General features: G+C 39.2%; 3 protein-coding genes and 1 non-coding gene across 5 annotated transcripts; 3 read left to right on the top strand and 1 right to left on the bottom strand.

Annotated features, from left to right (window-relative positions):
- Positions 1 to 2,245: 2,245 nt before the first annotated feature.
- On the bottom strand, positions 2,246 to 33,493 carry aspm (assembly factor for spindle microtubules). Its single transcript, XM_042514046.1, has 26 exons — positions 33,083 to 33,493; positions 32,283 to 32,426; positions 27,959 to 29,516; positions 26,708 to 26,797; positions 26,474 to 26,575; positions 26,229 to 26,375; positions 25,820 to 26,059; positions 25,289 to 25,356; positions 25,034 to 25,175; positions 23,323 to 23,453; positions 21,357 to 21,532; positions 19,011 to 19,156; positions 17,228 to 17,313; positions 16,904 to 17,116; positions 16,536 to 16,740; positions 15,908 to 16,056; positions 15,456 to 15,584; positions 14,233 to 14,427; positions 10,644 to 13,952; positions 10,322 to 10,471; positions 10,016 to 10,207; positions 7,761 to 7,953; positions 6,447 to 6,601; positions 3,505 to 3,681; positions 3,203 to 3,375; positions 2,246 to 2,485 (listed from the first exon to the last, which is right to left on the bottom strand). The coding sequence occupies exons 1-26, from the start codon at positions 33,356 to 33,358 to the stop codon at positions 2,383 to 2,385; spliced, it is 8,649 nt and encodes a 2,882-aa protein (XP_042369980.1). The 5' UTR covers positions 33,359 to 33,493; the 3' UTR covers positions 2,246 to 2,382.
- Positions 33,494 to 34,151: 658 nt separating this feature from the next.
- On the top strand, positions 34,152 to 34,223 carry trnah-gug. Its single transcript has one exon. It is a non-coding gene; the product is annotated as a tRNA-His (tRNA).
- Positions 34,224 to 37,435: 3,212 nt separating this feature from the next.
- depdc1a (DEP domain containing 1a) lies at positions 37,436 to 48,059 on the top strand. 2 transcript variants are annotated; one of them, XM_042484180.1, is made up of 12 exons: positions 37,436 to 37,616; positions 38,973 to 39,238; positions 39,366 to 39,516; positions 39,708 to 39,826; positions 40,024 to 40,154; positions 40,354 to 40,401; positions 41,592 to 41,729; positions 42,147 to 43,109; positions 44,682 to 44,854; positions 44,981 to 45,157; positions 45,496 to 45,702; positions 46,453 to 48,059. In XM_042484180.1, the coding sequence occupies exons 1-12, from the start codon at positions 37,569 to 37,571 to the stop codon at positions 46,588 to 46,590; spliced, it is 2,559 nt and encodes an 852-aa protein (XP_042340114.1). In that variant the 5' UTR covers positions 37,436 to 37,568; the 3' UTR covers positions 46,591 to 48,059. The 2 variants fall into 2 exon arrangements, with proteins under 2 accessions (XP_042340114.1, XP_042340115.1); XM_042484181.1 differs by lacking the exon at positions 42,147 to 43,109.
- A 2,583-nt stretch (positions 48,060 to 50,642) lies between these two features.
- Positions 50,643 to 59,430, top strand: LOC121937702 (retinal Mueller cells isomerohydrolase-like). The gene is made up of 14 exons (XM_042481028.1): positions 50,643 to 50,722; positions 51,676 to 51,758; positions 52,812 to 52,962; positions 53,492 to 53,599; positions 55,077 to 55,218; positions 55,407 to 55,554; positions 55,690 to 55,771; positions 55,958 to 56,090; positions 56,335 to 56,477; positions 56,556 to 56,685; positions 57,137 to 57,251; positions 57,730 to 57,824; positions 57,925 to 58,036; positions 58,611 to 59,430. Exons 1-14 carry the CDS (start codon positions 50,712 to 50,714, stop codon positions 58,754 to 58,756), a joined length of 1,599 nt encoding a protein of 532 aa, XP_042336962.1. The 5' UTR covers positions 50,643 to 50,711; the 3' UTR covers positions 58,757 to 59,430.
- Positions 59,431 to 62,542: the final 3,112 nt, after the last annotated feature.

The following is a 62,542-nucleotide window of genomic DNA, read 5'->3' on the forward strand; positions in this document are numbered from 1 at the left end:
CAAAGAGCTCTTTGTTTTTTCTGAGGTGGAGTAGTAGGTTGTTCTCTGTGCACCACTCCACAAGATTGTCAATTTCCTCCCGCTATGAACTCTCATGGGTGGTTGTGTTAAGGCTGATGATGGTAGTGTTGTCCGCATACTTCACTGTGGAGTTCGCCTGATGTCCGGGGTTGCAATCATAGGTGTACAGTGTGAACAGGAGGGGGCTGAGCACACAGCCCTGGGGGGCTCCGGTGTTGAGCGCAAATAGAGGTGAAATAATGTTAACAACAATGGCAGCTTTAGCATTATTATAAGATATTGCAAACTGCATACACATTGCTTTATCAGCACTATCGCAGGGGTAATATATTAACGTTAACAGGAAGCATTTTCATTTGAACAATGAACAAATCATATGTGATGCGCAAATGCAATTAAATGTAAATATCAGCCTCTCCTTTTCCCCCGCCTATTTTGGCTACACTTTGACGGTGGGGAGCACCCATCCGGCTTCACTTAATATCTGACCACTTCCTCTTCAATTCTGTGCGTGTGCGCTGCTCTGACCACACAGCATTGACACTTCATTCACTCTTTTCCACTCTTGCGCTTGTGGTTAATGCCGGAGAACAGCGTGCCAAAAAGGATGTGTTTACAGGCATCTTCGTCATTTAGGAGCGTCTCCAACTCGCATTCTGTAAAATTCCTCTTCATCCCAGTTTTACTCATCACTTGTTTGTGTTATCTGATGGTGCAGAGAGGGGAATCCCACGTGCAGGGCCCATTTATATAAATTTGCATGTTTAAATGGAGGCATAGAGAAGGATGAGTCTGTACATCCCAATCAACGTTGAATCGAGCGCACATGTAGCAGTGCCAAAGTAAGTGCTTGGATAGATGCTTGCGCACAGCTTCATAAGTCTGTTTTTTTTGTGTGTGTACGACGTTTTCTGGATTCAAGCGTACGTCATGTTTCAGAACAGTCTTTGTACATGAGGCCCCAGGAGAGTGAAGACTGAGTGAAGGGCGGTAGATATGGCCTCCTCTGTGGATCTGTTGGTCTGAAAGCATACTGGTGAGGGTTGACTTTGATGTGCTGGAGAACCAGTTTCTCAAAGCACTTCATCAGGATAGGGGTAACAGCCACAAGGGGGTAGTCATTAAGACTTGTCACAGCAATTTTATGAAATCTTTTTTTATTAATTTTATGAAATACTTTACTATGAGTCTGGTTCTTTTTGCATTTTAAAAACATACTACACCAGGGGACAGCAACCTTTACAATCAAAAGAGCCATTTCTGACGAAAAAATAATTTTAAAAACCTGTCTGGGGCGGCAAAACATATTTAAGCCCTATAGTTAACTTAACACAGCCTATTAGGAATAAATAAGTATTTATTAATATGTTTTATAACAATGTGGCAGCTCTACAGTGGGCTGTTCATGATTATGTGGTACTTTCACTTTCTAGAGTTGGCAGTTAAAGCAAACAAATCGTTTTACACACTGTTAAATTCTCTATTTTCCTCCGAGACTTTTGGATTTGTAATAAATAGCAAGGAAAATACCTTGCAAGGAAAACTGGAGACAAACCAGTCATTGAGGTTTGGCAAAATTTAGAAGAAAAGGCGCCAGGCCATAGACATATGACACAAATATTAGTTTAATTTAGTTTAATTTTATTATTCAGTGGGCTTTTTCAAAGTGGAAAATGTAAGCATTAATTTAGACCTAGAACAGAAAAAAAATTAAAATGTGGAAAAAAATTCATTTCCATTATATTTTTTTTTTGTGTGTCAAAGCTGCTGGAAGCCACTGGAGCTGGGCTAAAGAGGTTAGCCACAGGTTGCCTACCCCTGTACTACACCATTACCTTTTATGCATTTTTATGATATACTTTACTCTGTTTGCAGTTTTATGACACTTGTGGAGTGCACCGTTCAAAACATGGCATGATTTTTCATTAAGATTAGTGCTATTAAGCAAATGCTTACACACTAAATAGAGTTGGGGAATGTAGTAAATCAGCATGCTGCTAAAAACCAACATGCTGTCATATTGAACAACAAACTAACCAACGAATAACCTGTGAGGTTACAGATGAACTGTGCTTTCCTCTGCCTTTATAAATCAAGTCATCATCACTACTAGGATTACTTGATTTACAATGGCAGAGGGAAGCCACATTTGCTCAGGCTCACTTTGAGCCAGGAAAACAATATTAGCATATAACAAAAATACATGAAACTGGCCGATGTTTAAGAAACAAATCCCATTTTAATATATACAAGGAAAACATCAAAATGCTATTTTTAAAAAAAGGCTGAAATACATAAAATATTTTTTGAAGAAAAAAAAAGAAAAGAAAAAACGAAATCGAAATTAAAAAGCTTGTCTATTTACAACACAATGGATAGAGTGTTTGACACCATCTGAATAGCCCTGAGAGGATCCACAATATCTTTGAGTTTGTCCTTTCGAAGAACCCAATCCGGTGCAAATCTGAAAAACAAAACCAGAATGTCAATTAACACTGCAAACATACACTGTATGTATATTTCAGACACATGTAGTGCTTTATGCATGTGTATGAAGTTAGTGTACATGGCCCCAAACTTAACCTCAGTGATTATGATCAGGATGTGTCTTTTGCCTCTTATATAAGACAAAGTTCAAGAATTGCATTCTTTCAAATGCGAAATATTATATATAATATAGCATTTCCTGTCTCAAAAAGATGCAGAAAAATTAGCACTCACATTTGTTTTACTTCTAGGCTGAATTATTGTAATTCCTTGTCATCAGGTTGCTCCAATAAGTCCTCTAAAGACTCTCTAACTGGTCCAGAATACTACAGCACGTGTACTAACTGGAACCAAGGAAAGAGATCATATTTCTCCTTTTTTGGCTTCTCTGCACTGGCTCCATGTAACATCCAGAACTGAGTCTAAAATCCTTCTCACTTCCAAAGCTCTGAATGGTCAGGCTCTGTCTTATCTTTTGTAGTTCCCTATTATCCTGCCAGGATAAATGCAGGTTTACTTGTGGTTCCTAAAGTCTCCAAAAGTAGGAAGGGACCCAGAGCTTTCAGCTCTCAGCTCTCAGACTCCTCTTTTGTGGACCTATCTTCCAGTTTTACTTTGTAAATCCCTTTGAGGCAAATTGTGATTTGCGATGATGGGCTTTAAAAATGAAATTGACTTGACTTGATATACATACTTTGGCGCAGGCCGGGATTTACGAGGCGTTGCTTGGATGAAAAAGCTCCCATTTAGTGATGCGTTCATCTTCTGTTTCATAACAGTTCTTTCAGCATCCATCTTGTGTTTGCGAGCGGTGAGGCGGTAAATACTGCGTATCCTATCCAAGACCTTAGGAAGTTTCATAACCTCCTGAAGAGAGAGCAAAAAAAAGTCTGCATTAAATTTACTAAACAACAATGGCTGACTTTAATGTAAAAAAAATCTTAAATTATTGGGATAATATTGTTCAGAAGTCTGTATGTTATAGCAACTACAGACCACAGCACGGTGCTGATCTTGCAGGAGGAGAGCGAGAAGAAAGCAGGCCTTGGTGAAGATATTGCCGCCCTTTTCTGCCACTTTATCCCCTGCCCTCTCCCGGTACCGCTGAAGGAGATCTAAGAGCGTCTCCAAAGAGTTTTCCACCGAGTACACTGCTTCAATGGTCTTGTGGTACTGAGGGAGGAAACCAAAATAAGTAAGTGGAGGTGAGGGAAAGAAAGTACAAATAAAGAATGAAATATACGAATGAATCTCTGATTCAGACAAAGCTGAGGAAAAGACCTGAGACGTCCCGAAAGTACACAGACATACTTTTTTTGACATACTAAACTATGACATTATTGCATATTGATGACATACTATACTATTAGGGGTTGTGTTGCAATTTTATGACATACTACAGCATGACTTTTTGACATACAAACTAAAACTGTTTTGCATTTTGATGATATACTATACTGTTTTACTTCTAATTATAATGACACACTAACCTATGATGTTTGTTTGGGGGGGGGGTTGCATTGTAAACACTATGAAATTACATTTTTGTTTTAATTTTCATGATATACTATACCATGACTGTTTTTGCATTTTCATGACAAACAATACTATGACATTTTTTGACATAGTACACAATTGCTTGTTTTTGCATTTTTCTGACATGCTATGACCTTTTTTTTTCAAGAAAAAGCCACACACATCCAAAACAATCATTGTGCTGCTGGAAAGTCTGAGGCAGTCTGATTATTTTGCAAGTCAAGAAATCAAAGTCCACAAAGCAAAGTGAAAAATCAATAAACAAACATTGTGTAATAAAATAATGAAATGCCCAAACTTATGCAAAGAGACTGGGGACTTCCAGCATTGGAGAAAAGAGGAAATCTTTCCTCACTTCAGTTGTTATTAGAGAGTAAGAGTCCCAAAGTCTAGTCTCCTCTCATTCCGGTTCACTGTCCTTCAGTTTCACCTCTCAGTGCAGAAACTTCAGCTTTTAAACACGTCATTAAAGCTTTCATTGCATCACACCTAAATGACTGCAAAGCTCTGTTAAACCAATATGAGCTACTGGCTTTAAGATGTTTTATAACGTGCTAGCATTCTTTTTCTCACACCCCCGGCCCTCTCTTTGTACATTAATAAAGCTTCACAGTCCAAATTGCAAATCCTGATTTTATAGTAGGAAGATAGCTAAAAAGCTCTTTTTTTGAAACTCATGAATACAAACGCAGACTTTGCAGAATGTTCCAACATTATCCAAAATGATGCACAACAGACTGTGGGAACGTGAGCCGCTAAACTGAAACTCAAATACAGAAGGATGTAAGCCGTCAGTCTGAACTTGGTTTGCAGAAGAGAAACTGAGCCTGAACCTCAATTAGATGATATAAAAGGAACAGGAAGTCTGTGGGGAAGTGAGAGACGAGAGAGAAACTGAAGAAATGCTGTGAACTTCTCCATCCATCCTTAGCTAAACACCCTGGCATTCAACATATGAACTTTACTCTTATGACAGAAGAGGTACTTTATACTAATCTGTTATTCATTACCAGTATTACTAATGTAACATGAACTAACAAGTAGTAAACATAAGAGAACTTATCAAATGGATATGTTTAATAAGTAAATAAAGATCGATACCAATCTCATCTATATGTTACACATGCAGCTGGCCAGTTAGCTTAGTGAGGCCCCCTGGCTCCATCCAAAAACAGTCCACCTACCATCATCTCCGAAGATCACTGTTAAACATGCTGTTTATCTGTTGTTTAGTCCATACAAAATTCAATAGTCAATAAAAAAAGGCTAACAGAAAAATCATTTTGTCCTGCATTTTAATAATTTCATTCATCAAAAATCAACCCTGCACAAAATCCTCTGTTGTTTATTGTAAGAGATATAACAAAAGTTCACAGTTCATCTGCACACGCTGCCCACACCACAGTGACATACCTGGCTGAAAATCAACAAAGGATCACTCTGAGCTAAGTGCCTACTAGCAAATAAATTACATTTTCAAAACACACATAAAACAAAACTTTTTTCTGCTGAACACAATCACATTTTGTTGAAACATGCTGGTTAATACAGATGATTCTTCCAAAATAGTTTTTTTTCTAAATAATTGTGCTTGTAGCCCAACATTACCACATCTAATTGAAAATGCTAGTTATTCTGGGACCTATTAGTTAATTTTTGATTTCCAAGAAGCGTTATCAATGTATCAACAGCAGACTAAAGATCCTCTGGACGGAACTGAATAATCCTACAACCAATCACATCAATGAAACATGGGACAAACGCTGAGCTGTGAACAAATGTGAACAGACTATTGTGTGCAGAGGTTCAACACCATGTCAGTGTGTCAGTTTTTTCATTTTTGCCACCAGAATTTGAAAAAAGTACTTCATCAGGAAATGCTGCATCACCTGCAGCCTCTCGGTTGTTTATGAAAATGCCTTAATGGGTTCCTTTTTACTAAGGTAGTTTTACCCTTGCTTTAGTTTCTCAGCGAGAGGGCGCACCAGTCAAAAATGCAAATTTTGCATGAAGCACTGAGGTCTGAACATTTTTAGTCATCGCATCAAACCTGACTAATCTCTGTTTTGATCCAAATCAAGCTGGCTGAAAATCTGTCTAATCACGACGGGCACCAGACACATCTGACAGCACTAATTAAACGAGCCCTCAGTTTATGTGGTTCCCCGGCTAGTCAGTTTGGATTTGAATTTTCAGTTAAGCCAAATTCTTTGCTCTCCCCCAAGCAGTGACGTACTTGGCATGACTCAGATGTAAATTTCTCACGTTTATGCCTTCCTACCTTGAGAGGAGAAGTCAAGCTTTAATGTAAAAGAAGCCAACATCAGCTAATGACTATATTTTGCATTGTTTTCATGTTTCACACCCTGAGATACATGGGCAGAGTAGATCTGTGTTTGTACCTTGGAGAGGTTGAGGAGGATCTGGATGGAGTGGGTGATGACGTCCATGCAGGGGACGCTCCTGTTGCAGCAGCGGATGAGTGTGAAGATGACATTGGTGGCTCCGCTCTCTACCAGTCGCTCACAGCACTCTGGAGAAAGCCTGGTGGCGGTTTCTGTGTATGCACGCATATGTAACACGCACATGTAACACACAAACGTAACACGCACACATATCACACACATGCTCTTCTGTTAGCACTAAGGACAAACTGCGCTACTGAAACGATCGTTCTCACATTATCAGAATCAAGTATTAGAAGTGTTTTTTCATCTATGAGGCACATAAACTTCATTGGATTTTTAGATGACACACATTAGATTCTGGGAACACACGTCAACCACCGTCTTATGTAACGCATTCCGTCTAATCTCAAAAACACAAGCACTTTTGCTATTACAACACACAACAGAAAAAGGAACTTTTGCTCATGCAGTTTCCTAGACGTCTTCCTGTTTCTCTTGGTCAGCTTTGTTGCAGAATTACAGTGGCCACAGTTGGGGTCAGAACTTGCCCAGAAGTGTTTAGATTGTTTTAATTAGGAATTAAAAGACAGCCAAAAATGGCATGGGACGAGTACACTGTGAGCATCTCTGTAAAGGGGAGACTTACTGGTAACCATATAATCCATTTCTATTCAGATATCTTGAGGTCAGAGGTCAGTGGGCTCCTGTGAAATGACCATGCAGTTGTTCCATAACCAAAATTTAGCCTACCTTTGTTAGTGTTATTCAGACTTGTTACTGAAAAGCTAGCATGACTTAGGTGGTATTACTGGATTACTTAGGTCTTCATGTAAGGACCTTATTCACATGTAAATGAACTTGTTAACCCTGACAGCCCTACTTGGGACTAATCATTCTTTAGTGATAACTTTTCCTATTTTCTCTGGATTCATTGATTACTTTAATGAAGACTGAATATAATTTCTTACAGATGTAGTCATATAGAAACGCTGATACTCCCAAGTCAGAATAGGAACACAGAATCATGAATATTTCATCATCAATATTGTGGAATTTATCTACAAGCTCAACAATGCAAATTCAACATCACACTCTACTGGTTGCATGCTTAAAATGCAGCCTCATTCTCTAATAAAGAGCAAACAAAATGGGTTAAAGAAAAACTGTGCTTCACTTACCACAATAAAGGTTGCTCTTTATGGCAAAAAAGTTAAAACCTTTTTTTGCTCTTTATGGCAAAAAAGGTTTTAACTGGAAGGTTTTATTGTTACATCATATTGGTGAATAATCAGAAATTGTAAAACTTACCCAGGTTTTTCAGGGCCTCCAGGATATAGGAGAAGTGTTTGTATCGAAGGAGGTAGTCCAGGGCAGACGAAGTCTTGTTACAGAGTTTGTCCTCCTCTCGGACGCTGGCGGAGACTTCACGCAGGTTGTGTCTCAACTTCACCACCTTGGGATTGTCGTTCAGTCGGCGGGAGTGGTGTCCTCTCCACAGAGCCTGGGAGGAAAGCAGGAGGGAGATGGACCGAAGGTGGGAAAAAAGAAGGAATTAAAAGAAAAACTCTAATTAGCTGCTCATAATTAGTGCATTAGATCAGAAGATATTTAGAATTTCATGTCAAAGGAAGGGAACTGCACTAGGATTAAAATGGTTTACAAACTCAATGCAATTTTCTTCATCTTGGACTTAAAACTACCATCTACTCAAACCAAAGATTTTGTTTTTACATTGATCCCAAATGTCCCTAAAATAACATTTTCAGGAGTCTTACTTCCTTCATGTGTTTATAACGTCCGAGTTTGAAAGTTAGATTTTCTGAATTTTGGTCAGAAATACATAGCTGCAGAAACATTTTATTGAGTACTTTGTCCACTATCAGAGTGAAGAGATAATATTTCCTTATTTTAAATATTTTTCATGTTTATTGACCAAAATGTCTTGTGTGACACCACAACAATATTATGATCCTTTCCAGCAACACCTACACAAGTATTTACAAACTGTATGAATGACATTTGACATGCTGTAGAACCAATAACTATGGCTGAGGAAAAGAAAGTGTTGATGAAGTGGACACTGGACTTAAGAAATAGTACAGCATTACTTATGCTACAAGAGCTGCCCTGAGGAATGATTATTTACCCAATCTGCAACACAAGGAACTGATTCTTACAACTTTTTGGAGAATACTAACTTCAAACTTTAAACTTTACCAGACTTTGAGCTGACATAAAAGGGTGAGTAAATCACAAATTGTCCCTTTTGTATCCACTTTTGTATTAGAGTGGTGACACTGGGCATCTGTCACTAACTTATGCATAGAAATATTCTTACTTTGTGCATAAAATAAGTTTGTTCCCAACATAGTGCAAATGTTAGTGAATCAGAATCCTTCTAGACCGACAGGCACATGCCCACAGCTTACTGCTACACTCCCAGTTTCTCTATATAAGGAATTACATTGTTTATCATGGAAAAGTAAATTCATTATGAGACAGACACATTTAGTTAAAACAGAAGTCCTACAACTTAAGACAAATTAGATTTAATACTTTTGAAGACTTTTTAAAAAAAATACCATTCTGGATAAAATTTAAGACAAGTTTTACAAAAACCTAAAATGAAAAAAAAAAAAGTACCAACCTTTTACAGATTTAGGAACAATTTTGGCCAAACACTTCTAACATAAAACATTACATTTTTGGTCAAGTGAAAAAGTCAGATCTGGTTAGAATTGAGAAATACCTAGCATGACTTAACAACACTTGTGTTTGTATTTTTAAGACTTTTGAAAGACCGATTTAAGACATTTTAATACCAATTAAGGCCTTATTTCTGTATTAATGAATTCAGTACCTTTTGAGACTTTTTAAGGATCCGTGAGGACCCTGGTTAAAGATAAAAGGGGTACATTTATGTATTTTAAGAGAGACTGGCCTTCATCATGTGTCTGAGACAGTTTTACATTTGATTACAGAGAACCAACACTTACATACATAAGATTTATGTGTAAGAAATGTTTGTGAATTTGGCCCAGTGTCAACTCCCACCTTGAAAGAGTAGGCACACCATTTGTCAAGTCTGTTATAAAGCAAACTCGTGTGCCCATATTAACATTAAACATTTTTTTGTTTACTGTAGTCATTGATTCTGTTCACATTTCCAAATTTGCTTTCAATGGAAGTGATGAGGCACAGAATCCTCATTTCCGTGCTGTCTGCATAAGTAAAATCAAATAGATATCTTCAAAAGTAAGTCTTCAAAATAAAATTTCCTGTTTCCCCACACAGTATTAAGCTGCTTTGAAGGCACAATGACAAAAAGAAGGAAGTTTGGACTACAAACACTAACTTTAGGAGATACTCATTTGATATGTTGAACTCAGACAGCTTTTGAACACATTTCTATACAGAAAGAGGGCTGTGGATTTGGTCCTCCATCACAATGTTAGGAAAGCATCCTAAGAAAAGCAGCCTGTCTCAATCTTCATATGGGTACCTCAGTACTGTTTTCAGACATGCTTGAAAAAGTGTGAGCTGTAGAAGTGTGACTGTAGTACCTGAGCTTTGACGATGCCCTGTTGAACCCTCCTCTGGCGCCTAAGAAGGAGGAATTTGCGGACAGCCTGCTGGATAACAGACGCAGCCTTGTGGCGACGGGCTAACCAGCACCTGACCACTCTCTGGGCTACGACCACCTTCCTCCTGTCCTCTAGATACCGTCTCCTCTGCTGCCTCACTCTCACCCATCGCTGGGGAAAAATACAAGGAGATCATTGCAAAAATGAGCTCTTAGGACTCCTTAAATTCATCAGAGTTGCAGATTTTGTTTTGAAATTTGCATTGTTGGCTGTGTGTCGCAGTACCTGTATGGTGATGACAGAATGGATTTGTCTTTTGGCCGACTCCAAAGCCCGGTGGGCTCTCAGAGCTCGTTGGATCTTTATGGCACTCAGATGGTGGAAGACAGCGGATGCAAAACGGAGCCTCCTCTCTGCCTTGGCTCTCTCAAGTACCTGGAACACAATAGCATGCAATTTAAATATCCTTTTTTGTTTAAGCTTTTTAACCTGTTAGCTGCAACTGGATTATGTTTTAACCATTTTTTTTCTATGTTAGTGAATGGAAAATAATGGCTATCTGGAAAGCAGAGATGAAAAAGATCTAACTTTAAATAAAATCTTTTACCTGTCGTCTTGAGATCCAGACTCGGCAGTGTGTCTGAAGTGTGATGGCAGCCTTTCTCATCCAGGTGTAGTTGTTCCTCTCCAATCTGCCTAGCTGCACTGCCCGGACCCACTGCTGAAGTTTAATAGCTGCCTCTCTCTTCCGTTGGAAGATGCGCCTCTGTACTGAGCATTTCCAGCACGACTGGATCACAACAGCGGCTCTGTTTTGTCGCCTTATGTCCCTCCTAACAAACCAGCCTCTAAACGCTGCCTGAAGAGTGATGCTGGATTGCTTAATTTCAAGGAACTTTTCTCTTTCTTGCCGCTGAAGAATACAGGAGCGATAGTGTCTCTGGATGATAATGGCAGACAGACGCATGGCCTGGAATTTGACTTCTTCTCTGTGCTTTCTGAATGCAGACTGGATCACGGTGGCAGCCTGATGCCAAAGAGCAACCTCCTTTCTGACCTGCTGACCTCTGAATGCTGCCTGAAGGACGACAGCAGCGCTGTGCATTTCCAGGTATTGTTTTCTTTGTGCTTTGGCTGCAACAGAAGCTCGATATGTTCGCTGAATACTAAGGACGGAACATTTCAGTTTTAGATACTGCTGGCGTTCAGAGTAGCCTCTGTAAGCTCTCTGGATAACACTGGCTGCGTGATGTCTTTGTTTGATGAGTCTTCTGGATTTCATTCCACGGAGTGCAGCTTGTAGATTAATGACAGCTTTTTTAACCTCCTGATAATGTTTTACCTCAATGTTTCTCTGTCTCTGAGCTCTAAACCTCTGCTGTAAGACACACACTGCCCAGCGCTGTCTCCTGAAGGCTGACTGCTGTTTATGTTTCTTGAAGTTTGCTTGAATGACAGTAGCTGCCCTGTGCATCTTGGCGATACTGCTTCTCACACGATGACCTCTGAATGCTGCCTGAAGAACAATGGCAGAATTTCTGACTTTTAGGAAGTTTTCTCTTTCTTTCCTTTGAAGAATACAGGAGCGATAGTGTCTCTGGATGATAATGGCAGACAGACGCATGGCCTGGAATTTGACTTCTTCTCTGTGCTTTCTGAATGCAGACTGGATCACAGTGGCAGCCTGATGCCAAAGAGCAACCTCCTTTCTGACCTGCTGACCTCTGAATGCTGCCTGAAGCTTGACAGCAGCGCTGCGCAATTTTTGGTATTTCTGCTTTTGTTGCTTTGCTGCTACAGTTGCCCGATACTTTCGCTGAATAGTGAGGACGGAGGATTTTAAGGTCAGATACTGTTTGTGCTCACAGTGGGCTCTGTAAGCTCGCTGGATAACACTGGCAGCCTGATGCCTTTGCTTAGCGATTCGTCTGGATTTCATTCCACGGAAGGCAGCTTGAAAGACAATAGCAGCATTTCTCTTGGCGCTCAGGCTTTGCATCTCCTCTCTCATCTTCTTGTTGGCTCTGTAGCGTGCTTGTAAAACACTGGCAGCCCTGCGGAGAGTCTTGTAGTAGGTTCTCTGCTGGTACATCCGGAAGTGAGACTGAATCGTTGCAGCTGCAGCGTGCTGGATGCGCAACTGTGTTCTGACCTTACATCCTCTGTAGGCTGCCTGCAGACAAATGACTGCCCTGCGCTTTGACAGGTACTCCAAATGCTCTTTTTTTGTCATGGTCAGTGCTCTGTACCTCTGCTGACAAACCCAAGCTGCTGCCTTAAGAGCAAGGAACCTCTTCCTTTCCCGAAAGGTGAGAAACTTTCTCTGAATGATTGTAGCAGCTTGGTGTATCACTGCGATCTTCCTCCTGGCTCTGTAGCCACGATATGCTGCCTGGATGACTACAGCGGCAGATTTCATTGTCCTGTACCTCTGAATCTGTCGTTCCCTGAGTGTTTTGGCCCTGTAACGTTCCTGAATAATGATGGCAGCACACTTGGTGGCAAGGTAAGCCATGCGTGTTCTGTGCATCCTGAACTGAGCTTGGATTGCTCTGGCAGCGTTGTGCCTCTTCGTAAGGTCATCTCTCACTCTAAATCCCCGGTAGACAGCTTGTATCTTTATCGCAGCTTGCTTTAGCTCTCTGTATGCATTTTGCTGCGCCCTGCAGACAAGAAGAGCTCTGTATCGGCTTTGGATGATAATTGCTGCACTTTGTAGGAGGACGTATCGTTTCCTGCATAAAAACCTCCTAACTGAAGACTGAATGACAGTTGCTGCCTGGTGCTTTTTCTTCAGCTCTGTCCTAATTCTCATGCCTCTGAATCCAGCTTGGAGTGTAATGCAGGCTGCCCTCATGTACAGGAATGCTCTCCTCATCTCCTTTCCAGCCATATAAGCTCTGAAGTGGCGCTGTATGACCAAAGCACAGGCCTTCATGGACCTGTACTCTGCTTGCGCTCTGTGCCGACGGTAGCAAGCCTGTATTAGTGTCGCACACTGATGTTGCTTCTCTATCCTCTGCCTGTCAGCTCTGCCTCTCCAGTTTGCTTGTATGGCAAGTGCAGCACTCCTAAGAGTGTCGTAATCCCTCTTTGTCTTATGAGCCAAAGCCGTGGCTCTGTACTTTTGCTGTATCAGAGCAGCAGCTTTTCTCAGGACAAGGTAGCGCTTTTGGGCAGTGTGCTTCCTGAAAGCTGCCTGGATTACAGTTGCAGCCTTGTGTTGTTTTTTCAGCAAGTCCCGAGCCACTTTCCCACGATAAGCTGCCTGTATGGTAATGGCAGCACATTTCATCCTCAAAAACATTTGCCTTTCCATGTCTCTTTTCACAGAGGCCCTGAACCAGCGCTGGATTATGACCGCAGCGCATTTCATCTTCGCCACCTGTTTTCTGACAACATGGCCTCTGAAGGCTCTCTGAATGACAACAGACGAGTGCTGCTGCAGCTTCAATGTCTGAAAGCAGCGCCTCTGTGCATGACCTCTGTACAAGGCTTGAATAAGCACAGTGCTTCTCTTGATCATCCTGTATTGATGAAGACACCTCTGCATTCGATACCAGGACTGAATCTGAACAGCAGCGGCAGTTCTTTTAGTCATTTTGTCTGTGTACCATTTCTTAAACACAGCTTGTATCACTCTGGCAGCATGGTTTTCCTTCTCTGTTTTCCTGGTCTTCCATCTTCTGTACCCGCTTTGTATTTTCACCGCTGCAGCTCTAAGGGAGAGAAAATGTTCCCGATCTCTTCTTGCCAGAGCCAATGCTCGAAAGTGCTTCTGAATGACAGTCATCGCCCAATAGATTCTTCCATAAGCAGAGGCCGCCCTCCTCATTCGCCATTGTGCTTGGACAATGATGGCGTAGTACCTGAGGCGCTGGTAAGCCCGCATGGATGAAAACATCCTCCACTGAGCCTGCATGGACAAGGTAAGAACAATCTATTACTGAAGCACGTGTCCTTGCCGCAACAAAACAGGCACATATTAAAACTCGAGCAAAAAAACAAATGTTCGCCAAACTTTTCTTAAACTACTGAATCTAAACTAAATCAGATCACCAAGTCAAAACCATCAACACCTGATACTGCTGAAACATATTTTTTTTGTTGTTTCTACTAAACAGTTTATCAAGTACAACTTAGTCAGTTAGACTTTATTACATGTGTCAGGATGAAAAATGCTGTTAAACACCTACCTGGATGACAGTTGCTGCTTCATGCTGCAGAGCCCGACGTTGAGCCTGTTTTTGTAGCCTCAGCCTGTTGCGGGCTGCATAACCTCTCCACACTGACTGGATGACAGTGGCAGCTAAGACTTGCCTCTTAGCTCTGCGCCTCTGGAGAAAACTCCTCACAACTAACTGGATCTTCATAGCAGCCTTGTTTCTTTCCTGTGTCCAAACAAAAAACAAGAAACAAGATACACTTATTGTTGTTCCAAAAATATAATTTAAACTAATATTATATTAGTTTTTCTGTTTCTGTTTCGGGTGACAATTCTCTGTATGTTCATCAGTATTTACATTGTCATATCATTTTCACTTTATCTTACAGCACTTCAATATCAATTTTTATCAATCAATATTTGCGTCCTTTGATGGTAAAATGTATCCTATGACTTATTAAATGACTGAGTTATCAGTTAAACATTTTATGTAATAAAATTTATGACCAGTTAATTTATTTCCTTTGATCTCATATATATGTAACCATTTTATTTGATATATTTTTTCATTTTTTTTCATTTTATCGTGCATTTTTTTGTTTTGTCTGTATTATTTTAATATTAACTAGTCATAAAATAATAATTAAAAGAAAAACTAACTAAAAAAAAATCTTATCATTTTTAATATCATTAAAAATGATAAGATTTTTCACATTTGTGCACCTGATTAAAACTTTCAATAATCCAAAGACAGGGCAGTGGTTGACAGTTTTACACAAATAAATAAATAAATAGATATTTGCAATGTAATCATTAAATATGAGGAAATGTTAAATACAAAAAATTATTGCACAGCATTTTTTAAATTTATCTACACTTAAAATGTATTTTATTTCATATTTTGTTAACAGTCACAAATAACAGTGTCGGGATTAACTTAAAAAAAAATTATGTAGATCCTGAAACTGGCATTATTTAGTTTTAACTTTAACCATCAACACTGTGACAGATTAATTCTGGTACCATTTAGACATAAATGGCTAAAATGAGCTTACCCATTACAGAGTTAAATTTGCAAAAATAAATTAAATATGGGGCGCTCAGTAGCTCACCTGGTAGAGCTGGTGCCCCATATACAGACAGTATACGTCTTTTATAAAAATCTAAAAAATAAAAAAACAAATACATAAATAAATATTATAAGTGATGATTAAAACTCCATCACTTTGCAGCCGTACCAAACATTGAACCAACCTTGTAGACCTGCAGATCTTTCTTTAATCTGTATTTCCTCCAGGCGCCCTGTATGACCCGAGCTGCTCTGGTTTCGTTCCGCAGGTCCAAAAGACGAGCACACAGGAAGGACAGGTAAGACATCACAACCTGGAAAAAAATAGAAGTGGAGAAAGTTGTGGCATTTTTTTCCATCTACAGAGTTTAAAAAGATTTAATTATGCATTTAGAGCAGCCATTTCTATTATCCCAGATTACTTTTTTCCTCATGAAGTATTAGGGGTGTCATGATTTCAATTATAAATTGAGAATCAGTCTTAATGAGCTTTTGATTTCCATCATCAAAATCAAAAGCAAAATCTGTGAAATGTACACATTGGTAATGTGGACTCAGAATATTAAGCAGCTTCATACAGATATGCATCTGATAATCTGGCCAAAGAGGGTGGAGAGGGTCTTCTGTGTGGTCTCACCTTCTCATTGGGGATGGTGTTGGACATGTCAGCTGGGTTTATCATGGCAGGAACTCCTCCCAGGAAAGACACAGCAGTGTTTACCAGTCTGAAGTTGTTTTTCTCATTCTCTAGCAGCTCTTTGAATTTCACTGATGGTGAGTCTGGGCCTGTTCACAAAAATAACACTCTGTCATCACATCACGACTCTCAAATCACAAATTTACAAACATGCATTCAGGTTTTGAGCCATGACATGCTGCTCACTTCAAACTAATAGAGAGGGTGCAAAACATTAAGCATTAAAACTTTTGTCCAGATTTAATTTTTTTTAACTTTTCAGTGAGTTTCCAAAGGCGGGTTTACTGTAGATAAAGCCAACTAAAATCCCTAACTAATGCAATGATTGTATGAAATATGTTATCATAAAATTCTGGTTTATTCCTCACTCAGCATCTTTAAGTTTCTCTGGATTTCTCTTTTTTCCCTAACTGCTGCAGACATCTTATCCCTGTTTTCCACACCTTAATGCACCACAAATGCCTGCGTGATGCACAAGTGAACAAGAGTATAAACTTCCACTTGACTATTTTTTTTTTTAAAGTGCATCCAAGCAGACAATTGCACTGAAGACACAGCTGACAAGTACCATTCAAGCCTGTCGGTGAGGAGTCAAAGGAGTTGTCAGAGTCACTGGCTGAGCAGTTGAGCTCCAGTCGACCCCTCGGTGAGCACTCGACAGTCTGTGTGGTGCTATGACTGACAGCCTCCTCTGGCAGGAGACTGGGGTGGTAGTGGTGGATAAGGTAGCAGAGGACACGGCCATCCGAGAATGTCACGGTGAAATTCTCCACCTGCACAGACAGACAAGACACTCTGTTGACTGTTTCTGTAAAGAAGGACTTGTGAGACATTTTGTGACAGTTGGACAAGAGTGGAAGTCCAGAGAAGTGTAGTTGCCTCGAGGAAAAAGTATTTTCTTTGGCCATGAGCTAAACAGAATAATTTCAAACTCACACTCAGATTGTAGAAGTCGCACACAGCTCGGACCCAGTCCATCAGCAGGGTGATCTTAGTGCTGCTGTGTTCATACGGCACCGTGGTCTTTGCGGGACCTGGCTGAAGGCCCCGATCGGCCCTCAGAGACGCCAGCCTCTGTTTGGTCCTCCAGGTTTTCTTCAGGAAGCCAATTTCCTCCCTCAGCTGATCAGCGTCCAAAATCACCTCCACCTTGACAGATCATTTAATAACAGCACATCAGTCAACTCCTTCCACAGGTTAAAAAAAAATACTACTATTTTGTGCCCCAGTGAGCAACTGCAAACGAAGTTGGATACACACATGAAACGCGAAGATAATTTTCCACAAGAGGCTCAGGGTCTTCTCTCTGTGTCCATCCACAATGTCCCTGGAATCAATGTTAGAGCCTGAAAATAAAGACACAATGGTTTAAGTCCCCCTTCAGACAATTAAAAAAATCTGTTTTTCTTATGATTTCATCCCCTAAAATGCCTGACCTTGACTATACTGACAGGTGGTGTTTTCACCTTCCTGTCAAGCACAATTAGGTATGTCACAAATACAGAAGCCAGTATAATATATATTGCTATTTTTTTTGCAGTGTGCCCTTTATGACCTGTTTCACAGGCCCACGTTCTTTGTGTTTACACTGGCAATATGTTGTAGAATCTTGGCACATCAATTATTAATTATAATGCTGACTGACAGTGTTTTACAAAACATAATATCACAAAACCTTGGTCTATCAGTATTTTTTTTACATCACAACATCTCAGCGCATTACTGTATGGCCAATGTTTCACCACCACTAACCCCGTGTCAGCCACTGTCTGCAAGCTGACAAAAAATAAATACACTTTTAATTCTCATATGTCTGCTAGTCGCCAATTTTGGTGCACAACAGACTCCTCATCTGAGTCTGGGTCTGACTGAGGCTCAAACATGTATGCACATCTCTCCAGTGTTTTCTTTAACGCTAAAGTTAGCCATGTTAATGCACAGTGCTCTGTCACTGATCAACCTAGCGGTCTTCTGTTAGCCAGACCTATTTCCACACTTAGCTGTAGCACTGCAGTCCGAGGCCAGATCCAGAAATTTTTCATGAGTGAGAAAGCAGATCTGCTTTCAGCCCTTTTTCAGATTTTTTTTATTCTTGTTTTGTTTACTTTTTAATGTGAGAAAAACATGTTAAACAAAATGTTTACCATGGCAGAGTATTTTTACATATTAAATTATCTGAAGAAGAACTTAAAATACTGTCAACCAAATCAGATGATCGCATTTAAATATTTCTTCAGCAAAAATGGCAAACGCTCTCTGGTTCGTCCTCCTCAAATGTCAGGATTTTCCGTAGCTTTCTGTTTTATATTGTTGTAAATTGATTATTCTGGGGTTTAAAAGGATGATCTGGAAAATCATTGGAAGACATTACCTTGAGCTTTAGAAATAAGTGATGAACTTTCAACTTCACCAAAATACCTGATGACGATAAAATCATGCAGGTTGCAGCCTTAAATGACCGTTCATTTCATGTTTATTCATTACTGATTGTATCACCTGTTAAAACACAGCTGTTGCTGAAACCGTTTAGTCTTTTAAAATGCTGATTTAAAGCATAGCGTCTGGTCTTTTCTCTGTGTATGTTGATTAAGCAAGCAAAGTTATTGTGCTTACTTTTCTAATTTCCTTTATGGCTTAAAACAGTACCTTTCATCCTGCCCTGCTTATTCACTCTGACACATGTTCACTCACACAAAAGTGCAACAACACAAACAATCAGATTGTCACATAAAGGGCAAAGCAATCCAATTATGTCACTGTGGAGCTGTACACCAGCAGCTGTTTGTGATCAAACACAAAAGGTGTGCAGTGAAATGGCAGGTGTTCGTTCCCGAGTGTCACAAGGGCGTGAAATACCACCCTGTACGAAAACACACTGAATATATAACACCTCTGTGGAAGAAAACATCACACAGGAACTAAAAAAAACATTAAATCTCATTCATGGAGGACAAATGTTCTTTCATATTGGGCGTCTCTGGTTTGCTGTTTGATAAAAGGAAAGTTTTTTTTTTCCAAAAGGGAAAAAAAAAATCATAATTACCGTGTTCATCCTTGAGGTCAACCCCTTTGCTTTTGAGAACTTGCAAAGCAACGTCAACGTTGTGGACCTTCTGCAGGCGACTGATGGCTGGCAGACGGAGCTTGGCAGACAAACTCCAGTCCTGGATGAGGAGCTCCATCACACGCCTGGAAGCAAACCCAGCATAAAAGACAGAAATTATAATGATGATGATGCATAAATTCTTTTTTTGTCTTTCTTTTTGACATCTTATAGAATCCTATCCTATAGAATCAATGAACACTGATGGTTTGATCACAGTTTACATTATTAGAGACAAGGACACATCACTGTTAATCAGCTGCTGCATTTTTGAAAAAAACAGCAGTAGGAAATAAATTTTTTGCAGGAAACAATGTTGCTTAAATGCTAAATGACCACTTTTTAACCTTTCCATACAAAAAGAGTTAAATTTAAATCTATAAAAACATCAAGAATCTTTTCATTCCTACATGTTTTTGGGTAGACATCCTTTTGGCACCTTAGGTTTGATTTTAATGCAAAAGCAGCTCAGTATTGATTATTTAACTAATTAGCTCTCATTCCCTGCCTTTCCAATAAGGGGTGGGCAGTTTAGGCAAACACACTCTATCTTCAATCATGTAAATTTTATATTTTATCATTAATATACTGTATATCTTGACGTTAACTATTTTCTCGAAAGGTACTTGATAAACGGTTTGCAGATGAAACATATAGATCCTCTGATGCCAATTCTGTGATGAGTCTAATCCTGCTAATTGATTACCAACATTTCTCCCAATGGCCTAATACAACCACAGATATTACACAGACAGACAGACAGAGAGACAGACAGAACCCTCTGTCTATGGGTATCAGACACTTTCATGCTTTTTAAAAACTTTTCAAGATACATTTTCACCAAATTTAAGGCAGATTTTTAGAAAAATCCTCTTTTTCCTATTCAGTTATTGCAGGTAAATATAAGTAAGTTGTATATAAGCGGCCTTGTGCAGAGTTAGGTTTTATGGAGGAATATGGTTATTAGAGGGAGTTAAGTTACATTTTGCGAACAGTATCCAAGTATAAAATAAAGCATTTTGGTGTAAAGTTAGAATATTTTGGGGTGCAGTGTTAGGTTTAAAAATTTACAACATCAGAAATGTGGACTTGCACGCAGAAGAGCCTAAGTCATTTTGACAAAAAGAAAATTGAAACATCTTTGCAACAGTGTGTCACTTAGCCTCCATGTTGGCACTCGTGCCAGCTTCTGTAAGCTGGGGGCGAGCCGTCCAACACCTACTAAGAACTTCACTCTTTTTCAATAAATCTAAACCATCCCTTAACCCTTTGAAACCCAAGCGAATTGGCCTGATATCGTTCAAAAACATATGAAGGAGGCAATGTGCAACTTTGCAAGAAATGACCCAAAAAATAGCAAGAAATTAGTAAAAGTTAAGTTAAAGAAAATATCCTGGAAATCAGCACAAAAAAAAGTAAAATACAAAAACAAACAAGGACATTACCTAAAAACGTGCCAAAAATATATAAATATATTTCTGTAATATAAAGGTAAATATAGAATTATAATAAATATATACAAATTTCTCTTTACATTTTTCCCTGTTTTTTGTTTGTTTGTTTTTACAGTTTTCTCTTATTCTTTTTCAGGTCATTCTTCTCACTTTCACTTATTTCTTGCTAATTTGGGGGTAATTTCTTGCCAAGATGCACATTTTTTTTCTCTCCATGTTTTTTTTTTTTTTTTTTAAATCAAACCATTTCTCTTTGTTTCAAATACTTTAATGCTTGTGAAAGGCATTTGAATGTTGCACAAGGAAACTTCGATTGATCTATGTTTCAAAGAGTTTAAGTCTGCCCTTTTCCTGATGGTTTTATCAAATCGATCTTTTGATTCTTTTCACCTTAAATTCCTAGTGTGAGGCCCTTTGACACTTGAGTCTCTAAATCCCAGGAAAAAAACATGAAGAAGTCTATCCTAAAACAAGTCAAAGCTTGCTAGTTGAATTTCTGGAGAAGAGATGTACTCCAGTTTGTCCTCCATGTACTGTCTATATATTATTTAGCCTGCATTTCTGTGCATTGAAGAAAAGAAGTACAAAAAATAAACTAAAGGAGGCACAAACATATATGAGATTGAACCATTATCAGAGAGCAATACTGTTAGGGCAGTTAGAGAGATCATCTGTCAGTGAGGAAATCCCAGGTCTGAAACAGCTCTGCTGAACACTGAATCCCTCCCCAGCAGCAGGGATCCTGCCATGTAGCTGAGCCTGACCTCTGAGAAACATGAACATCTCAAGAGAGATCAGAGCACCACATTAAAATTCAGGATGTCTCACTCACACGAGACGGATGCCGCATTTCAAGTCAACAGCCAAATTCTTCACAGCGTAGTTGAACTCGTCTAGCGGTGTCTGAACATGGGAAACGGGTAACCCCAGGTAGCTGAGGTGCCGTGGGAGGATCCCCTCTCCACTCAAGAAGTCCCTGGAGAAGGCCAGGAGAAGGTCTTTGCTCGTCTGTAAAGAAAAAACACACAGCATGGCAGAGGTTAATACAACGCAAAACAATCTAATGAGAGGGCACACAATCATTAGTTTCTTTACTCCAGTAAAAATGTGAATACCACACAGTGAAAATACTCTTTTACTCTCAGTAAAAGTCATGCATTGAAAATATTACCTTAATAAAAGTAAATAAAAAGACATCATATCAGAAAAATATACTTAATATACTAAGAGTATTAAAAGTAAAAGTACCCAATGCAGAAAAACATTTAAAAAAAAAACAAATAAAACATGCCCAACCTTAAAAATATTAGAAAAAAAGAAAACATCTAAAAAAACAAACTAAAATTATTCTTTTTAAAAAACACATGCAAAAAAATTAACAAAAAATATAAATAAATAAAACAACAGAAGAAAAACCTCAACAAAATGCAAAGTTATTAGAAATAAAAATAAAAAAGAAACATCCCCCAGAAAACTCAAAATTATTTTTAAAAAGTACTAATATATCACACTTTATCATCTCTTATAAGTAGATAAATGTAATGAAGTAAAACGTATGATATTTCCCTCTGAGATGTAGTGGGATAATAAAAAGTGACATGACAGGGAAATACTCAAGAGTAGCTCAAATTTGTACTTAAGTGCAGTACTTGAGTAAATATACTTAGTTACATTCCACCACTGCAATGTTAAAAGGTCTCATTTTTATGTTGAATGACTGATTAAAATTCAGAAAACAGGTGGAGTAGGGAATGTGAGGTTCACTTACGGATGGCTTTCGGGTCTCTGCTATGCTGTATTTAAGAACACCAGTGCACATTTTCCCTCTCCGATATAAAAGTAGACTTTATGTACACATTTATAACGTCCTCTCATTTGCAACCTACAGAGCCGGATCCTAAAGGAATTAATAAATAACTCAAAATAAGATTTGGTACAACAAAATTCTGAGAATGGGGTAATTTTGCTATTATTTAAACCCATCTGCTGATCAGTGTATAAATATTCATACAGAGTCTAAGTGCTGGTCTCAGCTCCCAAATTAATTAAGTAGCAGGCCAAGGAGGTAAAATCATCAGTCATTTACACAAGTTAACACAGTATGGCACTCATGATACTCGTATCATTACACTCTGCCAGATTCAATGATGTGACTGACTGTTTCTGTGCCGCCAGCTTCAGTTGTCAGAAGAAATTTGTCACATACAGTTAAGCCCTGATTGAACAATGGTTGGACTTAGTGTTTCTGAAACCAATTTCTCCATTTCTCTGAAACTTGTAGCTTTTATATCTTCATTATTATATACTAAAATGGAACCTTATTATCCTCCTAAATTTAGTATGCACAGCATCAGGTCTAAAAGCTATGCTAATAGATCTGAGACAAAATATAAATACAAAAATGACATTAAAGAACAATGATAAAGGTTTTATATTGTCATATGGCTATAACTTTGGCCTTTAATGAGATCAGAGTTCCTACAGATCAAGGCATGTTAGATTTATGACTTCCTAGGAGTATATGAATGCCACGAGGAATGAAATTTAAGGCTACTTTTACAATAACCAAAAAAAAGCAAACAAACAAAAAACATAGGGGGTTAAGGACAATTTTTCCCAAATATTTATTGTAATTTAAAATATGATGATCTGCCTGATGTTAATATGAGAGGCATTTGGTAAATTATTTTTTAAAACAGATATTAAAGATATATAGATTTATATGTTACTTATTTTTCTGACCTTTCTTTGTAAAGTTTTCTTTGCATTGTTGATGATATGGGAAAGCCATGACATACCTTGAACTCTGCATCCAAGCAGAACAGACAGGGGTTGTGCTCAATCAGCCGGGACTCTTTGGCTTTGTCCAGGAAACACACCAGCAGGAGCAGCTTCTTCAGAGTGAAGCGAGACAGCGCCTCCTCGTGGCCTAACCGAGAAAAGGTACAGAGAATGTAACAGCTGTCTTAAGTAACATATGCACATAACAGACAACTTTCACATGAACAACACGAAAAACATTTGTTTTGTTACACTACAAAGGATATTCTAATATTTTCATATGAATTCCCATACTTTCATCACAAAAATGTCTCAGAAGGAAAGGTGCCCTTACTCTGATCAGATCAAATTTTAATAACTACCTGCTTGAAAGTTGCTAGGACTCAAGGAAAGAAATAGGAAGAAAATGCGAAAAAAGAAAATGCGAATTTTTGGTGAGGTCAGAAACTTTGCAGACTATTCCTGGAAAAATTTCAGGAGTAAAAATCAAGCTTAGGAATTTGATACATTTAACAATGACCTATAAATGACTTTGAATCTCTTTGAAAAATTATAATTTTTTATGACCTGGAAAGATGTTTCCAGGTTTTGAATTTATCTTATGTTTTTGTTTTGTTTTTCTAAGGCAAAATTTTTAGTTGTAGCTTTTAAAATGTGAGGACTTGTTGTTTAACATCATTTTAAATTAAATTTATGTGGGTAGTTTTGATTTTAATCTCTTTTTTTGTCACTGTTAGGCAAAATTTCAAAATCTTCTTTACTTCTAGCTTTTTAAATGTGGGGATTTGCTTTTTTACATCATTTGAATGTTAGATGATCTACACCAGATGTTGGAAAAAATTAGTAAAAAAAAAAAAGATTTATTGAATTATTTAACAAAAACATACGTTAGCAATCATTTGACATTTCGTCAGTAGAAAAAAACATGAGAAAATCCTATCTCCCATGTCTGAGCATTTTTAAGACTTTAAGACTGTAATGCCAATTAAGGCCTTATTTTTTTATTCATGAATTCAGTACCTTTTAAGACTCTTTAAGGATCTGCAGGAACCCTAAACTGAACACGTCACCTCGGACTCTGGGAAATTATGATCAACTTTCACTTTTTAAAAAAATATATATTTTAGAGACTAAATGAGCAAAGTGCCGAATGCCCAAATAATCTACAGGTCAATAAAGAAAATTATCGTAAATTGCAGCTCTAAAGTACACATCTTGCAACATCATTTGAATAAAGCTTCACAGTTACAGGGCAGATTTCCCATGAAATAGCAACTCATTGACCACACTGCATTCTACTTTCAGTTATGAATGACTTCTGACTCATGATTTTGTGCATAATGTCATTATTCAGTGCATCATTAATAATGGTTTCTATTATCATGCATAAATACCTACATGACTGAGATGCTACATGTTATTCAGATATCTGCTGAAAATGTCATAGTTGTTGTGTTGTCAAGGTAAAATTAAAAGTTTTGTCAGTCAAAGACTAACAAGTCAACTTACTTAATTAAAGCTGAACTAACACCAAAGTTGTTCATTTTGTAATTTACATCAGAAGGGATTTCTGTCTGCTTGATGCGGATATGACAGAAGAGGTTTAAGGGAAAGTAGTGGAGAGTCTCTGGTCTCCACCTCAGAATATTCCTGAAAATGATTGCAGCTTTGAACAGGAACACAGTATCCAGCTCAGACAACACAAATACACCAATGCTCTTAAATTACCGTCTTTGTAAAGGTGAGGCACTTTGGCGTGTCTGAACTCAGCAGCGATGTCGGGGTTCCAGAGCAGCCGCTGGAGGATGAACATAGCCAGACCCACGGCATCGCTGTTGCTCTCCAATGAAATTAACTCCCCGTAGATTGTCTGAGAATGAGCAGCATTGTATTTAGCAAGCAGAGCATGGATAGAAAAAAAAACTAACTACACCAAAAAACAACAGCTGATAAGCAGAGAGAAACATTGTTTTCTCAAAGTACCTCGAGCCCTATCCGTAACCACAGGGGATTGTATGAAAGAAGCCAGTTGAGGACTTTGCGGCGTTCACCTAAAAAAAAAAAAAAAAAACTTTAACGCTTCTCCAAAGTTTGAATCACAACTTCAGAGCATTTTTTAACTGTTTGAAACCTGGACAGACATCACTTTTCTTGTGCTGCACTATGACACCTCTCACAAGTATTAAGACCTTTGAACCCTGCGCAAATTGGTTTGCTTTGTTTTGTTTCTAAAAAGCTAAGGAGAAATCTCCAGAAAATATTCATAATTTTCATTTTCATTTTTTGTGCTAATTTTCAGGTAGTTTTCTTGTATTCTATATTATATATGTACAATACTATATACATTATACATTTATTTATTTGTATTAATTTCTTTTTAATTTTTGGGTTATTTCTCCTTAAGCTGTTTTTTGCCTTCTTCCCATATTTTTCAAAGAAATAAAGCCAATTTGCACAGGTTTCAAATGGTTAAAACCATGCACTGGCAAGTTTCATGATATAATGTCTATTTACCAATGTCCTTCCAAAGATGGCGATCTTTTCGGACGAGCAGCCTCTTGGCCTCAACTTCTAGTTCCAGCCTCTGAATAGCCTTGACCATGGCCTCAGATGTGAACAGCTGGCAAGCTGAGCGACGGAGGCGATTTAGCTTGCGTCGGGCCGTGTAGGTGCTGAAGGACATCTCCTCTTTGGTAGGAGCTTTAGGCACACTGTACTTGTCATCACTGCCCATGGCGAGGGACACAGCATTCACTGCACAAGAGACAAATGAGAAAAATGATGTGTAAAACTTTTACAGTCCCTTTTATACTCATTTAAATAAAGATTCCAAAGTGTTCAGACTGTAATAAATGTGACTGTGACTAATCTGGAAGCTACTCAAAGACAATGCATAAGTTTCTCAAAATGAAATGATTGTTACCTTTAGCGACTTCGGTGTTGACTTTAAAGTCATCTGGAGTGAGGACGTAGTTGATCCACCACGTGAATCCCCGCTCCTGCTTCTCGATCCACCTCTCATCATAGAACATGTTCTTGGCAGCAAACGGCATCGGGTGTCTCGGGATGGCTAGGAAAAAAAAAAAGTAGTTTAAGATACACAAAAGCAAAATGGCTTTTGATACAGATCACAAACACACACTATACAATTTTCGGCCATCAATATACCTGTTTGTGCCCGCTTAATAAAGGTCAGTTTTGACTGCGCAACAGCAACAACTTTTTTGGTCTTCACTGATGGAGCACCAGATGGCTTCACAGACTGGACGACTGCAACAGAAAGAAGTCATTTGGAATTTCTCCACATATTTATTTTAGTAAGACTACCAGACAGATCTACACTAAGAACAGCAGTTAGGTCTCTTACATGTCTTCCTAAGGCATTTATACATCATTTTATACCTCGTGAGTTGAGCCCGGAGCTCGATGTCTTTGCCTGTGCAGGAACAACAGACCTCGTAGTCTTTAGAGATGATGTTGATCGGGCCGAGCCTAAAGAAAAAGCATCACAGTGAATCCACAGAGTCCAGAAAAATGGCAGACATTTAACACAGAAGTTGCGATAGGGCTGGATTATTTGGACTAAATTTTATGTCACAATATATTTAAACAACCCCCTAAAAACTGATATCCTGACAATATCATGGGGTTTACTATTGGTGCTTTTTTCATTAATTATCATTAATGTGGATATAATGACTAAGTGGGTGAAGTCAAATAATAGAGCAGCTACAACAGTCAAAAAAATCAAATTATTTTAAATTTAATGCAGCCTTTAAAACAAGGAAAAGACAACACTCATGACACTCCAAATCTAAGAAGATATCTATTCTCATATGCTGATATTAATAAATTGCCCAGCCATAAGTTTTGAAATACTTTCGGAAATAGATATTAAAGAATTTTCAGTGATCTCTATTAATGCCCATCTGCAAAGCCTGGTGTGAAAATTTGACTCAATCTAGGATGAAACTACATACAACCAACAGTTGAGAAATATTTAAAAATGCCATGATTATCTCATTTAATTATGGCCTTAACTCCTAAAAGACCTTTATATTGTGATGCTAAATTGGTAAAAAACAAAAAAAAAAATACAGAAATCACAAAAAATTCTCTTTTTACCGCAAACACTCTTCAAACAGCATTTATTCATACTGGGATGGGCTGCTGCCGTTATTTCTGTTTTGTGATTGTTTCTCTCATTTGTCTGGCTTTAGTTCTGTATTACTGCATAGCAGGACATCTAAAAAACATAAATGATAAATCTGCGTAGAATGGAGAAGCATGCATGATGCACTATGGTATGTGCAGTACACCATTCAAGTTTTACACACTCAGTTGTAGGTTAATTGGGTACACATAGCCTGAATTGTATCATTTTATACTGACAAGTGTTTATTTTATCGACCCCATGTATTTCAATAAGGGTAAGTGACACAACAAAAACACCTCTTTGTATAATGCAATACAGTTCAACAGCATCACAAACACCATACTCCAAAATTAGAATTTTAGCATAGTTAAAAAACATTTTCAACAACACTGCATTTGTTTTAGCAGGTGTACGTCTAATTAACTGGCATCCGAGTGTGTCTTTCAGCTAATCACATAATGTAACATCCAACATGAATATACTTCACATCTGCTCACCTGCTGCTCTCGGCTGTTGTCTCTGTGACACGCTTCTTCTCTCCTGGATTGATTTCGGGGGCCCGGGTTTGCCAGGTACCACCCTACTCCTTTTAACGCGCTCATTTTTCCCAACGTCCTCAATCTTCGCATCACTTTTCAAATACTCCTCACTCTTCCTCTTCTTGCTCTTCACTGCCATGTGGATGGGAAATAAGTCTTCCTCAACTGACGGAGGTGCCAAAGCTGTTGGAGAAATGCGAGTGAGGTTGTGGTGAAGAGGAGAAGATGAACCCAGGGGCGACGGAGAGGTGACAGTAAGAGCGACGGAAGCTGAGGCCATGTGAGGTGGGGAAGTGGCTGGGAAAGAGAAGCGGGCAGGGGGCATAGATGGAGGGGAGATAATGGGGAAGGTGATTGGTGTAGATGAGCTGTTGAGCTGTGGAGTCACGCAGGAGGAGGTGAACTCTTGGGCTGAATGTCGGTCATCGCACAGGGAGCTGGCAGAGTCAGAGTTCTGCCATCCCCTGGTATCTGTGTCTGAGTCTATAATGGGGAGGGTTGGAGTGCCTGGTCCAGACTCACAATGACTGCTGCCATCAGACAGCTCAAGTGTTTTCTCTAACAGCCTCCTTCTTGACTTCTTTATTTTCCGTCCACTCGAAAGGTTTACCTCCACAGGTGCTTTGCCCTTGGTTACTGTGGCAGAGGTAAAAGAGGCCTTTTTGACCCTTTCCGAAGCATCGTCGACCTCTGTCACAACAACATCACTCACAACAACCTTTTTGCTGACAAAGAAAGTCAGTCTTGGCTCATTGGACTCGGAAGCTTGTGGGCTATCAGGCAAAGCTTTGAGGACATTTCCTTCAGGTCCACTGCCATGATTCCCACTCTTTGATTCCAGTGAATCTGAAAAGCCACAGCTGGAGCTACTCTCCCGAGGACTGATGTTTAAGTGGCTCAGATCGGAGTCAATAAGGGCTAGAGCATCCTTCAAAGAGAGAGCTGGGGTTCCAGTTAACACACTGTCAGCATTAACGTCAGACTTGTCAGTAACAGAAGGTGGGCTATCTGACTGAATACGTGGCATGAGCTTCTTAAACATCTCTGGTGTCCCGATTGGTGACAGCGTCCTGTTGAGCATTTTGCTAAGATCTCTGTTTTCAGGTTTGCCCACCGAGGCATCTGGGCTGGCAGACACGTTGCCAGAGTCCATCAACTTTCCGGCTGGGACGAGTAGGACAAGAGGAGAGTTCCTCTGAACATTTTGGATATTCTCCTGGTTCAACAAGCCCAGAGACCGCTGCCTCTGGGTAGGATTCAAGGCCTTCTGCTCCTCTGGTTTTTGAGAGTAGTCGTCAATGGGACTACGCTTGGACAGGGACCTCTCTCTGATAGTTTTGCCCTCATTGAGGGAGGCAAGCGGGCTGCGTGGCTTTTCCCGTCTGTACTGTGGCTGTCGGGATACTTGAAAGGTTTTATTGGCTGCCATCTTCAGTGGCTGTTCTGTTTTCTTTCTTCTGGGTGCTGCTACTTTTTCACCCTCCTTTTTGTTTTTGATAGTGTCCCATAAGCTCTTCTGAAACACAAAATCAAACAAATAAGGTAAATGTCACATCAAAAATACAGTACTAAATGCAGTTGTTAAAGTTTGCTTAGACTGTTAGAAAAAAAAACAAACATTTAGAACGATTAGGCAAGAAAAAACAGCAACAAACTAGTTGCCATCTAACTTTCTGTTGATCAACTCATTGATTAACTAACTGATTTCTACCATAATTGCAGTTTTTCTGTTGCCAAAGCATAATAAATGTAACTGGGATCCACTTGATCTTCATCATCACCTTCTGAGCACAGCAAAAATCTTTTCTTGCAAATGTGTTAATACTATTTCATTGGTTTCACACATTTTACATGGTCTCTTTCAAAACAGTTCACACAGGTCTCATAGAAAGACCCAAAACTCCATTGGATTATTTGTGTTACACAAAAAGAAAACACTTATTTACATTTGAAAATGACTTGCATAATAATAAATCTCTAAAGCAGCAATGTGAAACAGCCTTGCACAACTTTTCAACCAGCAATCAGTCATTATCCATCCATTACTCTAAAGTAAAATTACCTTTATTTATGTTGATTTCTTTTGGTTGGATGACTATGAAAAATTTGACTTACGTTTTAGAAGAGTAGCCTTTTTTGTGGCAATATGTCTTTGTTGGGCCTGGGAAATGTACATACATGTAAGATAACTAGTATTTCTTAAGATATCAAGGCTACACTGAAGAGGAAGAAGGCTGCATTCAGGAGTGGAGACAAGGAGGAGATGAAGCAGGTGCAGATTGAACTGAGGGAGAAGATCGAAGAGGGTAAGGAGTGTTACGGGAGGAAGCTTGAGCGCAAACTTCAACAGAACAACATGAGGGAGGTGTGGAGTGGTATGAGAACTATCACTGGCCATGGTAAGAAGACCAACCAGGGGATGGAAGGAGACCTACATCAGGCCAATGAGTTCAACTTGTTCTTTAACAGGTTTGATGATGCCCACCCTCCCCCCAGCTCCTGTCATGACTCCCTCCCCCCCATGTATTCACCTCAGACCTCTCTGCCAATCCCTCTCCCCCAACACTGACCACCTCCTTCCGTCCCGAGGCACCTCCGTACAGTCATCGAGCCATCATTGGACCCCCTGCAGTTTGCATACCAGCCCCGTACTGGAGTGGAAGACGCCATCATCTTTCAGGGCTGATACTCAGCTGGAGCAGGCAGGCAACACTGTGGGTCTTTTTTTTTTTTTTTTTTTACTTTTCCATCGCCTTTAACCCCATACAACCTGTCCTGCTCAGCAATAAGCTACTGGACATGCAGGTGGATGCTCCTGTAGTGGCCTTGATTTACAACTACCTCACAGACCGCCCACAGTGCGTGAGGCTACAGAACATTGTGTCAGACGCACCACAAGAGACAGTTGTGTCTTCCTTCCTGTTAACACTCTACATCTCAGACTTCAGATTCTACTCACGGTCCTGCCACCTGCAGAAGTTTTCAGATGACTCTGCCATTGTGGGCTGCATCAGCAGGGGTCAGGAGGCTGAGTACAGAGGAGTGGTGGACAGGTTTGTGGAGTGGTGTGGACTAAACCACCTGCAACTCAACGTCACAAAGACGAAGGAGTTGATGGTGGACTGTAGGAAACAAAGGACCCGTCTGAACACGGTCACCATCAATGAATCAGAGGTGGACATTGTGGACAAGTACAAGTTTCTGGGGGTCCATATAGACAATAAACTGGACTGAAAACACAGATGCTGTGTACATGAAAGGTCAGAGCCATCTGCATTTTCTCCAGGAGATTCAGATTTTTCAATGTCTGCAGAACCATGCTGCAGATGTTCTATCACTAGGTGGTGGCCAGCATCATCTTCTACACTGTAGTGTGCTGGGGCAGCAGGCTGAAGGCCGCTGACGTTAACAGACTCAATAAGCTCATCAGGAAAGCTGCTTCTGTGCGTAGGGGTGGAACTGGAGTCTTTATTGGAGGTATCAGAGAGGAGGACGCTGAGGAAACTGCTTGGTATAATTGACAACATCCCTCACTCCCTGCATGCAACGTTGAATTCCTATCAAAGCACCTTCAGTCATAGACTGAGACCACTGAGGAGCACCACAGAACGCCACAGGTCTTTTCTACCTGTGGTCATCAAACTGTACACCTCCTCCCCCTTCTGCAGGAAGGAAAATTTAAGTATTTTACCACGTGCATGAGTACTTTGCTTATGTTTACGTACAATTTTAAATTCCATGTGCAATATTACTTTTAGACATTAAAACATTATTATTAGACACTTTGCACTTTATTTTCATTTATTTGATGCTTTGTTGTTGTACTCTTTGCTACTGTATTTTTTGAGTAATCTGGCACAAGAATTTCCTTCAGGATTAATAAAGGTCTATTTTATCTTATCTTATTTTGGACTGATCATATTGTAGTGGTGTCTTGTAAATCCATGAGGGTGGGGCACGATTGTGTGCATGACATAAAATAAAGACATCAATCAATCAGACAAAATGCAGCTTTGTGTTGCTTTTTGCAAGCATGGATCAAGAGGCCAAAGACATGTATAAATGACTAATGAAAATGAAAGTGTTTCAGTAAAAGAAAAGATGGGGGTTTTTTTCGGGGTTTTTTTTTCTTTTTTTTTTACTCTTTTTCAACATGGCAACTCAAGAAGGTGTTGCAAAATTGCAGGAGCAAAAAGCAGGACAAAAACTGTAATACAAGTCTTTATCCATTCCAGTGCAAGTTCAGCTTTGACAGCCTCAGAGTTGAGCTGAGGTAATGTACCTTTTTCTTTTTCGGTGCTTCTGCTCTCCCCAGGAGCACAGCCTGGTGCTTGAGGACGCCATTGGCATTAAAGATGATGAGCTCTCTGATTCCGCCTTCTTCTGTTGGAGTCCAAGTTACTGTCAACGTGAATGCGTTCTCAGGCTGCAGACACAAAACAAGAGGCGAGATGTGAATCGGTATACTTGCAAATGGAAAATTCTTGAGTTATTAGCCAGTTTATCCTACGCACTTTTTTTTACTTTTTTCAAACACATAGGAAAAAAAGCAATGAGCAACCAGGTGAGAAATATCCCATGAATTGCATGAAATAAGTGAAAGGTGGCAAAACATGGCCTTGAAATGTGTTTTTTAGGGAGGAGGTATTGTTACAAAAGAAATATGTCATGCAAACTATATTTATATTTTTCATAAATATATATTTAAAAGTTTTTTCTTGTTCATTTCTGGGTTTTTTGCATTTCTTTTTTCATTTTTTATTATTCATTTAATGTTTTGTTTATTTGTTTTTTGCTTACTTTCAGGTAATCTTACCTCAACTTTTTACATTTTTTTTAAACGTATTTTTAGGCAATGTCTTGATAGGTTGCTCATGGCCTTCTCCCCATGTTTCTTAAAGAAATCAAACCAATTTGCTCAGGTTTCAAAGGTTTATGGGTTTCTTGATAGACGCCCGAAATTAAATAAGGACATCAGGAAGACGGAATGTTTACAGTATCTTATGTTAATATTTTTTTGCACAATGAAGCTCCTAAACACATTTGAGAAAAGCTGTTAGCTAACGTTAGCTGGGAACATACCTGAATGGTGAACGTGTTGTGGTTCACAGAAAAGCCTTTACTTGAGGGGATCTTGTCGACGGTGACCTCCGCTTCTGCGTCCTCATTAGGGTTCTCTATACGCAAAACAACTGACCTGGAGGTTCCCAGCTTCACTGTTCCAAAGGTCACAAAAGGAGCCTTTGAAAACAGAGTCAAAACCAAAACCGGAACATCGTTCTCCTTGTTAGCGTCCTCTCTCTTTACTGGACTGAAGTCTAAAAAGCCTCTCCGTGTCGGAGGCAACGTTTCAGCCATTTCAAATCTTTAAGAAAATAGAAAAAGCTAACAGCTAGCTACATGTTACGACGTTAGATTTCCTCAAAACGTCTAGCGAGTGCGCTGCAAGTAATGTCGACTGCTTTCTCGTTTTCTAGTACTAGTTTATTCCGACGCTAGCTTACTAGCAAACGTTAAGACACGCTGCCTTCATCAACAAACCGAATGAAGATCTAGTTTGAAATTTGGTCGTGGTGTTGAGTCAGCCAATGGTAAACGAGGGATGGCTGCGTGATGACCAATGAGTGAAGAGACTGTATCAACACCATATGAATACAGAGTAACGACCAATCAGTTATCGGTCACGTATTTAAACTGCCGTAAGCCGCGCCCATAGTCAGGGAGGCAAAAAACAGCAGATGTGTCACTCTGATATATTTTGTCGACACAAAATAAATACACCAAATACTAATTCCCCACATATTGTTTTTTTATTGATTGCCACAAAGCATCTTTCGAAACAATACTGGTTAGAAATAATCAAAATTTTACATGTCCTCTCCCAGATTGTGAGCTTGAATTTTACTATTGAGTGAGGGTTCTGTTATTCATTCGATCTTTGCTCTCATGTGCACTCTTTCTCTCACTCGGGTTTAACTGAAAATGTTGACACAAATGATATAATAATAACGTGATGTGATCATGCATTTTCGCTGTAGCGAAACCTGGATCTCGTTTTAATCGCAGAGATTGACGTACACAATGTGTTCACATATAGAGAATTCAAGGTATTGCGTAAAATCATCTTCACCATCACCTGTGAGGACAGCTCGCCGTGATCGTATAGTGGTTAGTACTCTGCGTTGTGGCCGCAGCAACCCCGGTTCGAATCCGGGTCACGGCAGTATTTTGGGGAGACAGGTTTCCTCGCGTTAAAGGAAAAGATAGGACAATTGATCAATAACCAAACTTAAGAATCTTGGATGGTTGTGAAGAAAAAAAAACACACACCCAACTTAATGGAAAAGACAAAAAATGTAGAGAAAAATATAGAAGATTTTCTGGCTTAACAATTGATACTGGTATTAGATGTATGAGTGTTGGTGACCAGCACAGGAGTTAAAAGTGTTTCTACTCCCCCTGGTATAGTCTGACCAATACTGTTTAGGCCACTTCCTATTTTATTAATCAACAACAATTAAACAAAACCAAGACATGCTTTACCTATTTGAATACTTTAATTAACATGGCTTAACCTGTAGCCAGTATTCACTATGCTTTGAGTTACCTCTGGCCTGCAATTTGGACTAAAATTAACTGATATGTGATTAAATGTTTTTAAACATGCTTTACACTACCACACAAGGTCTCTGTTTCAGGTAATGTTTAGGCCAACTAAGAGATTAAGACTTCTAAAGTGTATTAATGGGCCATGTTAAAAAAATATATTTAAAAAAAATCAAATTATTAAATGTTTTTTAAGCTCTATAGTTGTTATTGTTAACTTTTTTTTGCAAATAAAACAATTAATAGCCTGTATAAACTTATAGGCTATGTAGCCTAAGGTAACCACATTGAATTAGGTGACTTGGAAGACAGCCAATTCTATATTTTAGTAATTAATTAATTTAGTAATCATTTCTTTTTCCCCAAGAAATGTGTAGATTGAAACTGTTAATCTAAGGAGTTAAAATTAGATTGCAATCTTTTCAATTTCAATTATTCCTTTTTTGTTTGTATAGTTTTTTGACCAGTATGAGCTGTTCAACCATCACAGGACGGAAATTTGGGAAAGGCACTCCTCATACGTTTAATACAGTTGGGCTGGGCTCTAAAAACTTGATAAATCGTTCAAAGACATGTATCTGTTTAGGAATCAAATTATTGAAACCTATTACTATTCGTCTATTCATCAGTGCAGGCACTTATTAGGGTGCCTGCACTGCGAAGGCATGAGTGTGTACACTTTTATACACTTGTGTATACACTAGTGGCCCCGAGGACAGGGCCACTTGTGGTGCATTTACTTGTGATGCAGTTTGTCATACTTATTTGATTTATTCTTATGAGGCTTTGCAGTGCAGGAAACCTATTAATATTCATCATACGTCATACTACTAAGTTGTGTGTTATTCACGTCTCTCCCTAATTACACATACTGCTCATATTATGTCCGTTTAAAATCATTTTGTGATTATTCTGATTTTCCTTGAGTATTGGTGATCACTAAACTACCACAGCAGCTCAGCTGATTGTGAATTCGAGTAAATCTTATTCTAAAAAGGTTTATCTGCCCCAGATTTTAAGTTCTCCTCCTTAAAAAATATCTTTTGCTTATTGCTGCTCTTTGCTCGGATGTTTGTGCTTCACTGTGCAGATGGATGAATGTGCAGAGTTTGATACTATATGAGCCTGTTTGCACATTTGTCTGCTGAGGAGGGAAATTTTCTCTGCTCTCTCTGCACCGTAAATCTGGATTTAAGATGTGTCAGCACAAGCATGACTTTGAGACACTTTTTCACAATCCTGGTCCAATATGCAGCTCACTCAAGTGTGATGTGGAAACATGCAAGCTCCACTTCTAAATGAAGTATTGCACGCAGCACTTAAAGTTTTGAAATCAATAATATTTGCATATACACAGTCTCTAGACTTGACAGCAAGAAGAAAATTGTTGATGAAATATTAACAATGTTTATTATATGAAGGCATGTGTCCATTTTTGTGGGAAAAACATATCAAACAGAGTTTTTTTTTTTATCTGTCCTAAAACATATTTGGAGAGAATTTAAAACAGAAAGCTGGATTTGTGGTGTTAGTGTACTGTTTGCAGGCATTTGCATGTCTATAGCAATGGCTTGAGCCAACCCCATCCTCCCAGTATCTATCCCTTTTGTCTCTAACCTCCACTGTCCTCATGTCTTTTTTGTCTGACCCCCTACCATCATGTCATTCTGCCGCTAACTGATCAGTTTGATCCCCACAAAAAGCCATTAAAGACATGCTAATGTAAATTCCATTGGTGTGTAAATGTAAGGGAATACAATGGAGCTGACTGTCCGTACTTTTACATTGCTGACACTGCAGCGTTTTGAGCGTTCCTTGAGGAAAACTCGGGAACAGCAAAGAGTGTGCCGAAAAGTTTGGTGGGTAGGGTGGTGGTCTCAGCAATCAAATACTTGTATCTTGAAACCTTAAATTAGACGTACTTAACCCTTAGGGAATGTTTGGGGCATTTTAGGTGCTTTTCATTCTTATTCTTCTTCTTTTAAGAAAAGTTGGCTGTGTTCATGCATATGGCATGCATTTTGCAATATTGTGCATTTTTGTTTAGTCTTGGAATTCACAGCTCAGCTCTCACAATCAGTCTAAAATAGTGTGTAAACAGAATTGTTACATTCATACTGTTAAATGCAAAAAAAAACTTATTTGAAACCCATTCAAACTTCCACAGCTATCAAAGTATAAAAACATGCATTGTCATTCTGGGCTTTTGCCTTGGAATTTGTGATTTCTGCTATTTTTCCACCTGAAAATCAATGATAATGTAATATGTGATAATCAAAACAAACAAACAAAAAAACTTTGCTTGAAGAATATTGAAAACAAATTCTTTTTTTTCCATCTAAAAACATAATGGCATCATCAAGGTTAAAGGTTTATGTATTGTGATTCAGCATGTTTGCACATAACAAGAACAAAACTAGTCAAAATACTAAATATATAAATAAAAAGCATAATGCCTTAGATTTATGTCTAAAAACAAAAAAAAAAACAGGAAAAAAGTGGAAAAACCTGGCATTTAAAGAATTAAAATTCTGGAAATTAATGAATGTATGACATTTGGGATTAGGACTAATGTTGCTTAAAAAATAACTCTGAAAGTAGAACATAATATTAAAGATTATATGTTCTTAAAAGCTTGATTTCGAGTACGAGTAATATTAGGGTGAGCCCTAAGGGTTAAAGTGAAACTGTGCTGCCTTCACGGCCGCATTTTTGTGTTGCTCCTCCACCCTTCTTCACTTCGAGGCTGGTCACGTGACCCTCGCGCCGTCCAATCCCGTGCCAGAAGAGCACGGCTCGTAATTTTGAACAGACGGAAAGCAGCCAGGCAGAGCTGCGATCGTCAGTACTGCCATTCACAGGCTCATAGCAAAACATCGGTTAAATCCTGCCCTGAGCAACTGATATGTTTACCACTTGTCATATCGGATGAAGTCAAAACTCTCTGTCTTTCGTGATAAATATGAGTTCTCGTGTTATCACTCCTGGACCGTACCGGGCCACAAAACTGGTAAGTTAATACGTTAACGCTGGTTGATGCGATCATTAGCTAAAGCTGGCTAACGTTAACTGCTAACGTAAATGCATGCGAAAATTTCAGCTGCAGTCCTGTAACGTTGGCTGTTAGCATTTTAAATCGCCGTAACTCTTCGTTCAATAATGCAAGAGTGTTTACATCATTGATTAAATATCGTCTTTCATCAGCTCTTCCTACTAACGTTAACTAACGTTAATCCACCTAACGTTAACGTTAAACTGTCTATCTCTCCAATACGTCCCGTTCCCCGAATTTATGGTTTAACCAAACTGTTATTTTAATGATCATAATGTAATGTACAAATTATAATCTGAACTGATTCATAATCTTGTGTCTATAAAATGTCAGTTAAACTGCTATTTTAGAAGATTAAGTTCTGAAAGTAATATAAATGAGAAGATTTAACTTTTTTCCATACGATAATTACTTCAATTGTAAATATAAATCTTCATCAAAATTGATGTTAACACTTATTCATTTACCAATTTACTTATTCTTTTATCTGCTAGTAGTTAAATCTAGTAATTGTATCAACAAAAACTAACCTATCCTAGTGCAGCTGTCCTGTCTGTGAATTAATCGCCCCCTTTTTTTTGTATAAGCTTTAAAAAATTATATTGACTTACTTTGACACAACTTCACCCAGCTGAAATCAGACAGTTGGGTACTGAACAGTAAGGCAACTAAAATCATTTTAAATTACAGCTTCTATCTTTAAGTCTGTAAAATGACAGAAGAAAGTGAAAAATGTCTCAGAATTTCCAGATTAGAAAACAAGGCGATGTCCTCAGCTAACTTGTTTTTTGTGCGTTTTTTTTATTTACTAAAAATTCACATCTCAAAGATATTCAACTTCATGTACTTATAAGGTGCAAGGATGTGGGAAATAGTCTTAAATGGTGAAAATTCCAGCAGGTCAGCAACACTTGTAGTGCAAAGACAAACTTTACATTTATGGTCTTTGACCTGTTGCCCTGCTGGATGACCCCGAACACTGTTGCACAATAAATGTGTTCCTCACACAACAAGTGTTGCTGGAATTTTTACCCTTTATGACCTTTAATCAATTAATTATTTCAGCACCACTTGGTTCTCTGTGTTGTTTGTCTTGACTGTGGAGAATTTTGTCGACGTATATTATCCTAATTATGTTGTTTCCATGACAAAAAGGTTTGTAAACTAACCCTAACCAAACTGCACCAATTCATACCTCTTTCTCCAGGCTGACCTTGCATCCCTCAAGACACAGTCTGAACATTCAGATTTCAGTTACAGAGTTTCAGCTGTACATGACACAATTTGGTAAACTCTCTTTCTTTACTCTCTCAGTGGAATGAGGTGACTCGTTTGTTTCGGGCGGGTATGCCCATCAGGAAACACCGTCAGAACTTCCGGCACTACGCCTCCTGCTTCACCGCCTCTGCCGCTGTGGACTGGATGCACCAGCTGCTTCGTAACAACAGCAACTTTGGCCCTGATGTCACCAGGCAGCAGACGGTGCAGCTGCTGAAGAAGTTTCTGAAGAACCATGTGATCGAGGACGTGAAGGGTCGCTGGGGCACGGAGGATCTGGAAGACAACAGCGTGCTATACAGGTAGGAAGCGTTTGGAGGAACTTGTTTTGTAATTATAATAATACACTAGAATATCGGTAAAAACATATGTCGATTGTGCTGCCATACACAAAATTATGTAGTTAACATGTTTTTTTCTTTCCCTCAGATTTCCTTCCACTTCCCCTCTGAAGCCCATCCCCTGTCCCGCTCCAGCATCGGCCACTGGCTCTGTAAAGAAAAGGCCTTCATTCAGGGACAAGGAAGGTTTCTTTAGGTTTAGAGGTATCAAGAAGCAGCAGCACGAGGAGGGGACACAGGTGAGCTGGACTGGACATGGATTATTGTACCTATGTTATAACTCAGTCTCAAAAAATAATCTATACTAATATCAATCATATTCTGGAGACAGAGGGTCAGTGTACAGTCTCAGGTTTGAAGTAGAGTCTAAATGTAAAAAAAGTGATGGTGATTATGTGATGGTGGTTCATGGTTTCTTTATGCTTTCCAGGAAAATGTGGATCCTGCTTTGCAAGCAGAGAATCAGCCAATAGGGGAGCAGCAGGTGCAGAGACGGGAGCTGACAGTGGAGGACGAACAGGAGATCTGGAAAGACATCACCCTGACCCAGTATTAATCCTTCATTTTTTAAATACATACACATTGCGAGTTTGTCACAAAGCAACATTTCCTTTAACATGAACAACCTGCAGAATAAGTTGAGAAAAATAATCTGATTTCTGAAACTAAAGCAAAGATTGAAGTCCAGAAAGCACTAAATGGGGGAGATTTTTTTCTGCAACTAAACTTCGTGTGTTGTGTTTCAGCCTGCAGAGGATTCTGGGCGTTGCATCTCTTGATGAAGTTTTAGACCGACGCTATATAAACCCACAGAACATCATCCATAACATGACCAAGGTCAACAAGCATGGAGTGGTCACACTGGACGACAAGACCAGTATGTTTATATATCAACAAAAAAAATGTCCCAAGAAAGCATTAAAATCATTATAGTCTATAGCAATACTCATATGTTAAGAATCTCTTTACCATTTTCAGTATACTACTCACTCTGAATCTGTAGCCCACCAAAATATGAGCCCTGACAATGTGACATAAGTGATCCAATCATCTTAACCTGTCAATCATCTTTCTAGACGACCTCCCACACTGGGTTTTGTCTGCCATGAAGAGCCTGGCCAACTGTGAGTAGCAACGAGCTGCTTTGATATCTCTGTGCATGAGCATTGCTAGGAATTGAGAATTGAAAATTACTTAAGGTATTTATTTTTGATTAATGCAGATTTCAAATTTATTTTTTCATTTATATTTTTGTTGTCTGCCATGAAGAGCCTGGCCAACTGTGAGTAGCAACGAGCTGCTTTGATATCTCTGTGCATGAGCATTGCTAGGAATTGAGAATTGAAAATTACTTAAGGTATTTATTTTTGATTAATGCAGATTTCAAATTTATTTTTTCATTATTACGGCTGGGTGTAAAATTTACAAAACTGATTCAGGTTTCTGAACGATACAGCACACACACACACACACACACACACACACACACACACACACACAGAGTCTGACATACATACATACATATATATATATTCTTTTTCTTGCATACCTTTTACAACATGCAACAATAGACAGCCAATCACCAGCATTATTAGAGCTTGATACAGTCATGCTGCGTGCCTATTGGCTCACTGACACAAATGAGATTCAGCCTTTGCGTATCGGAACGATACTTGATAATATCGAAGCTGATCAGACAGTGCCCTAATCCACATTCTGTAAAATTATCCCTTCAGGGTTCCAGGTCTTGAAACTCCTGGAAAAGTTATGAAATAAGAAAAACAAAACAGTGTTCCAGGACTGGAAATGTAAAATACTGTCTGTCCTTACATTACTCATTTTAAACACAGTGCTTCACTGCATGACTGTTGAAACGTCAGTAGTATCACATGATGCACACTGGTGTGTGCAGCTACTCAGTAATGAGTAATGAGAATGAATGCTGTAGCAAAACTAGATCATCTTAACACTTCTACCAGCACGGCGAGCATCACTGTTTATGCAAGATAACTTTAACTGAAGCTCAACCAATCCATAACCACATCCAATGATCTGCATACACATATGAAGTCACGAAAAAGGAGTAAAATACAATGGAAATGTTATGGAAACATTTTGAAAATTAATTTGCAAAAAAGTGTGGGAACCCTGATCCTCTGACTTTTTAATTAACTGTTTAGAATTCTTTGTAAAGTTAGAAAATTAAGTCATACACAAGTTCTTGTTGGAATTATGGATGTAATTTGAGAAGTCTCAGCCTTCAGATATCCTCCACTCATAGTAGCTGCTGCAGTAACTTGCTGTTTGCTTCTAGGGCCGAAGTACGACAGCACTCAGCCGTCCTATCCCGGCTTTGAGAGGGACGTCTTCAAAACGGTGTCTGATTACTTCTACAGTCTTCCTCAGCCAGTACTCACATACGAACTGTATGAACTGTTTATCAACGTCCTGGGTAGGTACTGTGGACTGATGTCATCAGGCTGCTCTCTGATCATAAAACTACACTTAAAATGATTTTAAGAGACTTAATGTTGTGTCACAGGGAAGACTTGATGCTTAAACTGACAGGATTGTCTGCAAGATCTTGATGTTCAGTCGTGCTGACATGCCGTTTCCACTATGTGGTTGTGTCTAACTGTGCCTTTTGACTGCTAACAGGTTTTGGTTGTTGTCTCTTGTGTTTGTGGAGTCCTAACAGCGATATGAGCAGCTGTACTCTCTGTGCCTGTTATGTGTTGTCTCTGACCAGCTGATGGTTGTGTTTGTTCAGTAAAAGTTTGATCTAACTAAACCCTCTCCCTCCCCTTCGCTGTCTGCTTGCACTGACACTCTGCCTGCTCCGCTTGGCTCTCTCTTCTCTCTGCATCAGTGTTTTGCGGGTACGTTACAGCACCCACGACACACCAGCGTGGGAAGCGCAAGAAGCTCGACCTCCCGGCAGCAGGCCCTCCTGCAAAGACGTCGTTCCGCTCTACAGAATGTCTCCTCCTGTCGCTGCTCAGACAGGGGACGTGTGATGAGACAGAGTCGCCAATGAGCGAGGTGCTGGGCGGGAAGCTTCAGTCACGGTTGGCAGCGTTGACAGGAGGCGCTGGTGATGTTCAGTTAGGAGGCAGCTGCATAAGTCTGAGCACAGCTGGTTCAATGAAGCCTCGAACCAGGAGTTGCTCACTTGAAACCATCCTGGATGACTCTGCTCCTCTCACCCGGCAACAGCTGTTCCTGTCCAATGACAGCCTGGCATCCTGCGCCCATAGCAACAGGAGCCAGAGTGACAGCTCTGCCATCATCACTCCCGACAGCCATACAGACTTTACATCCGTATCCAAATCAACCCCGACAACTTGTGAAAATGCTTTAGGAGTTACAACCAGAAATAGACTGTCGGTAGCAGGACAGTCAGTCACACAAAGGCCACGCTCCTGGCGGCCACGCAGCGTAGGCAGCTGTCTGGACATTGTCATAGAAACAAAGGAGGAAGATGTCAAAGAGATGAAGTGGCAGAGCCGAGCAACCAGCTGCCTTAACGTGAACACTCCTGCAGACCACTCCTCCTTTGCTTCACGTCCTCCCTACTTGTCCTACCATCCCTCCTATCTTCCTTTCTCCTCATCTGCTTTGGCCAAAGTACAAGGGTCTAACACAGGACCCAGTGGGCCTAGACCCGCCTCCAGTACCTCTAATGTTCAGACGCTCTCTGCACACACTGTTGTCCGCCGCTGCATCAGCTCTCTGGATGTGTCGAAGCCATCCCGACCTGTTTCACTGCTCAAACCGCCTCTCTGTGCGCCCACCAGCACCTCCCAGCCCCCCCAACCCAAACCTGAGCACAGTAAGACCCTCTCACCTCTACCTGTCTGCGTGTCTGCTTGTCTAGTGTTGATATCCAGTCAAACTAACTCCATCTAACATCTAACCACCGCTGGTATGCAAAGTTTTAACTTCTGTCGAACTCAAAATGTGAAGTCGAGATGTGAGTTTAAGAGGGGCAGGAAGCAATTTCACTTTTTGGGGGGGTCTGTGTTAGTTATTGTTTCAAAGGTTCCGGTGAACATATCGACAGAACAAAGTAATGTAAGAAAGCACTGGTTCAAGACACATAGAGCTCATGTGCAGCTAGTTACATTTAGATTAGATTAAGGTTTGCAGTGCATTGTTTCTTGCTTTTTGCATGTTATGTGATATTTTCTGCTGCTTTTGAGTTATGCAGTGTGCCAGAAGTATTGCATTCCTGCAATATCTCCTGGGCATTTCAGTGACAGGTCCTCTTATAAAGTTGCAGAAAGAATTTTGAAAATGCAAACTATGGATGCGGTAAAAATCTTTTTAGCGACCCACGAATTGGGGGAAAATATGTCGGGTGGCTGTTATGTAGCAAAAACAAAAACATGCTCTAATCTGGTCTACTTCTTTTAAAATCGACTCAATCTGTGTAAATTGATGAAGATGCAGGATCTGTTCGTCGCTCACTAACTGTAGTACTACTGTCGGCACACTGTTGATCAGAAGATGTATAAATATGATTACTATTTTAATTATTAGTATTTCTGCATAGTGACTTCTAGCCACCAGTAGCAGCACTGAGTGCTTGACCACAGAACAGAACTGATGTAAGCTCAGAAGCAGGGATGTGATTTTTCCAGATCAATCCTGAATTCTGTCTTTTCTGACCAAAAAAATTGACCCAAGAGAATCATGTAAATCTGTAAAAAAAAAAAAAAATACAATAGTGGAGCATTCAGGATTTTTTTCTTTAACCTCGCATAATAAAACTTTGAGCAGTTAATTGTCAATATAGAAGAAGGCAGTGTCGTAATTTTGTACCTTTAGTGATACATATGCAAGAAAAGAACAATAAGACAGTGTTTACAGAAATATACATGAAAATTCTCGGGTCTTATGGGCTTAATTTGTGTTGATTCTTCAGTTGACTAGAGTTTGGCAAACAAGCCAAATCCATATATTTGTCCTGCTGTTTTGCTCTTGGTGAGCTTGTTACATCAACATTCTTCCAGTAACACATTTTATCAGTGGATCTGTGACTGAGATGTTCAGTAGTTCCAGGAGATACCAGTGCAGGAACATGATGCACATTATACAGTCCTGGATCTGGAACAGTTGTGCTTATGCTTTTTAATAGCATACAACACGTAAAATGTTCTGTTTATAAATCTCACCCGACTCATTTTGCGCTGCAGCTGTAGTTGATTAATCATGCCATCCATCCATTCATCCATCAAACATAAATCCATTCGTCTGATCCAGTTTATGTGATTTAGCAGCGATGGATGAATGTGTCCACACCGAGTGACTCCGCTGCTGTTTGCTTCTGTACTGATCACACTTCAGACTTCACCCGTCTCCATCATCATCACTGTGCAACCATGCTTATATATTTATATAGGCCTTCTCCAGTCTCACTGTGAGCGTGTGGCCATTGAGGCCCTGCAGCTTTGCACCCTCCTCCTCCCACCCACCTCCCGCAGGAAGCTGCAACTCCTCATGAGGATGATGTCACGCATCAGCCAGAACGTGGACATGCCCCGCCTCCACCCCGCCATCGGCACCAGAACACTGGTGAGGCACAAAAGTGGAATTATGCGAATCAGTGACATAATCATCTAATTGTGTTGAAATATGTTTTCATTTTTTTTTTAAATCAAATTATGTTTTTGTGAGTGTTTTTTGTGGTTCTTGTTTCAGATGGTTCACACGTTTTCAGGCTGCGTCCTGGGCAGCGCTGTGGAGTGTGATTTGGATGAGCTGTTGGCTACCAGATTGGTGTCATTTCTAATGGACCATCAACAAAGCATCCTCGCTGTCCCAGAGTACCTGCACAGTGCCATCAATGACCATATACAATATCTGCGCACTGTACAGGTACACCCAAAAACTATTCCAGTATGACTATTAGAAACCACATACACCATTAACTCATGCAGTGTCACACTATGCAAACACATTATATAGAATATGTTAATGCATTTTTTTTAGTTAAAGTGATTTTTAAATGTTTTTAATCAACCCGAGGTGTAAAATATTGTGGATGTATACAGTGTGTACATATGTAAAAAGTATAGCAGATCATGTAATTTAGAAATAATATGGAAAACAGCAGCAAATGGCCAATTGAAAACAACTGAGCACAATGGGATTTAGGCTTCATCTTTTCTGAGTATATAGTAAGTCATACATTTCTTTCACTCTCTTGACCCCAGGTCCCGATGGATGGTTTTGCCAATGTCAATGGTGACGATCCAGTTTGCATTCCATTGCCCATATACGCATTCTGCCGTCAGATCAGCGGCGCTGAGTTTGAACAGCAAAAGGCAGAATCTTCCCAGAAGGCCATGGAGGAGTTGCTGGAGATGCTGCTGACTGACCAAAACATACGTGAGAAGGACAGATGCAAGAAACTGAAACAGGTAAAAGAAACAACAATAAAAAGCACCATTAATCCTCTATGGTACACATTATAATGTCGGTTGCTAAATTAAAAAAAAAAGTTTGTATATATTTATCATAAAATAGATAAAGTGAACGTTGTTTAAAGATGCTTTCAAAAAAAAAAAATTGTACACTTTTGATGATGTTACCTTAAACAAGACTACCATGATGGTAAGACTGTAACTATCATACACAATACTATATGGAAAAATATAAAAAAGTATTAAACTTATCCAGGTTAAAGGAGATAAAAAGGAAACAGACTGTTATGCTTTAAACCTAAATACATAACACAGAAAAACAACACAAAAACTGTCATGTTTGGATTCCATAAAGGAACCATGTTTCAAGGCATTTGCATTTTAGCAATTTTCAATTAATTTTCTAATTAAGTACATTAAATTATTAAAAATTCTTTCATCTTTTATTGTGAATTCATTTTTTTCAAGATATGTAAAGTGCTACTGATTTCCTTTTCTTTTTAAAGTATTTCAACATAGTTGGATGTGTTGCGTAAGTGTAAAACAGCAAAAAATGGGTATGTTACCCAGAGGCAACATGGTACCATAGAGGGTTAAAGTGTTCAAAAAGCAATCTATACTGGTAACTTTTCCAAACCTTTACCACACTCCAGAGCTGAGGACGTATTGTTGGAGGACAAAATGTATGTAATGCGGACCCACTGAAAGCCTGTCACTGAATCGTGAGTTTTATTGTCTTTGCTTTAGTTTCAGAAGCAATATCCAGACATCTACAGTCGTCGGTTCCCCTCCGCAGTCTGCAACAAAAAGGCCGATGCCAAACCAAAGATTAAACCCCCCCTCCTCAACATCAAGAAGACCAAAGCTTTCAGCATCAGGAACTAAGCTAACCATACAGGCCGTCACCATTTTTGAAGCCACAGTCATTTTTCGCTGCACTATTACTGCACTGATACTGAGAGATGTGGGAAAATTCACTTCTCTATGCAGCCATCAACGCTTTCTTGTTACATTGAAAAGACTGTTATTATTGTTGTGTGTCATTTGTGTAGTGATGTGAGAGTTAATGCAGACTGGTAGAATTCAGTGATAAATGTGTGTATTCGTGTCGTGTATATGTGTGTGTGTGTGTGTGTGAGTGTGTTGACAGCTGACTGAAGGGAAGTAGACAGTTTCTTCTAAGAGCAGTTAATCACTGTGTTCAATCATGTTTTCATGAAGCAGGGGTTTTTTTTAAATTAAATTGTCTTTGAGTAGAATCAGTTTTTTTTCCTGCCACTTGTTTTTTCTTTTGCTACCTGGTACTGACATTCAACTGCGCGTATGAAAACCAACTTAAGATTGCATTTTGGGAGAAAGACATGCAAGTCTAAGATCACTGGTCCAAATGGGAACGATTAGATTATAGAATTCTTAATTTATAAATGATGACATTGGGAGAAGTGTAAATATTGTCTTTCCTTGAGGTATTTCTTGTGGTGTTGGCTGTTTTTATAGACTTTACTAAACATTTTATATCATATAATCTCAAATTTTATTTGAAGTAATTTGTAGTCTTTTGACATTGAGCCCTTTTCTCAAAAATTTCATCCATGTCCTTTTGACTCTTGCTTTTCTTTGTCTTATTGCTTTCATTTGTGTGTTTTGCTACTGTAACATTTTTGGGTTTCACTTCCTGGAATTTCTGATTTTCAGGATCTGTTTTTTCCACAGGAAACCAGCCCTTCACACTTTTATTATTCCTTGTGTTTTTGTGACTCATCTTGAACCCATCCCTACTTAGTTTGATAGAGAAATGTGTTGCACAACATTTAGGCATTGTAAAAGGTCAGTAAGATTATTGCAATCATCAGAATTGTTAATTTATACATATTTAATGCATATTAGACTCCCTAAAGAAGATTTCATCAGACATGTGTCATATTTTGGGTAAACTGTTGCAATTGTCATCAAAATAACCTCAACAACTACAGCACTGATCATCAAAAAGCAATAAATTGGCTATTGGCTATACCTTTGTGGTGTCAGATGGCATCCACTCATTTCACTGATGGATGCTAACAGGTATAAATTTCAGTGCAATACAGAACCCATGTTATGTCAAGTGTCTGAGGTATTGTGTTTGACTCAAAATTTCAAGCTGTCCTCTTCTTAATTTATCTTATATGAAGTATTAGTTCTACCCTGATATGTTTGTCTATACCTCATACCAAATGGTGTCTGTGTACATTTATATATGCACTCAGCAGCAGTGTTTTTGGCTTTTGCAGAGGAGTGTTATATTTTACACTTACACGGTTGTACTCTTCCTCTGAATTGTTTACTATGCAAAGTCCTGGGAAATAAATGTCTTTAGCTGGTCTATTTAAATGGCATCATCCTGCTTCTATTTGCAGTTGTGTGTGTGAAATGTGTGTAATGTGTCATAAATACTGTACAATACTGGTAAGTTAATAGAAATTAGCAAAGATAAAGAAAACAATACAGTAAAAGAACAAAATCATTAAAATTACCCTTTGAAATTGCTCAATTAAAATATTTTTATTTTAAATTTTAAATATGTAATTATTAGAAATATAGTTTTCTTGATAGTTTCCTTAGTCATTGGATAATTTCTATTGCTAATCTTCAGGTCATTTTCATGTCAACTTTTACTCTGGTTTCCCCCATTTGTGGTATATTTCATTCCAAGACAATAATTGCCTTTACTCCTGTGTTTTTGAAAAAATAGATAAATCACACCAAATTGCTCACGTTTTAAATAGGGGTGTAACAATCCATCGATCTGCATGGATATATCGATTAAATGAGCAACAATCAGGTAACATCGATGCAATGTGTCAACATGGATCCATATCCTCCTCTTTCAGGAGCGTCCTTATTTTAAAAGTCTGTGTCAGGTCACACAGCGTCCAGCAGATGTTGGAGAGCACTTGAGAGAAAGATGATGAAGATATATTACTGTTACTTACTCTGGAATAAATCATCAGAGTCAAACTGTTTTGTTTTAGGAGAAACTGGAAGTAAACAGACAGCACACCTCATATGTAAACAAAGCTCACTGACTTATTGCTAAGGTTAGCTGCTCTGTTTCAGCAACAGTGACTGCAAACGTGCATGTAGACTGAAAGTCATCGATGCTGTTCTGTCAAGAGATGCAGGGACTTAAACCAGCGGTGAGTAAGTCAAAGCATAAATAGTAGTAAGCTGGTTAAGTCCAGGAAAGGTCTGCTAGCCGCTTAGCTAATTTCCACAGCATTAGCATGTTGTATATGCTAATGCGTATATACAACATTACATATACAACATTAGCATGTTGTATATGCTAATGCGCATATACAAATTACATATACGTCGGGGAAATCTGACCTACAAAAGACAGTTGTTTTGTCTATGACCCTTAATAGTTATTATTGAGTTTTATACTTAGTGTCTGTTTGTTTGTTGTTAATCCACATTTTGAGGTTGTTGGAAGAAGTTTGTCTTCAAGTCAGACAGCCCTGAAGTTTTAGGAAAAAAACATCATAGTTTGAATTAAAATGAAAAAGGTTTTTCCAGAGAGCGTTTTTAAACAGAATGAACCAGTTTTAATTATTGCAAATTATGTATAAGTTGTTTTTTTATATTTTCTGACCATAAAAAGGGGTGGCAGCTCCTCCTGTAACCCACTGTGTTAAATGAGCAGATAATATTGGCGCATAGTGATCGCATGCTCCTGAATTAAAACGAATCATGGTAGACTTTGTAATATCGGTAAATATCGTATTGTTGTCCAAAGTATCGATGTAATATCGTATGGTGATGAAACAAGTGACACCTATAGTTTTAAATGTTAAAATGCTTGTGAAAGGTGTCTGAACGCAGCACAAGAAAACTGACGACAATCCAGGTTTCAAAGGGTTAACATCATAAGTAGGCTGGTTTCCATGATATTTATTGGGCCCGCTGACACTGATCTAACCTCATGACGGGACTGGATGAGAATCCTAAAAGTTAGAATAGTTCATCCAGAGGGGACGGTGAATGTCTGCGCTCAGTTTTAACCCACCAAATATTTAATTGGACATTTAACTCAAATCCACAAATATCAACATTATGATGGTGCTAAATGAAAAGTCAGGAGATTGCTAAAGGGATGGTCATCCTCTGGAGACTATGAATGTGTGTGCAAAGGTTAATCGCAATCAATCCAATAGTTATATCAGTTTGTTCACTTGTCTGGTTCATTTATTTGCAGGCAGGCATCAGTTTGGTAGCTAGCACTCAGCAGCAGTGCTCAAACACTAGATGACAGATTACTGCTCCTTTTAACCCTCATTAATGCAAGAATTCAATCTGATTCACCGTCTATTCAGCTTGCATTTATCATTATGACAGAGGACCAAAGAAATAGTCGTGGTTAATCATTGGCTCTCCCTCCAGAGAAAACTCTGTTGCTCTTTCCCTTTCTCCAGAGTTAGCCAATTAAAATAGTTTGAGTGTTCGTCGAGGCTGTCTGGAACTAATTAGACAGGATTCTTTCTACACGCATATCCCTGTACAAACAACAACACCAGCACACTGCTTTTAAAAGCTGACTTTATTGGTTTGACCCACATCATCGGCCTGTTTGTGAGAGTTTGTGTTCCCACAGGTTGACAAAGAACTTGTTTTGGGGCCCGGAGAACATTCTGCACGGAGCTGAGGGCCAGGCGGCTGAAAGGAGAGGAGACAAAGCTGGCTTGTTCAAGACCAGAGGAGGAGGAGGAAAAGTGGGAGCAGGGGAGCAAAAGGCATGCAAGGAAACCAGGAGGAGATGCAGAGGAAAAGAGGAGGGACTGGAGGAAGCGAGGAAAGATGGAAAGGGGGAGGAGAAAATGGGAGAAGGGGGTGGATGAGGGGAAAAGGGGAGGAGGGGGCCCAGTTTCCATCTCTCACCACAGGAAATCTGTGTGTGGTTTAAATGCAAGCCGGACTCTCTTTTTGTAGGCGACTTGTGTGTGAGTGTGTGAGGACCATCCAGCAGCATGGTCAGTCGGTGAGTAAAACTTTTTCTTTCTTAAATGTTTTTTGCAATGAAGACAGAACTTATTTTTACATAACATTTCAACCTTCAAATTTATTGGTTCTCAGGAATGAAATCAGAGAAAGCAGCACTCAGTGACGTTCATTGTTTTCCTTTAGAGAAAAATACTTGATGGTGACTCAACTATGCAGAGTTTAAAGTTTTCCACTCGACCTTTTTCATTATAAATGGGGAGAAAAAAATGTAACGAAATTCAAAAAGTTTCCAAGAGAATGACTGCTGCAGCAGTGAGATACTGAATAAAACCTTGAATATAGTATGTCTGCATCCTGAAAGACCTCAGTTAGATAACTGAGGAAAAGCTACAGTCTCTGTACTCCTCAAATCTTAAATTTATAATATCAACTAATCAAGATGCAGAAAAGCTGTAGTTGATCGCTTTTTTTATGATTTAATGTCAAAATATGGGTTAGGTTTATTTGATGGTAGATAGATAAACAGAGAAAATGAAACAATTCATTAATATTCATAAAGGAATTCATGACATGAAAGATGAAAAAAGAGACACGTATTAAGAAAAAAAGGACAGATAGATGCTAAAAAAAAGTTGTAAAAGACAAAGTTTTGCGTTTTGCAGCGTGGAAATAAGCAAGGAAACAACAGTTGGCGAAGCAGTCTCACCATAAGGTCCATTTAGTAGCCATTCTGGAGGTTTTGATGTTATCACACCATCTTCCTCAGCAGATGGAGTTTATCGAGTTGTCACTTAATTGATGTTGTTGATATTATTACGGAGTGCATAACAACTTTTCATTTCAATAACCATAATTCAGTGGTAACTATACAAAATACATTCATTGAGGAATAAATTGCTAATAAACAGCTAGTAACCGTATGATTGTTGTGTCATCTGGATCATGTTTTGGAGTTGTTCCTCCAATTCATGTTTTCATTTTCCTCTCCAGTGTGGAGCATCCAGCTGCAGGCTACAGGAAGATCTTTGAGACAGTGGAGGAGCTGAACGAACCTATACCTGCTGAGATCTCTGGTAGGAAAGACAGCACGCTATTCAACATTTTTTTGGTTGACAATTGAAATTCTTGACTTTACTAATGTTGAAGAAATTTTGTCTCTGTCCAAGGATTGAAAGAAATACATCTGCCAACCAGCACCTTTAAAACTCACAAATGAAAGGTGAAATGTGTAGGATGTAGTGGCATCTACTACTGGTGACCTACTAAATACTCCTCTCTTTCCAAGCATGCAGGAGAACCAACCAACCCATTCTCATTCTGAACTGTTAACATATTGCCACAAGCACATGGTGGGATTATGCTGCATGTGGTTACGTTTGAGCAACAAAAGCACATGGCAGCCAACACATGGATGTCAACAAACACACATGCTGCCACAGACGGTTAGGATTAGGCAACGAGGCTACGGATGGATAGGATTGGGGGCAGGAGGCACACGGTAAAGTGTAGAAGAAAAAAAAATCACATTCAGATGGAAAAGGGAACACATCCCACATGAATATCTTGGCTTTATTGGACCCATCCACTGCCCCCTGTTCAGCATTTCAACCTGATGCCGTCCTGTCCACATTCACTGTCCTGCTGTGTTTCATGTGGACGAGACAGGTTATATTCCACTACGTTGTCGAGTGACATGACAGATGCCATCGGTCTCTCCGCCATAGTATAATAACATCTGCTGTGTTCTCACCTGATGCCATCCGATGTGGTTTATGCGGAAGCAAAAGGTAGCTTTTGGCATTATGATCTTACACCAAACTCACTGTAAAAGTGGCTGTATCTTATGAGTTTGGAATGAGAACAGGCTGAGGAGAACCTACGGTTGCCTTCAGGTAAGGTAGAAACGGAGAAAGGCCCTGTAGAGCCAGTGTTTGTTTTGTTTGTTTGAGAGTGCTAGTGAAACATGGCACAGTGGAAGAGGACACTCCCGGTGTGGAGAAAAATGTCTCATTTTAGCCCAACAAAAACACAACTCTTAGTTTCAGGTGATTCTACATCAATGAAAACATATGAATAGATTCTAATATACACAGTGTGTATGTGTGCTTACATGTGTGTGTTTGCAGGTGTTATACCTTCATGGCTGGGTGGCAGTCTTCTCAGAGTGGGTCCAGGCCTTTTCGAAGTGGGAGATGAACCTTACCATCACCTTTTTGATGGACAGGCTCTCATGCACAAGTTTGACCTGAAGGACGGTCAGGTGACCTACTACAGGAAGTAAGAATACTACTAATTACCTTACAAAATCAGAGCACAAAAAAAATAAATAAAATAAATTTTTAAAAAAATAAAAAATATATCTATAAGACATCTTAAAGCATATTTTTTCTGTAGTAATGAAGTAATGTTTGGGCATTATACTGGATCTAGGTAGAGCCAGGCATTTTAAGGGATTTCTTAACATGGCCTTGTGTTTTTCTGTTTTCTATGTATAAAGGAAAATCTGGCATGTATACCCAATTGTTTATCACTTATACTGGTTTGATGCAGATCCAAATCCAGATGTTGATACTTGATGGCATCTGATTTCTGTTCTGCAGCTGTGGAAAAGAGCTGACAGTAAAATAATCAAAACTGGAATGTTACAATGGAGGAGACAAAAACAATCCTCAGCTGCAGACCACAAAAATGCTTCATCCAACTCCTTTTGCAAAGAAGTTTTTTCTACTCAGGAAAGCAGTTGTGTATTTAACGACTGAGTCACTATGTTTCTCTTACACATGACGGGTGTAATGTCTCTGCTCAGGTTCATCAGGACGGATGCGTATGTCCGTGCCATGACAGAGAACCGAATAGTCATCACAGAGTTTGGCACAGCAGTCTACCCAGACCCCTGCAAAAACATCTTCTCCAGGTAACTCACAAACCCATATATTATGGTTGCCATGCTAAAAATGGAAATATCCAGCTTCAAATATCCATTTTATATTTGTATTTTGGGTCCCTACTAGAACATGTTGACATGCTTTAATGCTCAAAAACCATTTTTCCTGATACTGTCTGTGCTGAAACACCTGTATTCACCCTCTGTCTGAGATGACATCCTTTCTCTTAAATCCCCCTTCCAGAAAAAGTCTGCTCTGATTGGTCAGCGTTTTCAGGTCTTTCAAATCTCATCATCTCATCGTCATTGCACCTGCATGAGTATAACCGAGTATAGTAGCACTCTCTACTGTGAAAAATGACCAAAAAAAGCTTTTAAACCAAAGTTAGGGCATGTTCCAGCAGGAAACTAAAATTGGGGAGAAACTAACTCAGTCTGCAACCAAGATTACATTTTTTTTTTTACGTTAGTGGAGGATAACAAACAGTAACTCTACATCAATGTAGGATTTTTGTGTAGCTTGCTGGTTGGCTCCAGAGTTAGGTGAATAAGATGATGCGTTAAAGAATGGCAGAGGTCTGTGCAGAAAAAAGGATTTTATTAAAAGGATTTATCAATGTGCTGATTATGATTTCATGGAGATGCTTATCTCCGGTTACAGAAGCACAATCTTATGAAATATTTTCGCTAGAGGCTCTATTAGAGAAAACAGTCAATAGTAAATATGAAATGCAATCAGCATATTAGAAGCAATAACAAATATGTTTTGTTTTTTTTTAACTCTATATAGCCTAAGTCCTCGGCAAATATGTGATTATATAAACCTGGTTTATGAAAAACAAAATTAATTAGACATTCCACTGATAAAAGTGGAGATAAGACACCTAACTGATGGCTTCACTCTGGTTCATAAGGCACAGGTGGCCTAATCATGCCTGCTGACTGTGACTGCTGTCGGGGACCTGGACTTGTGATTGAGTATTGAGGGAACCTTTTCACATTCAGCATGTAGCTACATGTAGCAGTGTAGGCTACATAATATAAACACCTGCAGACAACCATATAAAGAAACTCCTCACCAGGTGGTGTCAGCTTGTTTCGAAAGATGGAAAAAAAACATTAGAAACAGAGCAACCTGATACAAATAGTCAATTAATCAATTAATTGATTGACTCCAATGTGAATATTTGTTCTGGTTTTCTTACTTTCCAAAGATACTAAACTAAGAACATTGGGGTTTCTGGACTGTTGCTCGGCAAAACAAGTCAGTGTCAGCTTGGGCTCCTGATAATTGCGATGCACGTTTTTTGTATTGATTTCTGTTCTTTTATTGACTAAAAAATGTAATCTTATACTTAGAATAATTCATATGTCAGTTATTAGAGAAAGTAATCATCAGACTCTAGCTATGTTATATCCAATGTCCCCCATACTACAATAATAACACTCCCTATGAAACTCATGTTTTCTTGGATATCCAGTGACCAATAACTTTGTTTCTATGTAGATTCTTTACTTACTTCAGAGGCATTGAGATAACAGATAACTGCACAGTCAACGTCTATCCAATCGGCGAGGATTTCTATGCCACCACAGAGACCAATTACATCACCAAAGTTGATCCCGACTCGCTGGAGACTTTAAAGAAGGTGCGAGCTGATTGGTTTACATCACAGCAAATCTTTGAATTAACAGACTACTGCGATGAAAAAGTACATATTCCAAATATTTTCAAGTTTCTTGATGCATTTTTCCTATGTAAGTACTTTTTTAAAGTGTTACATGTAACATTACACTTTAGTAATTTCATAATAAAGTTGTTGTCTTGTGCACATAGGTGGACCTGTGCAAGTACCTGTCAGTGAATGGGTTGACTGCCCACCCCCACATTGATGCAGATGGTACAGTCTATAACATTGGCAACTGCTTTGGCAAGAACATGAGTCTGGCTTATAACATCGTCAAGATCCCACCTGCTCAGAAAGGTAGGTTTCATTTCAAATTTAAACCGCTAGCAGACATAATATCAGAGAGTGATATTTTATTTTTCATTATAAACTGGACATGCGAATGCTCACAAGACAATACTATTATTAGACACAGTCACTGTGTGTTTCCAGACAAGTCAGATCCCATAGAGAAATCCCAGGTCGTGGTTCAACTTCCCAGCAGCGAGAGACTAAAACCCTCCTATGTTCACAGGTACTGACTTATTCTGCTATATCTCACAATGAATACACAGTTCAACAACTTCAACCAAATATAAGTTTTATATCTGTATTTGTTTTTTCACAAACCAGCAGAAAGTTTGTGTCTGTGACCCCTGAATAAGTTGCTGGTTTTTTTTTTATCTGTGCTTTTCTAACTTTCTTATTTGTCGGTTTGTAGTTTCGGTATGACAGACAACTATTTTGTGTTCGTGGAGCAGCCAGTAAAGATCAACCTGCTCAAGTTCCTGTCGGCTTGGAGCATCAGAGGAGCCACATACATGGACTGCTTTGAATCCAACGACAGCATGGGGGTAGGCTGGGGCCAGAGGGTGATAGGTAGTTGGCCTGTTAGTATCATGTTATAATGTGTCTGTGATTGAAGGGTATTTGAAGGGAATTTAAAGTTGCAGATAGCATCTACTCATTGATATAATTTCATATTTATGTATTTATTACCCTAATTACAATAAACAGTGTAACTTATGAGTGTACTGACTGTTATTGTCAAGAAAAGATGTCATTTTGCACATATGTGTCCCCTGTTTTTGGACTTAGACATGGTTTCACCTGGCCACTAAGGACCCAGCTGAGTATCTGAGCAGCCACAAGTTCAGAACGTCAGCGTTCAACATTTTCCACCATATTAACACCTATGAGGAGGAGGGGTTCATCGTGGTCGATCTCTGCACATGGAAAGGGTAAGAATGTGTGTGTGTGAGTGTTTTATGATCAGTCTAACTGTCTCATCCTGACATCTCTCTCTGTTCTTTCTGCAGTCATGACTTTGTGTATAACTACCTGTACCTGGCCAACATAAAGGAGCAGTGGGAGGAAGTGAAGAAAGCAGCGATGAGGGCTCCTCAGCCTGAGGTCAGACGTTACGTATTGCCGCTGGATATACAAAAGGTGAGGGCGGGCACACACACACACACACACACACACACACACTACTAATAAGTAATGTTATCGATCATGCATTTACCAGTTGAATAGCATCCTTTTATTTTAAAACCTTTGTGTTGGAGGTCTTTCTCTCTCTTTTTAAAGTAGTCATAATTGCTTATATACATTTCCTAGAACAGGAGAACACTTAACACATCTGTTTCACAGCAGGCGTGTAAGAGAGGGGTAAGTAGGACAAAATTTGCAGACAAACGCACAGTTTCTAATTTGCAAATAAATGTTTTGCTACATATTCGGTAAGAGACGTTCATTGGTATTGTACTCAAGTCAGACTTCTCATATAAACCACACTGTTCTCACATGCACTGGTGCAAAAAATACCCCCCCCCCCCACCGTGCAGGGTGTGTGTGTGTGTATATGTGTACGTCCATGTATGTTCTTGTGTGTTTTCAGGAGGAGCAGGGGAAGAATCTGGTCTCTCTCTCCTACACAACAGCAACTGCTGTTCTTCGAAGCGATGGCACCATCTGGCTGGAACCTGAAGTCCTCTTCTCTGGACCAAGACAGGGTAATATACACACAGAGTTATGTCTCCATCGTGTAACTGACTTGAGTTAATTTCCTGCAGACTTACTTTAACCTTAACAATAACCAGTACTTGCCTAACCCTAACATTGACTCAGGTCTTCTTCTCATTCTACAATTTAATAATTTATGTCATGGGGATGGGGATTTTTGTCCAACAACACGAGTGATTCACATCCTATCTCACTCAAACATACACGCATACGCAATGGCAGAATGCAATGACCTAAGTCTCCCCATCAAAACAATATATATGGCATAAAATGCACAGTTTGTTTTGTTTTGGGTATTTTTATTTTATATAATAATGGCCACTTTCACACATCACACAATTTGTACAACAACAGTTGATTTAGCAATGACCATACATGTATATTGTTGTTGTCTCCGTTATGTCATAGATTAGCATATCTGTATGTTGGTTTTTTTTACATGTAGTCTTGTATTTCTCTCTCTCTCAGCCTTTGAGTTTCCCCAGATTAACTACTCTCTGTGTCGTGGGAAGAAGTATTCCTTCGCTTATGGTCTTGGACTCAACCACTTTATCCCTGACAGGGTATGAAGACTTTTATCGCTCACAAGTGACTGACACAGACAGTGCTGCTAATGTTGTTGTCAAGGAAGACTGTTGGTTGTTTGTTGTTGAATTGCTGCAGATAGTCAAGCTGAACGTACAAACCAAAGAGACCTGGGTGTGGCAGGAGGACGACTGTTACCCCTCAGAGCCGCTGTTTGTACCAACACCTGGAGCCACAGAGGAGGACGACGGTAAAACACACACATAATTACACACGCTCATTAACACACAAACAAAGTAGAAGTTGTCTGCACACGGCTCCCAACATGGAGGTGGCTGAGCTGGTTGATAACAGCTTGTAGGGCTTATAGTGTGAACATGGGGCAGAGGGCAACAAAAAACAGAGAAGCTCAGATTACAACATACACAGAGGTAGTGTGACTCCATTCTCTGCTCAGGATACCACTACTCCTCCGTATGTTTACATAGCAAACAGAGACTGGCTGATATATGCTCTAAATGTTGTATACAGGATCTTTAATATCCATATCACCACCACCAATTTGAACTGAGTGGGGAATGCTTTAACAAAAAACAGAGAAGCTCAGATTACACGATACACAGGGGTTGCATAATGCCATTCTTCGCTCTGGATGTCATTACTACACCATATTGTTACATAGTAAGCAGACATAAAAAATAACAAAATGTGCCTGTTTAAATTATAAACTCATTCTTAGATTAACTCTGGTCTATACCTAATCCCAGTCAAATCTATGTTGGAAACACAAACGCATTTTCACCTCATCTGTCTCGGTGTTGCAGGTGTGCTGTTGAGTATCGTGGTGAAGCCGGGTGCAGAGAGACCAGGTGTCCTGCTGGTGCTGGATGCCATGAAACTGACAGAGCTGGCCAGGGCTGAGGTCAACACCATTATCCCAGTGACCTTCCACGGCATGTACAAACCATGACCTTGACCTACATCCTTACCCAGCCAGCACACATCCTAAAATACATCACCTTCACTTCTTGCCAGCTAACTACTTATTGTCTCTTGCCAATCTGCTGTTTAAGCTTAACAACGCAAAACAGAAAAACTCACCAAAAATAACTTCACAAATTCAAAGTACATTATTTCCCCTTGCAGTGACTTCTCATCAGCAATAAATCTGTGGTTAATGCAATTTCTTGAATATTTAAAGCTTGAATTTAAGCGTTATTGTATTCACGAGGCTCTTGGGACATATTATAAAGCATGGTATGTTTATCATTACATGTAATGAATGTTATTTCCACTTCTCTCTGAACTGAAGTTTTTTGCTGCTGAGTTTGCTTGAAGCTATTGCAGTGTCTGTTGATTGTAATGTAAAATGCTCAGTTTCTCCTTATAAAGACAACTGAACAGTGTCCTGTAACTGGTGGATAAAAACAGTGCCTGTGTACAGAGAAATTATCAATGACATGACTTTGCTTTTGTTAAAACACCTTGGCAAAAAAAAATCTTATTTACTGCATTGGCAAAGTTTCATATCAGAATTAAAATAGCACTTGCATATTTGTAAAACCATTGTGGTAAACCATTAAATAGAAACAATATTTTCAGAAATTTTGAAATATGTTTACACGTTCTTTTGTAAAAAAATAAATAAAGGCAACTTTATTACAATGATCATTTGACATTTTGTAATTACATTACTGGTTACAGCCAGTGCTGGTTTTACGCACTGACTATATTAGTCTTCTTTTTTCTCTTATATGTTTACAGTAGTAATCTGGAGGTGGATATCCGTATTACCGCCACCTACTCAAGTGGAACGTTTCTACATCTATTTTATTATTTTTTTTAAGTTCTTTATTGAGCTTTGGTTATGAATACAGAAGGCTTATTTAAAGTATTGGTCATTCAAAAACATCTGCCTCTGGTTGAGCAAAAAAATTGAAAAATAAAAAGATTAAAAAAGACAGACACCACTAGATTTGTTCTTGGAAAATCAGTGACTATGGGCTTGCTGTGTTAAAATGTTAAAGATATATATATATATTTTGTGTTTTATTTTTAGCTATTTATGTTACTATTATGAAGAACCTGTGAGCCTATAATACAATATAGCAAAATATAGACTTGTCAGTAATTAATATAATAAAAATATGTAAATTTTAAAAGAATAAATGAACAAATGTGAAAAAAATTAAAAATGTCTCCTCCCTATGGTGGTCTATGATCAAAGCTCATAGAATCAGAAGACCGTGAGGTCATGCGGGCCTATATAAAACCCTCAGAACGCTTAAGTTCCTCACTTTGCACTTGGATTTTGACCAGAGCAAAACTGTGGAAAGCTAACTCACTGAGCGAGCGGTATACACTACTGACAGCGGATCTTGTTGGAAAACAACACTTTCGGATCACTCAACTTCGTGGGAAACCGAAGAGCCCGAAAAAGACCTTCAGCAGACCATGGATCCGGTGGAGCACCTGCCTGAGATGGACCACGCCTGCGCAGGTATGTCAACTTTTACATTTAATTTAGCTTTTTACTGTATAATTCATCTCCTTTAAGTCTTAAAAACCGTTATTTGTACAGAAATGTACTTTTGGGGTCGAAATGGAAAGTTTACACCATGTTCTTAGTCTGCTGGGAAACTAGATTTGGTGAAAACAGACACTGAACGTTTTTTCCATGTAAAATGATTATTTAACGAAAAATATGTGTGAAATATTTTGGGACAGGTGTGGGATGTGGTAACAGTTAGTGCAGTGGTTAAAAAACACTTTTATATTGGTTTGGGGCATCAAATCATCCGAATTTGTCATCGAAATAATCGACCAAAGATGGCGCCCGCTCTAAAGTTTAAAAAATGCTGTATAGAATGTTGAGTTGCGCAGCCTAAGGCTGTATGGCAAAGTGGCTCTTACATGGATCAAACATTGGCAGCCTTGTTGTTTTTATGAAACTCAGCCTAAATGTTTCCTAAAATCCAAAAAAATCACAATTGTGGTCAAAGGCACGTTTGTGATTTATAGTTTGACATGATTTGTGATGTTTGTATGTGTTTAATATGTCTAAAATCCTTGTTTACATTAGTAAAGTAGTCTTTTAGGTAAAATACTTTACCAGTGTGTAATGTAAAAAAATAAAGTAATTATCTGCTATTATCCTGCTATGAGCCTGCATTATCTTAACTGCTCTGCACCCGAAATTATAACCACTCCAGTTATTTTTACCTGTTCTTACTTGTTGGAATACCTTTAAAGGGCCAGTGCAGCAATTAATGTGCAATTTTCAACATGCCGAAAAGTGATTACATCGTTTTGTAATTCACAATAAAGATAAGGTGATTCACACTGGGAATAGATTTTGTAATTTTAGCATACATAAGCATACATTTACTCTGTTTATTGTAAACCATTGAGAGTTTTGTCCACATAGACACTGAAGTTATTACAATTGTGTGGTGCATAATAGAGCTTGTACTCAACAGTTGGTTAACTGACACACTGTTTCTGAAGCTTTATGTTAAGCTATATTATCTGTTCAAACTAAGAGGCGGAATTGCACAATGATGTTACTATTAAAAAAGCATAGCTCCTTGTGTATTGTTGGCTGGATAACAACTGTAGTGCAGTCGTGATGATACTACATGAGAGTGCTGTTATTTTTTTTCATTTAAAATGTTCAACTATTGCTCATTTAATTTGAAATATTTGACCTGAAATTCTCATCAGTTGACTTTTTTCCTCCCTTAGGTGGTGCTGTCGACGTCGTTGAGCGCCCTGCGGTGGATCCCCTCCTTGAGGTCGGCAGGATCTTGGCCTCCCTCTCATTCTACATCTCTGATGATGAGGAAGAGGTAAGTGAGGACGAGACTGATGTCGTGGATGATGGTGAGGTTGAGGTAGGTGATGGTGAGCTCAATCCCCTGCTCTCTTCGGACGGTGAGGAGGAGTCTGAAGAAGATGACCACGACCTTGCAGAGGAAGAGGATGAAGACGTTGAAGAGGACCGTGAGGATGATGACATCACACCTTGCTCCCCTCTCGTCCAGTGGCCCCTGCCCATAGACTTTTGGCATCGATGGCGCGCTGCAGGCCTCCCTTGGCTGAAGCCTTCTGAGCTGAGACTGGAACGTCGCGAAGATGGTCTGCCCCCGGTCTCTGCAAGGTCAGAAGAAGATGCTCCCTCAACCTCCGGCCTCGGCTCCTCCTCCAAGAGAAGCAGGAAAGAGAGCAACTCACTTCAGGTAAGTGTGAAGAGGCGGAGGACTTCTGAGGACAGCGACGAAGACACAAGACCCTCGACCTCAGGTCTCGCCTCCTCTACAAAGAGAAGCAGGGAAGAGAGTGATGCAGCGCAGGTAGGTGTGAAGAGGCAGAGGACAGCAAGTAAGAGCCAAGATCCTGGACTTCAGGCCTCCGCTCCTCCTACAACCTAAGACGCTTGTTCTTTCCTCACTGGTACCCAGGGTTGTCTGATGACAGCTACTCCGATGAAGACTGACAGCGGTAGATGGAAAATCCTTTGTGTCTGGCAGGACTGATAAAGCCCCGGCAGCCTTTGTGTCTGGCGAGGCCAACACAGCCTTTGGTAGCGTCTTGCACCAGGGATTAAATGGATATGGAGACTTAAAGTTTGTTGGATTTCAAAATTATCAACAACACAAAACCACCTCCAAACAACTTCAGGCCTCAGCTCCCTTACAAACAGGAGATACTTGCCAAGTCCTTCTGGGTACCCAGTGTACCTCAGATGAAGACTAAC

Source organism: Plectropomus leopardus, chromosome 3 (assembly GCF_008729295.1).
Source record: "Plectropomus leopardus isolate mb chromosome 3, YSFRI_Pleo_2.0, whole genome shotgun sequence".
NCBI classification, from domain to species: domain Eukaryota; kingdom Metazoa; phylum Chordata; class Actinopteri; order Perciformes; family Serranidae; genus Plectropomus; species Plectropomus leopardus.

What these genes read in the sequence shown, in the direction of transcription:
- aspm (XM_042514046.1), bottom strand. Translation starts at nt 33,358, where the DNA reads ATGGCTGAAACGTTGCCTCCGACACGGAGAGGCTTTTTAGACTTCAGT. An exon ending in ACAACAGCCGAGAGCAGCAG is followed by an intron (nt 26,798 to 27,958) that starts GTGAGCAGATGT and finishes CTTTTTCTTTAG; the next exon opens with GCTCGGCCCGATCAACATCA. An exon ending in GGAGGCCCTGAAAAACCTGG is followed by an intron (nt 6,602 to 7,760) that starts GTAAGTTTTACA and finishes GTGCATACACAG; the next exon opens with AAACCGCCACCAGGCTTTCT.
- depdc1a (XM_042484180.1), top strand. Translation starts at nt 37,569, where the DNA reads ATGAGTTCTCGTGTTATCACTCCTGGACCGTACCGGGCCACAAAACTG. An exon ending in CCAACCCAAACCTGAGCACA is followed by an intron (nt 43,110 to 44,681) that starts GTAAGACCCTCT and finishes ATATTTATATAG; the next exon opens with GCCTTCTCCAGTCTCACTGT. An exon ending in AATATCTGCGCACTGTACAG is followed by an intron (nt 45,158 to 45,495) that starts GTACACCCAAAA and finishes TCTTGACCCCAG; the next exon opens with GTCCCGATGGATGGTTTTGC.
- LOC121937702 (XM_042481028.1), top strand. An exon ending in TGCAAAAACATCTTCTCCAG is followed by an intron (nt 53,600 to 55,076) that starts GTAACTCACAAA and finishes GTTTCTATGTAG; the next exon opens with ATTCTTTACTTACTTCAGAG. An exon ending in CGCTGGAGACTTTAAAGAAG is followed by an intron (nt 55,219 to 55,406) that starts GTGCGAGCTGAT and finishes TTGTGCACATAG; the next exon opens with GTGGACCTGTGCAAGTACCT.